This window comes from Apostichopus japonicus, chromosome 19 (assembly GCF_037975245.1).
Source record: "Apostichopus japonicus isolate 1M-3 chromosome 19, ASM3797524v1, whole genome shotgun sequence".
In the NCBI taxonomy this organism is placed as follows: domain Eukaryota; kingdom Metazoa; phylum Echinodermata; class Holothuroidea; order Aspidochirotida; family Stichopodidae; genus Apostichopus; species Apostichopus japonicus.
Genome location: NC_092579.1, coordinates 10,439,271 through 10,511,281, shown reverse-complemented (window position 1 = coordinate 10,511,281; position 72,011 = coordinate 10,439,271). Strand labels below are relative to the sequence as shown.

Sequence of the window (72,011 nt, the reverse complement as noted above, 5' to 3'; positions counted from 1 at the left end):
AACCCGAGTTAATCGCCAATTTCGGCAATCGAACCAGCGCCACCAACTTCTGCAACCACTGAGAAACAACAATTACGTGGGCTGATCTCAGAGCTCACCGCTCAAGTTGCTGTGCTGAAAAATGAAGAAAGGCAGCGCAGTAGGAGCCGCGGTCGATCGCACAACACTTCTACTGATCAACAAACTGTAGGAAACGCGATAAACAGCCCGCCAGGCATGTGTTGGTATCATCAAATGTACGGCACTGCTGCGGACAAACTGCAGACCACCATGCAATTTTACTATCCCGGCTTATAATTCGGATAACGCTCAGGCAAACGCTTAGTGGCAACCAGCGTTGGCCAAGTCCCAAGTCGCCTGTTTTACGCGCGAGATCGAATCAATAACACACGTTTTCTCATATACTCCAGGCGGTAGTCAGTGTTATACATTCTGCGCACAAAATCGCGGCCAAGGACCAACTCTTCCAGCTGTAAGCGGCACAATAATTTACCGCCATGGTCTTACTTGGTATCCTCACGGCGCTCAAAGAAGACATTAGCTGCAGCACCGCTGAACTGGTTTAACCTTGGTACAACCTTGAGATTACTTTATGACTTGCTTAGTCAAAATAAGCCTCAACGCACCCCGACCTTACCGTTATGCTGACCGCCTTCGCGATGATACCGTTAAAAGGCCGTTTCAACCGCCATATGTGGTCCGTACCGAGTAATATCCCGAGGGGACAGCTCTTTTGTGGTAGACATAAATTCTTAGCACGACACTGTGTAGCTTGACCAGCTAAAAGTAGCGTGAAAATAAGCTCTCTCCGTAGCTTACACTCACCGACGGTTATATTATCATACCGCCAGCTATATCGTCTACCGACAAAGCTACTTCTACAGGCACTTCCTATGATCGCGGACCCACACATGCGTACAACGCTCTATATCTGTGTGAAGTTGTAGTTTTCGCACCGGTGATGTGATCGAGTGGATCGGGAGGTTCCGGGTTCGAGACCTGGCCGGGTCATAGTAAGGTGGTTCATCCAAGAGAAATCTACGATTTTCCAACCTGAAATGACTTTCTAATTTGAAAAGATTCCAAATTTGAGTTACAATATTGAAATGGAAGCCACCCTTGCGGGCTTCTCTCACATTTGTGGTTGCTTAAGCGTCGTTAAAAAAATAAGAGATGATCAACTTTTTTTATTTGTTGTATATTCATTTTGTGTTATCGATCACTCCCCTTTTCTTTCGTTGTCGGTGATCTCGGTCAGTGATCTTCGAGGGGCTTATGAAGCGACATAATTTAACACAACTAAACTGTTTCCGTCAATTGTTGGCGCCCTTAATTGTCTTTGTAGTATCGCTAGTTCGAACTTACACCACTTCGACTTGACCGCTCAACACGACGCGCTACCAGCTACGTTAATCGACTACATTAATCGCCTTAGCATTTTCGATCGGATAATTCTCATCGAGTTGGGAATCGTTCCTATCCGACAGCTATCGATTTATTTTATTGGAACCGCATTACTTTATTTCGTAAAATAAACTTTTCGCATTTCGTGAATGATCTCAACAAACTTTTAATCATAATTATTGTAGATGAATTCTGTATTTTCTAATAATTTCATTCACAACGGACGGACGCAGTGGACCGGGTCTTATTATTGCTGTGGTAGACGAAGGGGTAAACTATGTTACCGTCAAAGTACAATCCGTGCGGGGATGTGATCGCTAGCGCATATGTTACGTATATGTACACACAGTGGAGGACTACCGATTGAATTATCGTACGCGTTGATGCTGTCCTTGCGCTAGGGTGGTTGCGAACTAACTGCCAGACATCAATGTATTGTTAGCACTATGATTTTGTATGCATACCATGGGGGACATGACTTCCAATGGGTTAAGTGTCAGCGTAAATGTTATTCTATGAACAGAAAATGGTGAACCGACGGTCAACCATTGATATGTTGTTGGCACATATGCTATACATATAAGAGTGAAGGGTTCCCTATAAAGTTACTGTAAACGTTTATGCCCTTTTCGTGGAGACGTTGCTGAGTGTCGGTAGTACTAGCCATTGATGTATTGTTGGCACATATTTTAAAGTATACGAACACAGGGGAACCTGGACAATCTGAAGGTATAATGTAAACGTCGGCCCTTTACCCCAACAGTGGTAGATTAATTGTGGTTTCCCACATTTTGTGTATACGTGAAGAATACGTTTATAGCGCCTTCCTAATTATCTCAGCAGTGTTCTTTGTTTTGAGAAAGTAGGCCTATGGCATTGCGTGTACTTACGTCACAATGTATAATTAATGCTTGAGAAATCAGTTAAGGAGATTAATACAAATTGAGAAACGTTAATTCTCGTGTCGTGTCTGCATTTCATATGTTGTTGTACTGTAACCTTGAATTGGTTGACGCAGCCTATCCATTTGAAATTAACGTATATATATATATATAGGCTATATATATATATATATATATATAAATTGAAATCGTAATGAGTAGGAAAATCAAGAACAGTGAAAAAACTTCCAGCCCCTCTCGCTTTATATGCGGTCACATTATGTATATAAACATATATAGAAACTTATTATTGTCTCTCGCCTGGCTACACTGTTACCTTTTGTACAACGGTTTCGCCTTTTGTAGGCCGAAGCGTTTCTATATCCCTATCCGTATTATTGACAACAACGTTAGATTCAAAGGTCGTCTAAAGCATATTTTCTTTTCTAATAGCATTAAAAAAAATTATAATAAGGTCCATATGTAAGTTTTTGTCTTGTTAAATAAGAAACTTTGCTTGATTCATATATGCTTAGGCCAAGTTGTTTTCCTAACTTATATTACTTACTTTCTGTTTCCACAAGAAATCCTTGGTCTTGTGTGTGCTTGGTAAAGCTGTTATCAGCGAAACATCTTAATCTGTCAAATGTCGCACCTGTCAAGTTATAAACAAAATACCATGTTGTTTGATTCCCCTCCAGCTTTATTCGTGGAACTAAGTCTGTGTTCATCCATGGCTTGTTTGAGTAATCAGTATACTTCTGTAATGTAACATTAACAGGTGGATATCCTTCAGAAATACACGTTATGTTGACACAAGTATAACGTTCTACAATAATTGATGTAATTGACGGGCTTGGAGGTTTCCACACTACAGTAGTCGTACCTGCAGTAACAACGATAAGAAATATAATGGATATCTTTTGTTTCATATACAGCATCACTTAACTTTTATGCTGTGGCATTGTTTTCTTCTTCTCAACAACAGGGAAAATGTTAACAATATCATTAACAGATTTTGTTAGCCATGTAAGTTGGTTTGAATAAAAAATATGCCTTATTTCTAGTATTTTAGAAACCATATCATGGTACGGGTCACCTGTTACGTCAAGTTTTTGACAAGACTACAAGTGTGTAAAAGTTAGAGGGCCTGACGTTTCGATCCTAAGAGAATCTTCTACAGAGGCTTAAGACTACAAATGTTTAGTTTAGAAATATGAAAGCAGTGCGACATACCTTGAACAATTATTACCCAACCGCATACCTCCGAATTTCCTGCTACTGTGGAAGTTTTTTTACAGACATAATCACCAGCATCGTTGAAAGTAACATTCTTAATGTGCAGCGTTGCAGTTCGCTTCAGGGGTGTTATGGTGTAGAATCGTTGTCCCTGGGTATCGGACACATGTAACGATTCATGTGGATCGTGAAACGTTATTATGTTCCCATCTTTCTTCCAAGTTAGTACATACTCACTGGAAGATGAATTAAAGGAACATGTAATGTTGGTGGAGAAGCCAACTGTTGCCAACCTTGTATTCACTGCCTGCCTTTTGGTGATGCGTCCATGTGAAGAAACTAGAAGAGAAATGACTTCGGTAGAAGAGTGGATAAAGGCGGTGGCATTTGAAACAATGAGTCTTTGTATTCGGGAGGTTCCGGGTTCGACACCTGGCCGGGTCATAGTAAGGTGGGTTTTTCATCCAAGAGCAATCTACGATTTTCCAACCTGAAATGACTTTCTAAATTGAAAAGATTCCAAATTTGAGTTACAATGTTGAAATGGAAGCCACCCTTGCGGGCTTCTCTCACATTTGTGGTTGCTTAAGCGTCGTTAAAAAAATAAAATGTGAGCGACTTTCTTTATTTGTTGTATATTCATTTTGTGTTATCGATCACTCCCCTTTTCTTTCGTTGTCGGTGATCTCGGTCAGTGATCTTCGAGGGGCTTATGAAGCGACATAATTTAAAACAACTAAACTGTTTCCGTCAATTGTTGGCGCCCTTAATTGTCTTTGTAGTATCGCTAGTTCGAACTTACACCACTTCGACTTGACCGCTCAACACGACGCGCTACCAGCTACGTTAATCGACTACATTAATCGCCTTAGCATTTTCGATCGGATAATTCTCATCGAGTTGGGAATCGTTCCTATCCGACAGCTATCGATTTATTTTATTGGAACCGCATTACTTTATTTCGTTAAATAAACTTTTCGCATTTCGTGAATGATCTCAACAAACTTTTAATCATAATTATAATAGATGAATTCTGTATTTTCTAATAATTTCATTCACAACGGACGGACGCAGTGGACCGGGTCTTATTATTGCTGTGGTAGACGAAGGGGTGAACTATGTTACCGCCAAAGTACAATCCGTGCGGGGATGTGATCGCTAGCGCATATGTTACGTATATGTACACACAGTGGAGGACTACCGATTGAATTATCGTACGCGTTGATGCTGTCCTTGCGCTAGGGTGGTTGCGAACTAACTGCCAGACATCAATGTATTGTTAGCACTATGATTTTGTATGCATACCATGGGGGACATGACTTCCAATGGGTTAAGTGTCAGCGTAAATGTTATTCTATGAACAGAAAATGGTGAACCGACGGTCAACCATTGATATGTTGTTGGTACATATGCTATACATATAAGAGTGAAGGGTTCCCTATAAAGTTACTGTAAACGTTTATGCCCTTTTCGTGGAGACGTTGCTGAGTGTCGGTAGTACTAGCCATTGATGTATTGTTGGCACATATTTTAAAGTATACGAACACAGGGGAACCTGGACAATCTGAAGGTATAATGTAAACGTCGGCCCTTTACCCCAACAGTGGTAGATTAATTGTGGTTTCCCACATTTTGTGTATACGTGAAGAATACGTTTATAGCGCCTTCCTAATTATCTCAGCAGTGTTCTTTGTTTTGAGAAAGTAGGCCTATGGCATTGCGTGTACTTACGTCACAATGTATAATTAATGCTTGAGAAATCAGTTAAGGAGATTAATACAAATTGAGAAACGTTAATTCTCGTGTCGTGTCTGCATTTCATATGTTGTTGTACTGTAACCTTGAATTGGTTGACGCAGCCTATCCATTTGAAATTAACGTATATATATATATATAGGCTATATATATATATATATATATATAAATTGAAATCGTAATGAGTAGGAAAATCAAGAACAGTGAAAAAACTTCCAGCCCCTCTCGCTTTATATGCGGTCACACTATGTATATAAACATATATAGAAACTTATTATTGTCTCTCGCCTGGCTACACTGTTACCTTTTGTACAACGGTTTCGCCTTTTGTAGGCCGAAGCGTTTCTATATCCCTATCCGTATTATTGACAACAACGTTAGATTTAAAGGTCGTCTAAAGCATATTTTCTTTTCTAATAGCATTAAAAAAATTATAATAAGGTCCATATGTAAGTTTTTGTCTTGTTAAATAAGAAACTTTGCTTGATTCATATATGCTTAGGCCAAGTTGTTTTCCTAACTTATATTACTTACTTTCTGTTTCCACAAGAAATCCTTGGTCTTGTGTGTGCTTGGTAAAGCTGTTATCAGCGAAACATCTTAATCTGTCAAATGTCGCACCTGTCAAGTTATAAACAAAATACCATGTTGTTTGATTCCCCTCCAGCTTTATTCGTGGAACTAAGTCTGTGTTCACCCATGGCTTGTTTGAGTACTCAGTATACTTCTGTAATGTAACATTAACAGGTGGATATCCTTCAGAAATACACGTTATGTTGACACAAGTATAACGTTCTACAATAATTGATGTAGTTGACGGGCTTGGAGGTTTCCACACTACAGTAGTCGTACCTGCAGTAACAACGATAAGAAATATAATGGATATCTTTTGTTTCATATACAGCATCACTTAACTTTTATGCTGTGGCATTGTTTTCTTCTTCTCAACAACAGGAAAAATGTTAACAATATCATTAACAGATTTTGTTAGCCATGTAAGTTGGTTTGAATAAAAAATATGCCTTATTTCTAGTATTTTAGAAACCATATCATGGTACGGGTCACCTGTTACGTCAAGTTTTTGACAAGACTACAAGTGTGTAAAAGTTAGAGGGCCTGACGTTTCGATCCTAAGAGAATCTTCTACAGAGGCTTAAGACTACAAATGTTTAGTTTAGAAATATGAAAGCAGTGCGACATACCTTGAACAATTATTACCCAACCGCATACCTCCGAATTTCCTGCTACTGTGGGAGTTTTTTTACAGACATAATCACCAGCATCGTTGAAAGTAACATTCTTAATGTGCAGCGTTGCAGTTCGCTTCAGGGGTGTTATGGTGTAGAATCGTTGTCCCTGGGTATCGGACACATGTAACGATTCATGTGGATCGTGAAACGTTATTATGTTCCCATCTTTCTTCCAAGTTAGTACATACTCACTGGAAGATGAATTAAAGGAACATGTAATGTTGGTGGAGAAGCCAACTGTTGCCAACCTTGTATTCACTGCCTGCCTTTTGGTGATGCGTCCATGTGAAGAAACTAGAAGAGAAATGACTTCGGTAGAAACTCGTTAACATCGACATAACACAGACGCGTTCCAAAACGTTCACTATACAGTACATAAATCAAAAAGATATTATGAACACAAATATTTTTGCTTACCCGATGCCTCTGATGGCTGTAAGGCAAGTGTTCCAATAAAGAACAATATGCCCGCCATGATTAATGTACCAAAAATCATCGTTGCACTGGCGACGTGTTTCTTCTTAGCCTTTTGTATACGGTAAGTACAGACACCCCTCCTTATTAAGGCTCCTGCATGCGGCAATTAATTAAAGTCTTTACGTTGTGAGCTGAAAACTGCTTTCAATATTCTACGGAGTCTCGTAAGTGGCATCTGAAAAATTTGTTTCGATCAAAAGTTGTTTTCAACCTTCCGAAGTCTTCACTTGTGTCGGTGTTAGCCTAATTGGGGTGTTTGTCAGTTCCATATAAACATATTTGTGCGTAGCTGAACAGGAAAACTTTTCCGATACGACATCAAAGAATGCGGCTGACAGACTTTATGTGAACCGCAAACTTTTATTAATATATTTAAAGTATATCAAACATTATGTCACCCAATTGGGGTCTGTATAATTCCCAAATATACTAACATGGTCAGATATTGGAAAAAAAATCATTTAATTAAGCCCTCTTCGTCGTCTGGGAATAACATCTTACAGTTTTTTATCCAAGGAATGTATTTTTGGCCAAATCATAGTTAGAACTGAAACATGTTTTCGACACATATCCTAATGTGATTTAGCTAAAGATAACATAAACATCTGTGATAATTGCAATACATACAAAGAATTCATTTCACTTACACTTCCTCCATTGCGTCAGTAAAAGATAACTACTTTTCACTCCATTGCGTCAGTAAAAGATAACTACTTTTCACTCCATTGCGTCAGTAAAAGATAACTACTTTTCACTCCATTGCTTCAGTAAAAGATAACTATACTTTTCATTTTCATTTCTTTTAATGGGTATTACATTACTAAACATGCACCTTTCAATTTCGCTACCTCTTTTAATGAATCCTTACAGTGAAGATACATAAACAAAGTACTTTGCAAATTTGTTTTGATTGCTTATGCTGGTTTGCTCATTCAATAGCCTCACCGTGAGTTTACATCAGTAAAGACGAAAATTACCTTTTCCCCCTTTCAGGTTACAAGCAAATCATGCCAGATTTATTGAACAGCATACTTCAATATGACATTACATTGTTGTCTAGTCGACATAAGTTGCCCTAGTACACAAAAGAACCAAAGGGAGATAAAGACTATTCTGACGAACATTGCCTTATGTTGTTTCGCATAGGCTGCAGAGTGTTTTTACACAATCATGCGCGGATACAGGGCGTGTAGGGTCACCCATGGCCCAGTCAACCAAATACAAAAATGCATAAGTACTAGTTATAATCACAACCTTACAGCAACGTAACCAGGAAATTGCAAGGGGGGGGGCACAGTTTGCGATTAATATGGGGGACGGGTGTAAGGGTGTCCCCTTTCAGAAATTTTTTAACAATTGAAGGTCCTTAGATGCGATCTGGTGCAACGTTTTACCAGTTTCATCATTATCATATTATCAGCAGATTTTGTTTCCTTTTTGAATTCATTTACATATTATATCAGAAAGACAAACATAGTGCTTATTAACAATTTTTCCAGGATGATTTTTGTTTATTGTCCAATGTCTGGACTTTAATACATTTGACGAATTTAACTGATGGGCAATATAAACTTTCATATTTTGTAAGACAGCAAGATGTGCAGTGGCCTAAAAACAAAGATCGTTATCGCAGTGTATTTAGCCGTGTAATAATTATTTATAGAAAGCGCGTATCACGTACGATTGCTAGCTTATAGCTTCATAACATGCTGTTTGTGCAACAACTTATGACGTATGACGTATCAAATAAAGGATGACGATGTCGTCGTCGTTGTACATACGGTTCGTGACACTCCTGTATTTTATTACGCAGTGGCCAACTGTAGGCTTGTAATAGGCTATAGGCTAAATTTAGCTAATTGTTTGATCTGCATCGTTACATCGAAAGTGCGGCGATTTTAAAAGATTTAGAAGTGACACAGAAACGACTAAACTCTTATTGCTCCGATAGAATCAACCACCGAACTTGTGTATATTTTAACGTTACTAGTGTGACAAAAACACGTGGCTTGGGAGCACAGAACTAACACCCCCACTTGCTCTCATAATAATAAACATCATGGTATGAAAATTACTTTACAGCAATATGCATATAAAGTAACTTCTTGTGTTCAGAGTGTTCAATGTTAAATACATCAGTTACCAACCAGGAATCGCTTGAACTTGTTGATCTTTGAGTTTGTTGCTGGTTTTGTAGAATTATCTGCAACCATGTCCTCTGTTGGGCAATGTATAATGTTAACCTAACCCTCATTGACCATTGTAGGAATAATATGATACTTAGCGTCAATGTGTTTTGATCTTTGTACAGGATCTTTACTCAATGAGATAGTACCTTGGTTATCTCCAAGAATATTAGTACAGTCATAACTTTTCTTGTCCATACCATTCAACAACTGAGTTAAGAAAAAACTTCCTTGTGTTGTAGCTGCCGATGCCATGTATTCAGCCTCACAATTGGATAATGCAACTGTGGGTTGCCTCTTAGATTTCCATGAAACAAGTGGACCATCCCCAGTCAAACTAAAACAATAACCAATTGTACTTCTTCTGTCCTCCACTTATGGGCGTAATCCAGGGGGGACGGGGGGACACGCCCCCTCACATTTCGATGGGTGAGGGACACAATATCAAATGTCCCCCTACACATTTGGAGAAAGAGTAGTGTCTATTTGGTTAGGGCTTATACATCTGAGGATTCATATCATCGAATATCACTCAATGTTGCTGAATAGAGAATTCCATCCAGATCTGGTGAGTTGGTATCCTGAGCTCTCCGACAATCTTAAGCTTAGTCTGCCTTTCTTTCGAGGCCAGTTCCAGTCGTCGTCGGTTAAAGGGTATAGACAAATATTCAAGTCGATGAATCCAGCGGTACGGGCTATGTTTGGTTAAGTCGAAGCTCTCTTGCGGTTGCTCCTCGTCCCCTCCGCCAGTTCGATGGAAGCCGAGAGATCTTTTAGTGCTTTGAGGCGTTTGAAGACATGGCTACGGAACACCATGACTCAACAGAGGCTGAACCATGTGATGGTGGGCCATATTCACCGCGAACGTCTAGCCAAGTTGAAGCCTGAGGAGTTAACAGAGAAGTTCGTTGGTTCCTTGGATTACAGACGCCGCATCTTCAGGCGATTCCAGTAGAAAACTAGTGCGCTCCGTCATTATCATAAGAGACAGCACTTCATAGTTAGAGCCAAAGCTTTTAAATAGTTGTTGTTTAGTTGTAGACGGTGTTTCAAAGACGGTGCCCGTTCCCTAATATTGGGGAAATGAAATAGGGAGCATATTCCGTGGCAGCGCATCCGATGTTACCTTGCTGCTCTGTGATACCGGAGTTTACTCCACAAAAAAACAAATGCCTAATAGAACTACCGTCATAGGCGTAGAAGCCCAATTTGATATGGCGGGGGGAGGGGGGGGGGGGTTGGGTTGTAACGACCTGCCGGAAAATATATCCAAAATTTATTCACATGTTAATGTGCATATCATATAGACATGCGTCGGTTTTAACATCGCATGCAAATAACATACCATCATTTTCCGCCTTATTACCCTTCCATATTGGTTAGAATTATTGAGGAAGTCGTTACAATATTAATGGTAATATTTATGTAAGTTTAAAGACTGAAAAACACATTGCAAATTATCTTTCTTTTCCAGTAGGTGCCTGAAAAGTTATAAGCATATTGCCCGAATTTCACAAAAATACGTGGTTGGGGGGTGGGGGTGGTGGGGCTAATAAGTTTGTGAAATGAGTGCCAGTGCGTACAAATGTATCGCAAAAAACGTTCGGAACAAAAGTGCAGTCGCGAAAGATTGGGTATCTGACGGCACTGACCGTATCGTTGACAAGTAGCGCGAGGGTGGGGGGGGGGTACAAAGCAGCAGTCAGAATTTTCTGGCTTCAAAACCCATCCAGTTGGATTTTTCAGCCACTACACCCCCCCCCTCCCCAATCATAAGGCCTTAGCTACATCCCTGTGTACACGGTGGTTACATAGTACGCTTCAAACAGAATTCACCCGATTACCAGATGTAGATCCACCTAGCAATCGAGGTAACTTGCGCATGTGTGAAGTCCTGAAAACATAATTAAAGTGATTTGTCTTGCTATCATTGTTTCAAATTTGATAGAAATGTATTCTCGTAGACCTAGCAAAACATTTAAACTGACACAGTCCCATTGGAAGTGTGTCATGGGTGGCATTAAAATTCATTGGTGGTTTAACATGCTGGCGTATGAAGACTTTTAGTCAAATTTGCGCTAAGCTCACTATACGAACTCGGATCTGGGCTGTGCCTAATTAGGTGGTTATTTAACTTATTTATAATGGCGTATGAAGAAATGCACCATTTTGTGGTATGACTACCAGAACGGCAAGTCGAGAAACTCGCATGCAGTCGCGGCGGGTAGCTTCCTTCGCCTTTATGTCCGGGGACATTTTGGGACATCGTTCCTATAGGCCAGGGGTGGGCAACCTACGGCCCGCGGGCCACATGCGGCCCGCCAGTGATTTTTTGCCGCCCCATGAGATGTCTCAAAAAAAAGGAAAAAATATATCTATTTTACATCATCACAAAAAAAACGACTATAGCTGCTTAGAATTTATCTACACTAATGATGCTATTATCACCATTTATTATCAACTGGACTGTATTGACATTATGCTTTTGTGAATACAGATTAGTGCACACCAATATGCTTGAACGTCCTTGGAAGCAAATGTTTGAAATCAACAGCAGGTCGTTGGTTAGGTGCGGCCCTGTCAATCTTTCACTCATAGAATCTGGCCCATTCATTCAAAAAGGTTGCCCACCCCTGCTATAGGCCTATGTCTGAGGCCCTGGGGTCATTCCTTTACCGACTTGGTGCAATATAATGTGCCCATTTCGAAGTAAATGTATTCACAGATTTTTAGTTGTCATGGGTTCGAACATATGAGGGGTATTCTATCCTGAAACATAGGGCAAAATGGGGCTGGGGTTCCAGTTCGCCGCATCATTTGTCAACTTGCACTGGGTTCTAATGTTCATGTCAATTGGAATCACTAATAAAAGAAATAATCCACCAAAAATTAAGGTCGCATGAACTTTTATTTCAGATTTCCTGAGTGAGTAATTTGTATTTTCTCCCGAAATCACGCAACTAGATGGCTGCTATCCAGCCTGGCAAGTGCCATCTCTAGCGATCTGGCAGGTATTGAAATCTGAAATTTTTTTGGTACGCTGGGCGCCAACCGATGGTGGCGCTCCGCTTAGATAGTACTTACGGCCGGTGTGCTCGAATCGATGACGTCCCCCCCCCCCACGTTTCAAATCAGATTGACACCCCTGCCTCCACTGAAGATGCCCAATCTGAATCACTGTAAGCAAGTAACCTTAAGGATTGACTTGATTTCTTTATGCATAATTTGTGATCAATTGTACCTTTTAGATACCTTAGAACAGTTTTCATGTTCTCTGGTTTAGGTTCTGACAAATGCTGTGACAACTACTACCAACGCAGGTCTGGTCTAGTGCATGTCATGGTATCAAACTTCCAACTATTTCACGATCATTATTTGGATCAACAGCTTCACTACTGTTAAATTCCAATTTCTGTTCACATGGAGTGGATCTAGGCTTAACGTTCATCTTGATTTCTCCCTCTTTTTGCTCAAAATGGATACCACGAAAATATGATATCTTACCCAAGTCTTTCATTCTAAATGTCTTCTGCATAACTTCCTTGAAATGATCTACGAAGTGTGTGTTTCTAGCTGCCATAATCAGATCATCAACCAAAGTAATGACTATAATCATTTCAAGTTTTATCTGCTTCTTCTAATCACAATGATCTGATGAAATTGAACAAAACCATTTTAAACAAGGTTCTCATGTAATACTTTATTCCAATTTCTACCGGACTGTTTTAACCAATACAGTGATTTCTTTAACTTATATACCAACTTTTCTCCTGTGTTTGATAAAACTTCAAAGCCTTCTGGTTGCTCTAAATAGATTTCTTCATCAATAGGAGCATGCAGGTAGGCAGTTTTGACATCCATCTGATGAACAGTCCGGCCGTGGAATGCTGTATAGGCCAAGATGTTTATGTTGTTGGAGAACGCCAAGGGAGTTGTTATATGTACTACTCGTAATGACCTTTTATAATTTGTAGTGTCGGACATGTGGGTAAGTTTTACACACATTGAAGGTTCGCCTCTGCACTGTGGGCAAACAAATTCATAAATTTTCAGGTCGGCCAAGTGCAAAGAATGTGATGCTGATTTATAGTTTTAGTTATTTTTACTGATGTAATGCATAGTGGTAATTCAATATGACATATGTATGGGTGTAATATTCTTCACCTTGGAGGGACATATCTTGTTGGGACAACAACTCCAAAGATCACAGTAGCAGATGATTCAGATGGGGTGAGGGTGGGGACGGGACAGGCCCATATTAGCTACGAAATAGAAACAATAAAAAAAAAAGGTGAAAAAAAGGAAATCTGACAAGTTTTTCCATTTTTTTTTCTATTTTAATTTCAAATTGATGATTCAGGGGCCAAGGCTGGGGTGCTTATACCAACCCCCAGCAACCAGTCCGGTACTAATAATTGGTACAATTTTTCATACCATCTTTGTTTTGTCAGAGTATAGCCTACTGCAGGAACAGTATAATGACCAGATCTGACTGAAACTTTCTTTCTATTGTGAAACGTTGCGATGGATCCATTGCAGGAGAGGAAGTTGGGTTTAATGCCTCCCCCTAATCCTCTTATTTATTTTATTTTGTGAACAATTTACAATAATGTCGAGGCTGATATTAGGGTGTGATTGAATTAACAACTTGCCATACAGTTTTTGTAGGCATGTGTTGCAAATAACATCCATATATCAAGATGAAGATTAAGTTATGAATTTAAATGAAAGATGGATTTTCCGAATGCGAGTACAAAGTACAAAGTACCGAGAAAAATTGTTTAAAAGTGTACCCGAATACGGACGTCATTACGAGTATATAAGTACGCCTGCATTTGCTTATCATGTACAATCACAACTATAGGTGGTCTTTGTGGTGAATCATGTATTTGTATAAGCCATGGACAAGGTAGTCTGCCCAAGAATGAAATTGATATCCTTTGCTCGTTATTTTATTACGGTATCAACATTATTGTTAATTTATTGGAAGGAGATGGGAGGAGGAATAATTTAAAAGAATTCTGGACAAAGAAGCTTTAAATCACCTTGATTATCTGTACACAATAAAATATCAAACATATGATACCCAAAAATATGGTAAAACAATCGCTGCATTAGGTTCTTTAAAGTCTTTGCTCGACATTGGTTAACCTTTCCAAAATATGTACATTGCGGTAATTGTTATATAATAATGTTACCAGCAACTTTGATTTCTTTGAGATCTGTCAAAAATTACAACGTACGCACATATTTGCATATGCGTACGCACAGAGCCGCTATATACGGCTCTGTGTACATACTTATGACAACGCCCTTCGTTAACATGCTGGAGAGCCCCATGATTTTTGCACCACTCCGTCAATGCAGCATTCTGAACACGTTTATGGCAAGCCATGTGGGACAAACACCGCATAATATATCAGCGTATTAATTCGAATATATACGCGTATTAATTCGAATATCATATGTGTTGTACATGTGTAAAGTTTCGCTTTATGAAGCGATCTCGCTAGCCCGCCAAAACATTTATCGTTGGTATATGTACACACCAAGAGCGGAAATGTGTTTTCGTGTATATTCTAATTAATCCGTGCATATATTGGATTTAATCCCCATATGTATTCTATTTAATCCCCATATGTATTGTATTTAATACGTGTATATATTCGAATTAATACGTGTATATATTCGAATTAATACGCGGATATATTTGGGCCATATGATTGGCTAATAATATATACGCGTATATATTCCAATTAATACGCGTATAAATTACGATTAATACGCTGATATATTATGCAGTGTTTGTCCCACATGGCTTGCCATACACGTTCGTTCATGCATGTGGTGTATATCATTATCTCATCTACCTACATGTAATGTATAGGTAGATCATGGACACTGTGCTTCACCCCACATCAGAAAGTGAGGGTGTGTGTGTGTGAGTGAGTGAAAATGATTGTCGCAAACTCCTCCTAAACAGTAAGTCCGATCAATTTCAAAATTGGTGGGTAGGTGTCTTACCATGTAAAGTCGTGCTTGCGTAATGGTCAGAAACCTTAAAATTGGCTTTTAGCAATTTTCTGCTTGTCAACTTGTAAAAAAAAGGCATTTAACAACACGATATGTAGAAAATGATAAGACAAATTTTAAAATGGGGGAGATTTAAATGTCAGTGGTCGGTGTCAAAGGTCAACTGAGGTTTAATTGGCCTAACTTGCCCGAAAGAGTGTGTCGCGAACTCCTCCTAAACCGTAAGTCCGATCGAGTTCAAATGGGTGGGTATAGGTGCCTGATCATTTATTGTTTGCACCCCCTCATATCTTTACAAAACTATTATTACGATAGCTCTAGTAATATAGTAGAAGCGGTTCAATATTGGTGTGTTAATACAAATGGACAAATAAAAAACGAACATAGAACTATTATATTCTTTTCAATTTTAATTATATAACCTGCTTACGATTAAATTTTGTTTTGTGACGGCCACTTACTGGCAGCAAGGATGCCTGCGCAAAAATTCCGTTAAAAACAGCTCCTCTCCCATAAACGCCCCTACTGTTAAAAAGACTGATACATTTTTACTAACTTCTTGCAATAATTTCTTAGATCAACGATCCATTTCGTCAAACTAATTACAGAAGAATTGTTCTAAACATAAATAGGTAGATTAAATCATCCTTACTTACATAAAAAGCATGAACATAAATCTATGATGCAGAAATAGTGAACGTTTTGCTGAAATAAATGTTACTTTTGTGGTCAAATAACCGGCTACGGTACGCCTGTATTGCACGGTTACCAAGGTTACAAGTACTCTACTGCAGACGACACTGACCTTTCTCATCAGTTAACTTTCCCAAGTTGTAGAACAGGTAAGAGTGGCCTACCTTGTCCATGATATGCTGAAGAGTTTCGCACATGTAGAAAATCTTTCGAATATTGTCCTAGGCATTCGAATGTCAAACCCTACGATTGCGTGGTATTTCCTTCGCCTTAGCAATTGCCTAACGTTAGAGCAAACGACCACGCGCCTAGGTTACTGAATATCCGACCGGACTAACATACTGAATTGGACATTATGTTGAATTGTAACGGCGCGATTTCAAGACGATTGATTCATTCGTGATGTTAGGTACGGTCAGGGGCGTCAATCTGGAGTCACAGGTAGGAGGGAGAGAAATTATACATACAAACAAACAAATACATACACGCACACATACACACACATATGCATATACATTCATATAATATATGCAAGACTTAAAGCTTTCCTATAAAATCTGTTACAGAAAGATGCTACTGGTATTAAATTAACTAACTTGCTATTTATCAACAATGTTTTATTCTCTACTCTATCCCACCTGATTAATATATTTTCGGACAGTAGGCCTATATTACTAAGGTTAAGTGGAACATGGCACAGACCCAACCCGCCACGAATTTGTAAAAACGGTCCCTTATGCCTATGATCAGAAGATCCACATTAAGATTGATACTGGCACGACATTAGTTCTGAATATGGTACAACCTTGTCACAATTAAATTTTCAGTGTTGACTCTGAGATTTCCAGAGTATCTGCATTCACTTCATCTGTCTAGCAACGTATTCAGCCTTAGGTGAGACTGCTATACTGATCTGAATATTAAGTAAATTTTCTATCCTGTGTGTATCTCATATGGCCTTATATAGTCTTAAAGATAATACTAGGGAAATATTGAATAATGTAGCCGCTGAAAACATTTCTCGGGCCAAATATTCAAGAAACTGATCTAGGCCTCTAGAATTGTTGTATATAATCAAATTACATTGTGACATTTGTAAAAAAGTTTTCGTAGGCCTATTTTATGTTATCTGCTAACAGAGATCAAAATGCACTTGGTCATTGAAATATTAAATATTCTCCGTTCATTTTTCATGTATATTTTGTATATAAATGAAATACATTATATACAACCGATGATCCTTGTTTTCCAAGAGATTTGGACCGAAATATTGTCCGGCCCAAAGAACCACATACTAAGGTCTAATCTGGTTTATTCCACCCAGTAAACAACATTAATAACCAGTGCTGTACAGAAGGGAAAAATAGTAGCCATTGGCTCCTAAATGAAAAAACCAGAATGCAAAAATGCATCGTGTTTCGATAATGTAACATGTGCAGTTTTCTTCTTTCATCTTACATAATGCGGTATGGAGGGTGTGCAACAAACTTGATCTTAATCATACAATGAAAAGCAGTGTCATGTGACAAACAATAAATTCACAATAACACAGGCTGTCCGGAAATGACCATTGACCTCAACAACAGGCTCCTTGTACTAAATGTGATAGATAGATAACATACTAAATATGACATCTGTCCTTGTTGAAATATTGTATAAAACATTTTTTTTTTTTTACTTTGACAACTTGAGCCTTGGTGAACTCAAACGACCATTGACCTCCGCCCACAATATTAGGCTTTTTGTATTTTTTATTGTGGTACAATTACATACCAAATATGCGATCTGTCCAAGCTTCCCTTGCGATATTATGTTTAGGAAGTTGTCCCCTACTCCCCCCCCCCCCTCCTTCTAAATTCATGTCGGGTTGCCCAATATTTCGTGAATTTGACGTATCACGTTTCGGAAAATTACCGTTTGCACTTGTTGCCCCGTGACAATGGAAGCTGGTCAATGCTACAGGCCTCATTATCAATAGCTGTCCAGATGGTCGGGCCGGACGATCCCAAGCGCACTTTATTAGGCCAACGTGACATTGGCACCCCGTTCGTCGACAGGCTCACTGCACATACTACATCTAAGTTCTACCACCCAAATGAGCCTTAAAATAAAAATAAAATGGTTCAAACTTACCATTTTCTGACACGCTACAGCTATACAACAGCATACATATACGAACGTGTTTTAGGCCTATTACCAAGACACTGTGTATGCAGTTGTTTGTCGTTTGGTGGAATAAGTATCGCGTGTTTGCAGCATAGCCAAATGATCCATATTGGACAGCGCATGCGGTACAAATCCACCACGTACAGAATCACAAATTCCTGTCGACTGATTGAACTCGCGATCTTTAAGCATTTTACATAGGGAGGATTACAAGAGTTGTAACAAATTATGACCCAGTATGACCCAGTATAGGCGCGCAGCGAACAAGAAAATTTCTGGTTTAGATACACCCCCCCCCCCCCAGATCACCGGAAAGAGCACTTCTCGGCCTTGAAAATGACCAACCAGATGTACAATTTTGCCTGAGAACTAAGTAATTCCCAATGGGTTTTTTCCCATCCATAACCTTTTTGAAGATTGTCACCAGTCACACACCATGTTCGACCTCATCGCATCTCCTGTGGATCATTGCTTTTGTGGGTGATTATACGTCGCGGCCCACAATACCCGTCAGCCCCACTTTTAAGATAAGATAAGTAAAACTTAATTGATCCCAAAGGGAAATTCAGGCACTCGCTCATAAAACAATGAAAATGTTACAAATATAGATATGTATATTGTACAATAAGACAGTAAGAATAATAAGAAAAAAGTCAATATATGAAAGTCAACGTACTAACAAAACCTCATTGAAAAGCTTAATTGTACGGGGTATGAAAGAAACTCTGTATCTATTGGTTTTGAGACAGGGAAGTCCCTGCCACTGCCTCTGGACATCTGACTATTATGAAGTAGCTCATAGAGGGGGTTGGTATGGTCCTTCCATACTGCGTCCAGTTTGGACTCGAGAAGGCTGTGGTAAACCGAGTCAATGGAAGGCAAGGGTTCCCCGACTACTCTCTCCGCTTTCTTAATGATGCTGTTTTGAAGGTTTTAAGCCCATTATTTGTTCAGAATTTGAATATTCACATTCACATTCTCGTGAATAAATTCACTTCAAAACATACTCATAATGTTGCACACCATTTCATATATGGACAACCAAAATAGCACAAGGGCACTATGGTTCCTTGCTTATAAGGAATAATTACAAGGGGAGCAGCACTGTCCTAAACTTGTGATGTGGTCCGATCGTGTACACAGACAATATTATTGTCAAAAATATCACAAATCCACCGTTGGTCTTTTTGAGAACCTGTTGAGGACCAGGTGTCTGACATGAGCAAGGGTTTGCTCTTTTTACAGAACTCACAGAATCATCCGAACTGTACTAATTAAGAATTTTAACAAAACCAAACAAAACCTTGATCTCTAATAACTTAGCACACAAAGGTTGCAGGGGAGTCAACTTATGGACAATTAAGATCGGAATATGCCCACGAAAATTAAAGAATCGAAAGAAACTATGGAGGTCACTGGAGGTCAACCTGAGGTCAAAGGTCACCCAAATGCAGGTCGACTGTTAGATTTCAATAGCATAACTCCTAACCTTGACGGACATTTTGTTTCTCAAGTTTTTGCAAAAATACTAGTTTTTGACCCTTTGTTGACCTTCGATCACATGACCGTTATGTTTGGAAATGGTTTGGAACCTTATTCACAATGTTTGGAAATGTTTGGAAATTCAAATGTTTGGAACCTTATTCACAACTACTCCCAAAATATCAACCATGTCGGACCCTGTCAATGGGAGTTATTGCTTTTTTTTTAATATTTTTGTTTTTGGCCTCTTACTGACCTTTGGTGACCTTCACAGGCACCAAAAACAATAGCGATCTTCCTCTCACTATGGGTTATCCACCCACCAAGTTTGATCATGATACATCATTTCCTTATTGAGATATCGTGTACACAAGCCAAGCGTCACATACGCACACACACGCACACTTACGCTAAGTTGAATGCATTGAATGCAAAAACCCCCTTCAACTCCTAACAGACCGGTAAAAATTGCACGAGTAGAGCCTGTTTGATGAAGAATAATGTGAGTCAGGGAATTTTGGAAAATTCAAACAGTGTTAATTTAGTGGTGTACAAATATTAAAACCTCTTATAACGGCTACTTTAAAACTTCGTTTCGTTGAAGGAAATGAAAAAATACCAGATATTTCGGAAACCGAACACTACACACATAGACGGGGCTGCAGCCCCCCCCCCCCCAAATAGAATTGGGCTCCTACGCCTATGACTACACACATAGACAGTTTGGAGGATGTTCATCCTGGAACGCCATTTTCATGTTCACATGCTAATACGATAAGTTGTCGATTAAACATTTTGCAGAAAATTGCTCAGTTGGAATGAAGTGAGCAATTAAATATTGTTCAGAAAAGTATTGAGTTGACGAGATATGATGAGTTGTCAATTAAACGTTTTGCAGAAAATTGTTGAATTACTCAGTTGGAGTGAAATGAACAATTGAACATTTTTCAGATAAAGGTTGAATTGACGAGATCTGATAAGCTGTCAATTAAACATTTTGTAGAAAAATGTTCAATAGCTCAGTTAAAGCAATAGAGCAATCCAACATTTTCTGATTTTCGATAAGATATATCTTGTTATCTAAACAATTTACTGAACAAGAGCCCAAGGGCACTGTGGTTCCTTGCTTGGGGTATATGACAATACACATAATATTATCAAGCAAGATTGGGCTCAAATAGTCCAAGTAATTGTGGTCCTACATGTTCCCATAAAGTAACCAACAGTATAGCCAAGACTTTTGTGATCACAAAATGTGATCGCATTTTTTGTCAAAAGGCACTTTTGAGATCTAAATATGGCGTCGAAAATGTAAGAAATATAAGAGACCTACAAGCGTGTCAACAGATATGATAACATTGGTGACCTCAGATGACATGACCTTTAAGTTTCAAAATGTTCCACCACCCCATTCACAACTTGTCCCAAAATATCAACCATGTCACACCTTGGCATTGAGATTTAATTGCATTAAATGTCAAAAAATTAACTTTGAACTTGTATACATAACTTCACACACAAAGGTCAAATTGAGGTCAAGGGTCACCTAGATGCGGGTCGACAATTGGATAACATTGAAGCAACTCCCAACCCTAACGGACAATTTGTTCTCAAGTTATCGCAAAAATACTAGATTTTTATCATCAATTGACCTTTGGTGACCTTGTATCACATGACCGTTAAGTTTGAAAATATTCCCCTATACCATTTGCAACTACTCCAAAAATATCAACCTTGTCACACCTTGGAACTGGGAGTTATTGCATTAAATGTCTGAAAATTAACTTTGACCTCATATAACTTCGCACACGAAGGTCACACGGGGGGCAACCCATTGACATTTATGATCAGAAGGTACCTTTAACATCTGAAAATAGCATCGAAACTGTAAAAATACACAAAACGCGAAAAGGTCACCAGAGGTCAAATTGAGGTCAAGGGTCACCTAGATGCGGGTTGACAATTGGATAACATTGAAGCAACTCCCAACCCTAACGGACAATTTGTTCTCAAGTTATAGCAAAAATACTAGTTTTTTATCATTAATTGACCTTTGGTGACCTTGTATCACATGACCGTTAAGTTTGAAAATATTCCCCTATACCATTTGCAACTACTCCAATAATATCAAATTTGTCACACCTTGGAACTGGGAGTTATTGCATTAAATGTCTGAAAATTAGCTTTGACCTCATATAACTTCGCACACGAAGGTCACACAGGGGTTAACCAATAGACATTTATGTTTAGAAGGTACCTTTAACATCTGAAAGTAGCATCGAAACTGTAAAAATCCACAAAACACGAAAAGGTCACCAGAGGTCAAATTGAGGTCAAGGGTCAACCAGATGCGGGTCGACAATTGGATTACATTGAAGCAACTCCTAACCCTAACGGACAATTTGTTCTCAAGTTATCACAAAAATACTAGTTTTTTATCATTAATTTGACCTTTGGTGACCTCGGATCACGTGACCGTTAAGTTTGAAAATATTCCCCTATACCATTTGCAGCTTGTCTCAAAATATCAACTGTGCAACACCTTGGCACTGGGAGTTATTACACTAAATGTCTGAAAATTAACTTTGACCTCATATAACTTAACATACAAAGGTCACCTTGGGTCAACTTATTGACATTTTTTATTGATGAGACCTAAATTAGAGCATCAAACTATAAAAATTCAAACATTTTTTCCTTTGCCCATTTTCTACCCCCAAAATACTAGTTTTTTAACATTAATTGACCTTTGGTGACCTCGGATCACATGACCGTTAAGTTTGAAAATATTCCCCTATACCATTTGCAACTTGTCCAAAAATATCAACCATGTTACACCTTGGAACGTGGAGTTGTTGCATTAAATGTCTGAAAATTAACTTTGACCTCGTATAACTTCGCACACGAAGGTCACACGGGTGTCAACCAATTGACATTTTTGATCGGAAGGTACCTTTGATATCCAAATCTAGCATCAAAACCAAACATTTTCTGTTTTGCTCGTTTCCTCCCAAAATAAGCACATTTTTTTCTAATGTGACCTTTGACCTTTTGACCTTGGTTTCAGATGTAGTTTAATCTCCTGATTCCAAAAAACAAAACGACAAGTCTGTACAACCATCCTAACTCCGACCGAAAAACTTTGACCCCATATAACTTCGCACATGAAGTTCGCACAGGGTCAACCTATTGACATTTAAGATCAGAAGGTACCTTTGACATCTGAAAATAGCATCAAAACTGTAAAAATCCCCAAAAACACGTAAAGGTCACCAGAGGTCAAATTGAGGTCAAGGGTCACCCAGATGCGGGTCGACAATTGGATTACATTGAGGCAACTCCCAACCCTAACGGACATTTCGTTCTCAAGTTATTGCAAAAATACTAGTTTTTTATCATTAATTGACCTTTGGTGACCTCGGATCACATGACCGTTAAGTTTGAAAATGCTCCCCTAACCAGTTCACAACTTGTCCCAAAATATCAATCTTGTCCCACATGGGCACTGGGAGTTATTGCAGTTTTAATATTTTCGGTTTTTGGACTATAACTGACCTTTGTGGGCACCAGAAACAATAGGGCACACCTTCTCCATATGGCGGATCTTTAGTCCAAGTTTGGCCTCAATCCAACATTCCCTTATTGAGATAGAGCGTACCCAAGCAAGTGTCACAGACACACACACACACACACATACACGCCAACCTGACTGCATAGGTTCCTTTTGCTAAAGCAAGGAACCAAAAATGTTTACTTATTGGGGCAAAGTTTTCTTATGTTCATGGGACTTTTAAGCTTCCGTACAATTAGCATTCAGGTCGGAGTGTAGGCCTATAACATTTTATCTCTGGATGGCAGTGTTGCATCGAAGGATATAGGTCTAGTGCAGTTCGCATATAGATCCTGGTCTAAATACCGAAATGCGTGATGTTCCCTGATGACTCGGTCGAGTTCGATACCAGCCACAGTTGGTTTCATAGCACAATTGTTTAAGGCGTCCATACACACACGCCATATGATACACCATATATAGTATATATATATATATATATATATATATATATACATAGTGAGAGAGGAAATATGGAAACGTCAAAAATGGAGTCGTCGGGGTAATGGGTAGAGTGAGGCGCACGCCCCTTCCGAAATCCTCGATCCGTCACTGGCTACCCTGTGTATATAATAGGGATTAGCGCTGTTATGATGTCACTGTTCCCTTTCTCTTCCCGGTGTCTTGGCGTTTTTCTTCTACTCCCTCCTTTTCCTCTCTTTCTTCTTTTTCCCTTCCTTCCTCTCCTCTTCCCCTTTTTTCCCTTTTCACTTCTCTCTTTTTACTTCTCTCCTCTTTTTCTCACCCGGGGGGCACGCGCCCCCAACGCGCCTCCCCCTGGAAAACGCCTGATAGCAGGCGCGTAGCGAGGAATTTACCAAGGGAGGGCGAACCTGTGGGCAAACTATTGGAGCCGTAGACATGTCCCTCTTGTCCACCCCAGGATTGACGCCCATGGGTACGGTATACACATGTAGTCGCCGAAGTTGGTCCAGCATTTTGGTTTCAGAATCGGTCGGCGCTAATGAATAGGCCTTTGCCTGGTCAACCCTTATACAGTGAAATATACACAATCGTTCCGTTCCGTTTGCTGAACAACAGGATCTCACGTTTGCGGCATTTTAAAGGCATATGAGATGTTGGCTACAACATACAGTTGACACAGTGCCTTACGGTAATCGCCCTCCTCCCCCCCCCCCCCCCCCCATTATAGACTTCATTCTTCTACAGGCTGGGAAACCAGGAAATATGTAGCGATACTTGTGTGTCATTTCGAACATACTCATTTGCAAAATATTGTCGTCATAATAATTGACATTGCAAAAATGCATCATAGTGGATCTCTATAATTTTTAGGACTAATATACATATTTGTCACTATCATTTCAGGTTCTTATGAATGTATGCGTATGTTTATGCATCATCTATGAACAATGTTGGAGACGCTAATCTCTATATGGAAGTTACGAAATGTTTATCTGAAACCGTTTGAAGCTTACCCTGCGCTCAAACACTGATTAATTTAAATTTAATGAACATTGCCTGTTTTTGTGGTCCACATGTTTTTCTTTTCGATTATTTTAAAGGAGCCAATAGTAGGTTCATCTGTAAAGATGAAACCGAATGGACTAATAATATGAAAGCAAGACTAAAGCTATATTAAAATACGCGAATGCTTCAAATGCAATTTACAGTCCGCAAATTTCAATGCCAACTTCAGAAGCAGCTAAACAAAACATAATTGGCCTATGGATGATTTTTCAACTTAAGAACAAGTCAATCCTTGGGATATATAAACCATGAAGGAATAAGCCTTTCTTGAAAGTGACTGAAGGAAAGCATCGAGGAACAGATACCTCTATTAGATATTTTAAAAATTAGGATTTTTTTCAGCAATTGTTTGTAGCAATGTTTATATGACAACAATGTAGCAACTATGTAGCAATGTACGGAGAAACTGAAAGAATGGTTTGCAGAAGCAATTCTCCTCACTAGAATTGAACTAAAAGCCAACCTATATTATCCAAACTGCATATTCCTCAGAGCGCTTTTGTGATTGACCTGCATGTTCCTTCCCATACGTTTGATTTTTTGCTTAGTTTGTGTCACTGCCTATGCGTGACTCGACAAAAAGAGCAAGACACATGCGAAATACAAACAAAGAACTCAACTGGATTGGCATATGAAAAAATGTAATGTACAAACCAATATACCATACGTAAAGTATATAGGCTATATTACGCTTTGAAGCGATGCATTTTTCAACGTTAAGAATAAATGTTATTTTATTTTATAGAAGTAGTTACCCAATCAGGGTTAATATTGTTTTGCTAACAATTAAAAATGAAATATTTGATATGAAGTATAAACAAATTCAGTGCCAGGTTCGGAACCTGCTACCAGCTGGCCGAAGAAAAAAGACAAACTGTCTACCACAAAACTTCTGCTCGCAATCTAATAGGAAACTAGACGTCACATGACAGGATGAGAATAAATGTTCAATTGTTTCATCCTCAATGTTGTAAATGGTATGAAGAGGGCATGTCGCCTTTAAATTTAAAAGTCCATTGGTGGTGCAGAAACCTGAACTGGAAATATTGCACTCTTGCTTCAGCAAGTGTATGGGAAGGAATACTAAGTATAGTTAACCAATCGTCCTGCGAGAAGTCAAAAGTAACGATCCACTTAGCGTAGGCTTTTAACGGAAGGTGAAATACAGTCATTAAGGTGAGGATAGACCAACTGCGACAATTTAGAACTGCGAGACATAAGATTGAAAATTGTGATCCTACTGGTCCTCGACATCGTTTACAAAACTGAGCGAATCCTTCCAATTTTTTAGGGATTGCAGAAAGGATCCTATAAAAATGAGTAAAGGGATATCTAAAAGCTTAAAGTTGGTCAGAAAAGCATTAAAGTATAATTGCTTCCCATCTGGCAAAAACACATCGCTAAAAAACATTAAACCGGCATGGTGAAGCTTTTTGTTATAAACGATGGTATTATCAATTCTAATGAAATTATTGTTCTAACGTATTTGCTCACCAAAGTGATCCGAAAGTTTCTTAAAGGTAACCTTACTCCAAGCCATACAAATTTGCTTAATGAATTTTTAATACAAGTAATATCCTAGTCATGAAAATTACAATAAAAAAGCAACTCTTTACCGAAAGGCAACAGAGAAGAATGAAAAAAGAGCTTCTAATACCCCGTGTTGGCATTGTTACAACAATGCTTGATCCAAGAGGTTTTCATAGCATCAACAAAGTTGGAACATATATTATTTTTAACCCCCATTTTCAATTGGTAAGTAAGTCTCTTAACTTTGTCAGGATTCCCATTCCAAAAAAAAAAAAAAACATTGTACTTGCATCTTATTAATAAAATCTTTTGAAGGGCTTGGAAGAACCTGAAAAAAAGAAAAGGAGTTGGCTGATTGCAATAGACTTCACAATTGTGTTTCTACCAAAAGGTGTGAGATCACGCCCATTCAAAACGCTAATTGAGCTGGTGCTTCAGCCTAGATCATTTTTGAACATAATTTAAGCTATCTTCTGTAAAGTTAGAGGACCCAGGGGAAACATTGATTTGTTGAATTAATTTTAAGACCAGATGCCATTTGAAAATTCTCTAAAATATTGGGCACCTTAACAGTAGGCCTACTGTTGAGGGTACCGTCCAAGGAGAAAGTAGAGTCGTCTGCATATTGCAGTACTTTGATTTCATGACCAAATATGTTAATCCCCTTGATGTTGTTGTCACAATAATTTTTCTGGCTAAAATATCTGCACAGAGAAAAAAAAAGAGGTACGGGCTAAGGGGACAACCTTACCTTACTCCTCTCTGAATTGGGAAAACACCTGTTGAATTCCATTATTGAGAACACAAGAAGAACTACCAGTGTATGTTAAGAGTTTCAACCCACAGCCAGAAACATTCCCAAAGTTAAACTAATTAAGAGTGTGGTCAATATAATCTCAACCAATACAATTGATGGAAAATGTAGCATTTTAAAAACAGATCATCAGCAGTCAGTATTTACATTATGCATTACAGTATGCATTTTGGGAACAATTCAATTCCACAGCCAGAAACATTCCCAAAGTTAAACTAATTAAGAGTGTGGTCAATATAATCTCAACCAATACAATTGATGGAAAATGTAGCATTTTAAAAACAGATCATCAGCAGTCAGTATTTACATTATGCATTACAGTATGCATTTTGGGAACAACAATTCAATCCCACAGCCAGAAACATTCCCAAAGTTAAACTAATTAAGAGTGTGGTCAATATAATCTCAACCAATACAATTGATGGAAAATGTAGCATTTTAAAAACACAGCATCAGCAGTCAATATTTACATTGAGAATGCTTCAGTAAGGTTTATTTCAGGAGGGAATGGTACTACATGAAGTATGTACAATTGTGAAGTGTTTAAGCAGACAAGGAATTTGACATTGTTGTACATCCACAGTCTGTCTACCTGACTGTATAGTATGTGGCTCACATATGACTCAGCAAGACTGAACAATAGTAAACTGAGGTCAAAGCTTAATTTTCTTAATTCTTAGTTTCAATATTGAACTTCAACATACAAAACTGCAATTTTAAGTTTCAAAATGTAATATTTTGTCAAAATCACATAAAGTACCACTTTTCATACAAATTAATTCCCAAAGTGAGTATTATTTGTCTCATATATAAGTAACATCTGTAAACCCATATAGGCTGGCTGTAACCTGAAAGTTTGGCCTCTCTAGCAGTGTTTGTTACTGGTAAGATGCGGCCAAAAATGACCCAGCAAAAATTTCCCATTAAAGCCCAATCCACTTATGAATATTAACAAGGTAAAAATTGTTGTTGCACAGAACATTTTACTTGCTATGTAGTTACATCACCATACTAAGTATGAACTAAATCTTAAGTTCTTAAATCTTAAGAATTTTACATTAAGCCCCGCCCACTCATTTACGTGCAAGATAGCCCCACCAAAAACGAAAGTGATCATCTACTGACCATGACCAACATATATACTTTCTTAGGGTGCCACATACACACACACATATGCCAACTTGACTGCATAGGTTCCAATAGATGGAAAGCATCAAACCAAAAATCAGCAAGATAATGTCCAACATTGATCTTCTACAATTATGTGACTTGGAACATTTGTTAAATTTCTTCCTGCAAAATACCAAAAGTAAACTGGTGGTTTATAAGAAATGTTTGTTTGAAAAGAAATCAACAAGCTTTGGTTTAATGGACAGTGACTTACTTCAACTAGCTTTGCAAGTGTCATTCACTTCATCTAATTTAATGTACTGTAAGAGTAAAGAATGGCATCCCATCAGCCTTGACAAACTTGACAACAAAGTATAGATCTGACATTTGGAACCTGATAGTAACACCCGTAGTTTATGATATATATTAAGCAAACTAAACCTATTCCCTTTTGGACGTCAAGGCAAATTGTTGGTTGGAACCGTTTGGAACCGTTGGAACCGAACCGTTGTTTGAAACCGATGGTCGTCCATTTTCCAAATATCGTTTGCTGCATTGCCAAGTTATCGTGAAAGAAGAAGAAAGAAAAATTATCCTTGCTGTACATTTTTAAATTCATAAGTCATTCTGGAAAATTTGCACCAGAAAAGACAATAATAGGCCTTTTTTAATAAAAATTGATGTGCAACCAAATGATCTTAACATGGTAGTTACAATGTAACAATCATGTTCCATATACACTTTATTCAGAATTGTTTACAAAAGTGCATGCACGTATCACAAATGCATGCATGCGTTGACTTCACACAAACTATAGTCTCTCACGCCAATGTGACCCCTGCTCGAAATGGAATGGTTTGTGACGTGTCTTATGCATATATATGAGAGGAATGTGCTTGTCTTAGCAACTTTTTTTCAAAGGGCCTGGTCCGGTGGTCACTTTAGGAGAGTGTTGGGAAAACAAGAAATAAGGTTACGATTGGTTAGTTTACAGACTTTGCCTTATGTTGATCTCAAATGACCTTTGACCTTCACAGCAAAAGGTTAGGGTTCTAGTACTCATAGGCCATCAGCTGAAACTCAAAAAGAGGCTGTAAAATCAGTTTCGTTCCAGCAACACTGGGTCTAGATTTTTAAAGCATTTTTGGGTAGTTCAATGCATCACAGACATTATATCAAAAGTTCTCCAAAAAATTTCCTGCAGTATTTTCGTAACGCACCCTCGAAATTGGGTATGTTATATAGATATTACGTGCTACGATGCTATGTATTAGGAACACACTAACGTTAGATTTGGTACAGTGGTGCATACATACCACCAGGCGCGGCGGAACGGAAAAATTATTGGGGGGGCTAATGTGTGGAGACTATCTAAGCGGAGCGCCACCATCGGTTGGCGCGGAGCGTACAAGAAAATTTTGGGTTTTTTCAAACCCCCAGATGGCCGGAAACGGCACTTCCCAAGTGTTTTATGCTGCGAATACCTGGCCCTAAAATGTGGGTCTCAAGCCTGCAATTTCTCAGATTGCACGTTAAGTCTGTAAAAACATTGTAATTTGTATATTCGATCGTGTTTTAAGAGAGTAGCTATTACTCGTAGTGTACTCGCAAAGACGTTTTTAAGTGTAGTAACGGCAGTGGCGGAGCTAGGGGTATTGGCCGGGGGGGTAGCAAGAATGGTCTGTAGGGGCGCTTTCGACACTATCTAAGCGGAGCGCCACCACAGGTTGGCGCGGAGCGTACAGAAAATTGTTGTAAAAAGATACTCCCGAGATTGCAGGAAATGACCCTTTCCGGGGCCTTGCTAATTTGCAGATAAACGGAGAAAAAATAGGTGTCGTCGCCATTTTGGCGGAAAATTACACCGACAGAATATGACAAATGTCAATAGGTATATGAGAGCGCAATAAAATAGTCAAAAATCGCGAATAAGTAAAAAGTAGTGAAAAGCTGAAAAGGGCGCCAGCAGTCCATTTGAGTCCGTCGGGGGGGGGGGGCATCCGCCCCTGACTGTATATATGGACGCTCGATCCACCACTAAGTAAGGGGGTGTTGGAGAACTGGCTGAAATGAGGCAAGTCATTGGCCTAAGACGAAGTTGTGTTACACTACCGGTACTCACACTCACTGCTTCCACTTTTCACGGGACGTGAAGACGCGGTTGGGGTGACAATGTGGTCTATAGCCAAGGGACGGGCCGAGGGTCCCCAGCAATTACTAAAATGATTACACCTATAGAGTATACGTGTGCATCGGACAGATCGACAAGTATGCATTGAAAAATGGGCAGATGTACGTTTCGGAGCCTTGGTAAATATTGGGGGGGCTTATCATGCATTTGCCCCCTCAACTTTTTTATTGGGGGGGCTGAGCCCCCCAAGCCCCCCCGGTTCCGCCGCCACTGCATACCACTCTTTTCTTATATGTTTAATTACGACTGATATATATTTTTTGTATAATAGTTGGGTCAGGGTTATAAGAATGGTGGAAGAGGATTCTGGTCTAAGGGTCAGTGAGGGTTGTTTTCAGGCATTACAAGTTGTGCCCTCCCCCCTCCATTTTCGCCAAAATGGTAAAAAAAACACATTCTCAACTTTGAAATATGAAATACAATTTTTACACATTATAACTTAAGGGTTTTAGTTATAACAATGTACCACTTTTAATAAACTCAGATATAATGCTTTGTAATAAATCAAATATTTTTAGATTTTCCCCTATGTTATGAATGCATTTCGTCTGTGCATGTATGCGTAAATATACACATATAATGAAAAGTTCAGTCTCCATAATTGTTACTCCCCATCCAAATTGTTTTACACATGTGACCCCCTCCCCCCTACTTTACATGTAGCTAAATCCCTAGTTACAGTGAGATGAGCCAATGCCCCAAGACCAGTGAGCTATTTTTTTGTATAAATCAATATATAAGTTGGCACACTAAGACGTCTTGGCATATCGTAGATGTGAAATAAAGTTATAGTCGGTATATATCCGTTACCTTAGTACTCTTTCTACAGTCTTCTGCAAAACTAGGTACTTTCTCCATGTCACGGAAACGACATGTTTATAATTCGTATTCCTGCAAAAAGAGTTTCCAAGTGAGTTAACGTATAAAAGAAAAGATCGACAAGGTTTCGAATGGTATTTTGAATAATAATAATTCTATATTCTACAAATAATATGAATAATAAAGGTGAATGGTACAAATAAGTGAATAACGAAGACAGTTAACTTAAGCCCTAGATAGAAAGAAATAATGTATCTATTAAGACTGGGTCGATACACTCAATTGTGTAGTAGAGCTGGGCCTTTGTGATAATTCAAGATACAGGTTCTCCATCAAAAGGCGCGGCGCGGAATTTAATAAGTGATTAAAAGTTCATCCAAGGACAGTTGTACTAGTTATAACAGGATCCACTTCAATTCACTCCATGGAAGTCAGATATGGTATGGAAAAGGGAAAGTCCATTCCGTAGTAGAGGTGAAGATCATTAGATGAAATAAAAGTCACTAAAGACTTGAATATCCTTCAGTCAAAACTTGAACAGATGCACAGAACGTATTAACAATATGAATAAAACAGGTAACAAAATGTTACGGCAAAACAATAATGAACCAAGATATTGGAACAGGGTCAGGGGCGATGGTTCCCCAACAACAGTATATAAACCTCTGACTGGTTTCAGGACGCGGTATTTTGCGTCATCGTCATCAGTAAATTTAGTTGTGAATATGCAAGAGGTAAAGCATGCCCATAACACCCTCCTCGCACCTCCCCTCCCCTCTCAGAAAAAAAAGGTGTGATTTGAAGAAAATGTGGATATTTATCATAAGGTGTCTGGTAGGTAGGGTAATCTACGTAAAACTACTAATAGCTAAAATGAATATATGAATAAGATCATGTTTTCTGGTTCCTTTAAACTCTGGGGAACAAAATAATGACAACATGACTTTGAAAAAGTTAACCCTCTTCACAAACTTCAAACTTGATTAAAATTTCAGACTAAGATATCAAGATTTAACACCATCACAGTTCATCCTCCAAATCATCTTCCCGGGCATCAACAATCTCAACATCTTCTTGGAAGTTGCTGCAATTTCTACATTTACATAGGTCTGTACACGGTAGTTGTGCATTCATACAGGAACATCTTCCTTTAAGACATTTGCTGACTCTACAGCTACAGCCTGACACACTGAAGCAACACATCTGGGACAGGTGGCTTCGTCATCCAAGTGATTATAAAGTAATCATTTTCAAGTTTCCATCCATGTCCCTTTGGTGAGGGTGCATCAATCCTTTGCTGTAATGCCCTACTGTGAATAGCAGCCTGGTTGGTGCAGCGCTTAACATGCTGGATCAGAGCATCTTTTGTTGGTGGTAAACTCTGCTCTGAGGATGGAGATGAACAGAACACCTTGTACCATGAAACTGGATATTTCTGAGTCTCACATATTATGATGGGGTACCAATATAATTACAATTCAGCTAGAAATATGTTGCAAATTACTTTAAGAATTTCAATGGAAAGATTAACCTGATATTGCATCTCAAAGCGTTGAGAGAATTTTTTAATTTTCCTTGGGGGAGGACCCCCATATTCCAAAAGTCCTAGATCCACCCCTTAAACACTCAATGAACCCCACATTGAAGACAGTACTTTACCTTTCAAGACATGTATGTCTTCCTGGTCAAGAATTGTATCTAGTTTCTTCAACATAGAGAGTGGTACCTCACTTCAATGGCAACACAGTCTTTTCCTCTAATATGCATAAAATCTGGGCTCATCTTTTTTCTGCTAGGCTGCTTGTCAAAGCAATACTTTAATAAAATGAAATAAAAAAAGCAAATTGTTTTTCATTTTCTGTTGATCAAAATGTAAGTTTGAACAAGTAAGAACTAAGACAATTTTATTTATATACCATGTGATCTGCTCATCTTCTATGGACAAACAAAGACACATTCAAATTTTGCAAACCAGTGTCATGCAAAAAAGAATTAAAAGTCTTTTTTTGACAGTACATTACATTATCTCTTAATGTTATGGTTTAAATTATACAATGGTAGATTATATCTGTTACTAATAATAAAGGAGTCAGATACTTGTTCATTTTGGTAAAGCTAGACAGGCTGACCATAAGACCTTGCAAACCTAACCTTATTGCACCTTTGTTACACTTATTTTTCTAACTAATATAATATCTCTATCATTCAAATAATGGGCGACAGTAAGAAAACTATGTAGCCTGTATTTAACACTTAGGCTAATGCCCCAAAAGGAGAATTTGAAACAAATTTCCATTCCTACCACCTTATAACAAAACAAATCAGATGACCATGCCACTAATTAAATTATGTTCAGGTCCAACACTGTGCCCTTTGACTTGGATTCTATCCCTCAAGGGCTACTGATCTTGCATTATGCAACTTCTCTTAACACTTCAACTATGCCACAGAAGTACAAGTAGAGTCGTGTAGTATGCTTAGGCTTACCTCCATAGAAAGTCTCTGCCTGCTGCAGCTTGTCCTGCACCCTTTGCAACGCCGAGTAATGTATTGTTTCTTTTCCCACATATAATACATTGTACAGGCAATACACCAGAGCTTCTGCTTGATTTCCTCGATCTTTTCCGTCAATTCTTCGTTTCAGATCATATGGGGTTTCCTCTGGTACTGTCCGTTTTCTTGCAGCAATGTGCTTGCTATCAATGAACCGCCTGTAACACTTATCGTGGAACCCCACCATACTATGCTGTTGAACCCACGCTTGATCGTAGTAGGCCATGGCGTAATCAGTAGTACGGCGATATAACTGTCTCCGCCGCTGAGATTAAGCCAATCTTTAGTGCAGGAAGTAACTTTAGTCCATCGTTTATTGGTCAGTGCCTTGACTGCTTCCAATTTTACAGAATCAATGTGCACTGAGCATTGTAGATTTTCGTGTGTCGGAGACTGACTAGCGCCCGTGGGAACCGCCATGTTTGTTGTTTTCTACAAAGATTGCACACAGAACTCATGGCTCATTGGACAATTCATATCACATGATACAGATATCTCACTGGCGCACAACTTTTGAACGTAAAACGGCAGGCTTCTTAACATACACAATAAAAAATATAGTTCTATCTTTCGAGCGACATTGCAAAAAAACTGCAGGAAAGCACATGGAGAACTTTTGGATCATTAATCTTCATTAATTTATGTATTTTATGCTGTAGAGATATTTTAGACCCGCAGTTGCTAGAACGAAACAAGCGAATTTCGCCCTTCAGCTGATGGCCTACCATTAAGACGGATCCACGTACCAAGTTAATCCACAATGAACTTTGAGCTACCAAGTTTACAAGCAGGTGTCACATACATACACACACACACACAATCACATAGATTCCTTTCACCTCAGGCAAGGAATGAAAAATCATGATTAATGATAAGTATGTTATAATCAAGTAAAAGTGTGGTAACAGCGTGATGGTAACCCCACGCCCAAAGGCTCAAAACATGATATGGGTATGTAAAGTTAAGAAGCTCATTAAAAATATTTATACCGAGGAAAAATGTTACATCATTGATCACTGTGGGTAACAAACGACAAAAGTGAGACAGACTTCATGAAATCAGAAGTGTTTAAACATACAACTGAAACCAGCCAACTTACCTGTATGATCTGGCCATGCAGCACACTACACTACTGCAGTAATACATTATAATTTACACTGCACATATTACTTCAGGTACAGTGTATGGTACTGTAGTTACAGGTAGTTTGGTTTCTGTAATTGGAGTTGTCAAGTGGTAAGTAGCTCTCCAATACAGTGCATAGAGCCTATAGGGATGGCATTTCCTAACTATTTATGGTTCTTTGAGTGAGGGGTTAGACAATGCATTACTAACATGCACTATTTTATGACGTTCTTGCATAAGGTAAGCAAAATAAAAAGAGGTGCCAAGGGCACAGGTATTGTTCAATGCAGGTCATGCTGTCACAGAAAAAACAGCAAGACTCAATTTTAATTGGTATATAATTCATAAATATAAATTTGTGCAAGGAAGTTATAGGCCTGTGGGAATATAATTTGCACAACAAGTATTAATTCATTCCTATTTATTTCTCAAATATTTAAAATATATGTGTTTTGTCATGTGACAATTTTAATTGGTATAATTACTTAAGTACAATTTTTTTTCCATTGGTGTATGTATGTTAAAGGGTTGAGGGAGTATGATTTGCATTACAAGTATAAATTCAGTCCTACAGTATTTGTATATTTCTCAAAAAAATTAAATATATTTTGAGGACATTTTGAGGAAGCGTTAATTACTGTTGGTGGACACTGATCGAAGTGGAATGCAGGGCAAACTTAAAGTTTGTTCATATATTTGTCAAATACAAGTATTTAACTAATCAAGCCTGCAGAAAGTTTAAAAGTTATCTAGTTACAATTTCTAAAAAAGGCTTGATATTAACAGCCATTTTTTATCAAATTTAATAATTTATTCAAATTATTTTTGCATACAAAAGCGTACAGACATCAAACTAAAACTTCGTCCCTGGATGGAGCCCTAGGGCAGGCCCTTGGACCCTGCCCAATAAAGGCTTTGTGCCAAGGTGCTTGCAGTGTGTGCTACACACACACTTCTTCAGTTTTATCCATGTTCAGTCATTTATGTCCCCCCTCCCACCCCACTTTCAGTTGCATGTGAATATGTGTTACGTTAGGAATGCATTGGATAGCATAATATTGAGTATTCTATATGTATGCATACCTAATAACAATGAGAGCTGTAGTGTCTGAGTGATACATGTTTAATAAAATGAATAGTTACCTCATTCCATAATGGTTGCATCCAAAATGGCTGTATTCAAGATGGCTGAGCCCATCCATTGCTAGTAAACGTAACAGACTATTTTCTATTGTATAATGCTTAATTGCATCTGAGCTTATCATAGGCGATCATTTGTACGTCTGATATTGTTATGCTTTCTGTGTTGACCAGCAAGTAAAATTATTGAGCATATGTGAGATAATTTTAAGACATTTCCTGACCCAGTGTGTGTAGGTTTTTGTGTAACTACTAATGTTATTTAGGTACCAGTTATGGGACACTATATTGTTCACTGTCTTGCTGATGGTATTGTTGATAGATAGGTATTGTTGACTGTAGCATATCCTGAGTAATAACATCCCTGTCACCATATTCCATAATAAACAGTATGGTTAGTTTCTACAATTCATTCACTGTTTCCATAATATGTAGCTCCATTTAATTGAACATATCCTTCTTTCCCCTCCTAGAGGTCACTGCGCACAACATGACATCTGAAATCTAAACATTGTAATTAGTTGGAAATCCAGAACAGCTAGTGAATAAACTTCCAGCCTCCACATATATATATATATTTATATGCCTAAAGTGGAATTACGACCTTCCTAGCCGGTTTCTGGACATACAATCAACTTAAAATATCCTAGTGGTTGTCTGCATATAAAGCGGGAGGCCGGGGTTCGAATCCCGGTGGAGGCTAGAAGTTTTTTCACTGTTCTGGACTTTCCAACTCACTATGATTTCAATTATACATATATATGCAGCGTCCATGGCCTAGTGGTTATAAGGTGTCCGCATATAAAGCGGGAGGCTCGGGTTCCAATCCCGGTGGAGGCTGGAAGTTCTTTTCACTGTTCTGGATTTTCCAACTCGATCACTACGATTTCAATTATGTGTATATATATATATATATATATATATGTATATATATATATATATATATATATATATATATATATATATATATATATATATATATATATATGGTCAATTCCATGGTGACTCGCATGACATTTTTACTAAAAATTCCTCTCTATTTGATATCATTAAACAAATAAAGAAATTACCTGGGAAAAAAGCATTCATGTAGCAGTGAAGGTACGCCTTAATGCATACAACAGTAGACCAAAAATATTTATACCTCAAGTATTGGGGGTGAAATTGGCGAAAAACTAAACGTGACTCGCGTGACAGTTACTATTAGCAAAATCAGAATGCACACACAAATGTTCGATTTCTTATGTCTTATTAAAATTTTTACAATCACTTTTTATAATCATACCGAAGTTGAAAAACACCTCTACCTCAATTGCTATGCAACTTTGAAAAAATGTTGTAATGCATGAAAATAACGATGAAGATGTATTGTGACTCGCGTGACAAGAAAACGTGACTCGCGTGACAAGTTCACTTTTCGGATAGTTCTAGACCAAATGCAGTAGTGAATCGTATAGATCTTGCATAGTGAAATATAACATTCATTGGTCTAGAAAGTGTCCGAAAGGTACTTCCCTTGGGAATGTCCAGATGATATTAATGTCCCCGAGTTACCTTCATGATTGCAGACAGTAGGTAATATACTGTACGGGTAGTACAGTTGTTCAGGCAATATATCTTGTCAATTAATATTTATAACAATATTTAGTCTGTTGAAGTCACTCATTTGAAAGTTATAGAAGAAACAGATCTATCAAAATGTGATTCAAATTACCATTCTCATTTGTTATATCTGAATAAACCAAAAGTCTAATATTTGAGAAGATACATTCGCTCATAGGATATTGGGAATGATTGAGCAGTTAAAACCTTAAGGTTGTCAAGTCATAGCACATGGCATTGCCAGATACAAATATAGATTATGTTTTTGTATATTACTAAAAAATCAATGACATGTGCTAACTTTCCAAATGTAGTGATAAAATAGGCATTATATTGCGAATAAATATTCATGATTTTAAATTCTGATATTTCAGATGAAATTATTATAATTAGTTGCATTATGTGTGCCCATATTATTCAAGTTGCCTAATTAAAGGGGAATGCATATATGATATCTTTAATCAGTGATTCATTCATCAAACTATAACATCCCTGTAATTTTCACACAGTAAATAGGTAGAAACACTTTCTTGATTTGACGTGACTCGCGTGACGTGACTCACGTGACATTCGTAAAGGGTGATTTTCTGCAAAATTTGAATATCTTCTGAAAAGGAAAATTCAGTAATCCTTTTGGTATCTACAGTATGTGAAGACTTGATATTCATTATTTGGAGTAAAACTTTTGTGCAGGCAAGGAGAAAAACAAAAACAGTCAATTTTGTGACTCACGTGACATTAAATCGAGGGTGTTTACTGTTTTCAATTTACCACTGTTGTCTAATGCCTTGATGTCAAAATAAAATTGAAGCTATTAAGTGAGCACTATGCTATAGCAAATATAATTAGTCCAACACACATTAAATAGGTAGAAACACTTTCTTGAATTGATGTGACTCGCGTGACGTGACTCACGTGACATTCGTAAAGGGTGATTTTCTGCAAAATTTGAATATCTTCTGAAAAGGAAAATTCAGTAATCCTTTTGGTATCTATGTGGAGACTTGATATTCATTATTTGGAGTAAAACTTTTGTGCAGGCAAGGAGAAAAAAACAAAAACAGTCAATTTTGTGACTCACGTGACAGTAAATCGAGGGTGTTTACTGTTTTCAATTTACCACTGTTGTATAATGCCTTGATGTCAAAATAAAATTGAAGCTATTAAGTGAGCACTATGCTATAGCAAATATAATTAGTCCAACACACAGTAAATAGGTAGAAACACTTTCTTGAATTGACGTGACTTGCGTGACGTGACTCGCGTGACATTCGTAAAGGGTGATTTTCGGCAAAATTTGAATATCTTCTGGAAAGGAAAATTCAGTAATCCTTTTGGTATCTATGTGATGACTTGATATTCATTATTTGGAGTAAAACTATTGTGCAGGCAAGGAAAAAAAAAAAAAAACAGTAAATTTTGTGACTCGCGTGACAGTAAATCGAGGGTGTTTTCAATTCACCACCATTGTCTAATGCCTTGATGTCGAAAAAAAATTGAAGCTATTAAGTGAGCACTATGCTATAGCAAATATAATTAGTTCAAAAAACTGATGATACCTACAGTATGATTACTATGTACAAATCTGCACAAAATGAAATTTCACTGTATTTTTCATAATTTAGTTACTACGGGAACCATTTGTTATTACCGACCCCATAATCAAACAAATGATGTTTCGGGGGTGAAAAAATTATTTTTAGTAACTACAAGTATTCTATTTATTGGAAACTTATACCATTTTAATGTACAATGATTTTAAATTTTTTGGTATGATGTTGACCTTATCATGGAATTGACCATATATATATATATATTATATATATGTGTATATATATATATATATACACACCCACAATTCTCAGTCTCAAAATATACAATGATGAGAATATCATACCATAACACAAAATTCACATGGTGTCACCTGAAAAGGCTGCTGTTGCTACCTGTTGGCTAAAACGCAATTCAAACATTTGAATAAGCAATTATGCAAGGTTACAAGATTCACAAACTGCACACGGAAGCTAAAATTACTAATTCAAAACGCAATGTATACAGATTTATAAAATATTAATGAGTTGAGTTTATCTCAGTTACTTAATAAGTGTTTTCTTGTGAGTACAACCACTGGCAAGTTTATTTCTATTATTCAAGGTAGATATTTGAGGATTGTGGATAATTAAGTGTTTTGTGGTAAGACAACAACTGCACCTTTTTCTTGATGTAGAGTATGGGGTTTGATGTTTTTAAGGATTCTCCATATCAGGGAGTATGGTACATTACTATCAATTAATTGTTCAAATATATTGGCTAAGAGTTGAAGCATTCCAGTGATTATCATTTCTAAAACAGCTTGTTTTAAAACAGTTTTCTTTCAGTCCAACATATGTATACTGCTTGGACAAGTATGCAGGCTAAATTCTTTCTCAAAATATAAAAGCTTTCCTGTAGGCCTACATTAAAGCTAACTGAAGATGCCAGGGTATTGCCATTGCTTCAAAAACCTAGCATTGACCCTGAGATACTAAAGAACTTTCATCCAATCTTCAATATGGCTTAATCTGGCAAATTGACTGAACACGCTGCTGTTAACAACCTCTTTGCAATTTCACAATCTGCCTACCATCAATACCATCACCAGAAACAGCATTGTTGCGAGTATGTAATGACATTCTCAGATCGCTAGACAACCCTAGTGCTGCTGGATTGAACAGCGGCCTTTGATACAATTGACCACTCGCTGCTAATTAGAACCCCTCAATATAGTCAGTTTGATATTGGTGGGAAAGAACTTGAATGGTTTGCATCCCTGCATGGGAGAGAACAGTCTATTGCTAACACCTCTGCCACCTCCAACCCACTTGTCATGGACTGGGGAATCCCACAAGGATCCATTGCGGCCCCATTTTGTTCGTCAGCTATACAGCTCCCCGAGAAGATATTTTTTGTGTTCATGATCTGTCTAGTATCACCTATGTCGAAGACACCCAGCTGTTTATCACAAACAAACCAGGAGAGAGGTCAATTACACATTGACAAGATTGAACATTGCATCCAGGATGTTAAAATGTTAATGACTAAGAACTACCTAATGCTTCATTATAACAAAACTGAACTTTTGCATTGTAGATCCCGTTTTGAAAAAGGAAACCGTATCTCTTACATTACTGCAGGGGATGCTCGGGTAAATGTTGTTTCTACTGCCCTTGATCTTGGAGTTGTTCTAGATTCACACATGTCAATGAAGTCTAAATATATGCCGCAGTGCTTCGTTTGCTATTATGAAAATCAGGAGCATACGCAGATTTCGAAACAAGCAAACCCTGAGAAACTCGTCCACGCTTTGATACTTCTCATTGGAACAATTGCAACAGCATCCTCAACTGTCTTCATGTAAAGATCTTCTTATGCTTCAACGCATTCAGAATTACACCGCCCGTCTGGTCAGCCTTTCAAAGAAATGTGACCACATCACCCGGTACTTCATAATCTTCACTGGCTGCCAATCATTCAACGTATTGGATTCAAAGAGCTTCTCCTTACCTACAAATCTGGCTCCAACATATTTATCTGAACTACTGAAATCCACAAATACGCTCCAACCAAGTCTTTGAGATCCAGTTCCAAAACCTTCTCGAAGTTCCCGTTTCATGGACCAAAAACCAGTGGTCAAAGAACCTTCACCATAATGGCCCCAACGTTTTGGAAAGCTTTGCCCATCGACGCATCTGTTACTCATTTAAAAAATCTATTGGAAAGACATCTTTTCAGAGTTGCTTCTGCTTTATAATTGTAAGTATTACTGTTATATGTGTTTGTTTCTCTCTGTCTTTCTTTCGTTTTTGATTAAATTCTCATTCTGTGATTAAATTGGCGTGATTTAAATCGATCAATCCTGAGAGAATATTGACCAATTGACAATCTCTGTATTGAGGTGTAAATATTACATGTTTGTTGAAAGTGACAAAAATTGCAACCCAAAGCAAAATACAACTTCATTTCAGACCGTTATTACCATAAACATTATAAAAAAAACAGGTGAAATTAACAAGAAAATCTTCTGTAAGCATGTTCATGGGCTAATGTAACCATGACCCCAAAATACTTTGAATGGAGTGATTTATCCATACCTGTTATGCACGAGCACGAGCATGAGCATGAGCACGAGCATGAGCATGCCCATGGACAATAGTGCTATAATCATCAACCCTCTGACACGGTCTTGATCTGGGGCTGGTGGCTCCTCATTAGTGATGGGAACTGTGAACAGAAAAGTCAGAAAACCAAATGACTTATGCTTGTTCAAGGTACGAATTAAGATTGAGATAATCGAAAATTGAGTTGAAAAAGAGACAAAGTCAAATTGCTTTAATAGTACCGTAGTTAGTTTCAACAATTTCGTTAACTCATTAATACTGCAGAACAATACTTCTTAAGCAATTAACAGGGCACTAGAAGCATATTGCTTTCGTAGTACTGCTACAAGGTATCTAATGTACAACTCCTGACATATTGTGTTTTTATCGTGTTTTCTCATGCAATCCTGTAAACCAGCACACCTCACATCTTAGTGTCTTATTGTATGATGTACAGTATCATCCCGAAACAACTGTTTGGTGTGAGGTGGCACATATGTCATACTATAGTCACTATACCGTTGCAATTAACTGAAACAATACATGTACAGTATGCATGCAATCAGCTGTCACTTAATTCGTTAGCCCTGTAAGTATAAGGATAGCATTTTGCTGAGATGCCCACAATATATATCCAACCGATAGACTGGCAGCAAAATATGCCGTAACGCCCTTTTGATTTTGTCGTCTGAATTTTTCAAAATATCCACTTGACCTCAAAAGTATATTAAAAGGCATAGCTGGTGGTATTTCGACATCCTCTAAACTGTTCACATTTATGTTATTTTGAATATTTACACTTGTACCTTTTACATTGATGTATGGCACATTGTAATAATTTCTTTTGGGACTCGGTAAAACTTGATCAAACCTAGCACTTTTGGATAAGGAATTTACTCTTTTCGCAAAAAATTCCTAAGCGCTCATGTGACTGCAGGTCGGATGAGGAAAATTTTCGATCAAGCTACTGTATTCACTGCATCACTAACACTACGCCGATACGACACTCTGTCATACTGTTGAAATCAAAATGCCAACGGACTGTGTAGTAGAAGGTTTCAAAAACTCTTCTGAAAACCGGAATTTAAGCTTTTTTTTCGTTTCCCAGTCATCAAACTGACGAAAAACTTCTCAGGCTTTGGATTAATTTTTTATTGTAAGTAGCTCCTGCAAAGACTTTCTCACTCCTGGGTTTCCCACCGTCTGCAGGCAAATATATATTCAGTGCACTTCGACACAAACACGTACAGTATTATAGGCAGTATTGTCTACGCAGAGGCCCCCTAAAAGAAAAGTCTCCCTAATTTTGATATATGCCTAAACTCATTAGCTCGTTTCCCCGTTATTCTAATGTGCATACTGTCTAAATGTGATATCTTCAGCCGTGATTTACCCTATAGGTGCAAAGTAGAAAGTCCATCGTTATAGTTTCCCGTTTGCGGTACATTCCGCAGAATGACGTCACACAGTGACCTGTGTGTTCATGAGCTTTTACGCATCACGTTTCTGGGCAATGAGAATCTGCTAAACTTTGACATCAAATTTTTCTAACTTACTGTCTCTTTCGATTAAACGGGAACCACAGTATTGGTTGTGTACTAAAATACTTCAGTATGAGCCAAAAAAGAAATTAATTTTTTCCCTGCCTCCAGCTATGCATTTTAAAGTTACTTTGTTCTGCAATCTCCACAATAGTTGTACCAGAACACTGATTGCATACTGTAAGTATAAACAATTGAGGGGTCTGATATCGTAACCGATTTGATTTGAACTACAGTGCTACTAATAGTTGTGCAAAACCAGTTCATATTAGATTTTATCAAACAATACACAAGATTTCAATATAGAGATGCCATTCATTATTATAATTCATGAGACAGATTTTACACACTAGAATCCTACATTCGCTGTCAGATGTTCAGATTGTTCAATTAGGTTTGAAGAACTCAGCAAATGAGAAAATCTGATATTTCAGGAAGACTTCAAAGGAAGAAACCATAGTTGTAGCCTATTCCATTTTGTAGTAATAAAAATATGGGGAAATAAATAGCTAGGCTCAGTTACGTAGTAAGAACAATTTCTCTGCGATAAAGTATGATGATGTGGCACAACAGAAAATATGAAGACTCTGAGGTGTCGAGTAAACATTATTTGGGGGAATGAAAGCACAAGGAAATTAGTCTGATCGCAGATAAACTTGTAGTTTAGCTTGCACGTACGTTAAACTATATTGTTAATTGCAAGGTAAAGAGGCTGGTATCATGTTCCATCTCACTCCAAACAGCTGTTTCTGGGGATTACATGTCATAGAAAATATGAAAAAATGGCCGCTCTTCAAATTGGTGGTGACGAGTGTTTAATTCACTTGAAATATGTTGGACTCGTTTGGTAAAATACGATAAGGTAAATATTAGCTTGGAATAGGCCGTGCCTATCACATACGTCTGGTCTTATCGTGAGCTTCCCCTTTAAGGTGAATGACTTCATTTCCATCAACAATAGAGTGCCGCATATACGTCCGGCAGGCTACATGGATACCCCATTTGACATGCAAGTCCCGTTCACCATTCATATTAATTAACTTTAACATGTTAATAACAAGAACATTTACACACTTGCTAACAACATCAACATGCCCAATATCAAAGGAAACAGTCTAATTAGTTTCAACATATATCATTTCAATATTTCTACATTATGTTCGAAAAACTCATTAATATTAAAGACGTTACATCTAAAATCATTGTACAGCTCATGGGCTATCAGTGTAGGGCTACCATGTATGACATGAATCCAATGTTGAATGCACAGTATGGTTCCTGATATATCGTGGTTAAAAGCTTAACACACACACCCACGCACTCTATCATATTACGTTTGCCTTGGAAAAGAAATATAAATATCACTGGCTTAATTGGGAGAATAAACTTTAAATGACTACTGTTCTTCAATAGAACAGTTTAGTTTCTCCTCACCTTGCTGCTCAAGTCTAATGTTCACAAATCTACCACCATTTGTTCTGCTCTTGGTATCTTCTGCTTGACAAGTCAGTGTTACTGGGGTTCTGGAGACAGCTTTTATCGTACTTCTGATCGTTGTAGATGATGGCACATCCTTCTGATAGAGTTTTACTACAGCTAAACTGCTTTCTTTTTCTCTGGATCCATTAAACCATTTTAACATCATTGATGGAGATGCATGTTTCGCTCTGCATATCAACTCGATTGGTTCAGAAAGATTGATGTATCGCAAGCAACTGCTTTCAGTACCGCAGTGATCAATGCTCAACTCAAAATTCTGAAGAGAAGCTGAGGAAATCAAAATTACGTATTTCTTCTTGTGAATGTGTCCAGCATTTGTCAACTCACAACAAGAGTTATCATAATGGTTGTTCTTTAATAAATATGCATATAAGTAGTCAATTATGTAGTCATTGTTAGTCATACTGTCTGTCAATATAACTATCAGAATTCTACATTTCCAGGTAAAAACGTATATTTTCAATCTGGGCAGGAAATGATGAAGACAAAACCATAAACTATAAATGCCCTGAAATACTGGTCAATATTGGGATTTCAATATCAGGGAAATATAAACAGAAGTTACAGCCTACAGTATATGGTGTCATAAAAAGTCATATTGCAAGCGTTAAAGTGGTTCTGCCATGGGGTATTCCAGGTTATTGGATAGCTAATTTGGAGGATTTGTTTTCCAAAAAAATAACTTTTATTTCATAAAACCTAGTCGTTCGCGAGAAAATTGTAAAAGAAATTGGCTACTTTACGTAACCTTGTAAAAAAAAGTGAATAGAGCTGAAGTACGCGCTGACATCAGTCTGAAGTATGTATAGGCTACCAAAAAGAACAATCATTCATGTACTAAACAGTGCCTGCAAGTGTCTACGAATGTCCGCAGGGATATACCACTCATTAATCAGGAAATGTTGGTGTCTGCCCCTAATCTGGCGCTCGTAAAACCACTGAGGGAGGGGTATGAGGGCTGCTGCAGCCCCCTTGACTTGAACTTGAAAAAGACAAATTCAACACGGAAAAAGTTGATGAATTGTCACTAACAGACGCCATTGTGTATACAAATTGTGTGTAACACAACTTCCGCATTTGGTTCATGACCATCGTAGCTTCACGATATGACGTAGTGATGTCATCAAGTGCGTGACCAGGGTGGGAATTTTACGGTACGCCGGTACGCTAGCATACTGGAATGAAAATATCGCTTACCAAAGTAAGAAAATCAAATGGGCCTAGTACTACACACCCTTGTAATGAGCGTACCAAAAATTCTGACCGTAAGTGACTGCATCAGACTGTAGTAGGCTTTATCTGCAATCTGCTTCTAAGTTACAGAGGATTAATTTGTCGCGCAGCTAGCGAAAAGCACCAAAGAACAGGCCGCACACAGCTGGCTGCTAGCTTAGCGATCGTGCCTGGACCGTCACATACCTACGACTAACTGTGTATGCATCGCAAATTATTCCAACTTCACACATGAACTACGCAATTTCCGACGGCAATTACGTAGTTCATACTGTACATGTGCTCAGAATTTTCCCAGGTACCCTGTCAAACAACTGTGCGCTCATCCCCGGTCTAACACCTGTTTGTTAACATTTTTGGCACGTTTCCAAGAAACGTTTCATGGAGTATTCCCCATGATACACGAGGCACAGTTCATACACGCAGCACAAGATATCAAGCTATGGCCATCTTTATGAAAGTAAACCTTGTAATAAAATATGTTTTAGGCCACACGGCATGATTAACTACTGTAATGCTTAAAATTATTTCTATGTTCTTGTAGAAAACGTCAAGTTCGCAAAATACAATTAGTTGTGTTTTTGTAGTTACGTGAGATCCGTAACAGACGAGGTGGTTAGGCTATTTGCTATACACTTAACTATGGTAGGACATTATTTTTCCGTATTTTGGAAATTCTAGAAAATACTTTCTTTTCCCCCCGCTTAACACCAGATGTGGTCTTACGGTTTATTCATAAATGGGTGTACTAGAGCCTTGTTTACATGACATTAGTTGCATGTAGCACGATATGCCAGTTTTGCGTGAATTTTGAAAATTTGAAAGGACCGAACTTACTTTTTGTACACAAATGGTAATTTCTCTACTGTTCTTCAGTTTTTTTTACGATCTCCAGTCGATACATTTCCTTTTATCATGTATTTGAATAACTAATACCAAGTCGAGTATTCGACCCGGTATTGTCTAGTCGGAGAGTTCAACGTGATGGACAGGGATTGTAATTATTTCGATCCAACATGCATTGACTGGATTATCTGCGCCACCGCTGTCGGCTCGATATAAAGTACACTTGTGCCGCGAATCAGGAAGTTTTCACAAAAGGATAACAGCGTTCAGGTCATTGTGCTGTGCTTACCGATTCATGAATTGTGCTTACCAACTGAGAAATCTTGGCTCATGTTGGTAAGCACATTTCATCAAAAAATGAAAAAATGCTTACCAACTTTTTTTGCCAAATTCCCACCCTGTGCGTGACAGTTTTTTCTGGCGAGGCCAATTATTTTCCAGAGATTTTAAAGTGAAATATTGAAAAAGTGCATACAATATACCCATTTTTTCATCTAACTCAAATATTTTGGATGGCATGGCAGGACCACTTTAATCAAAATGGGGAATAATTGGCTTTCCTCATATCTCTGTTTGTATATTATAGGTATTGCTATGGGTAAAACCTCCATAAATTCTGTTGAAGCATGATCTATTACGGTAACTAACCTTGTACATACACCATTATATTTGTAGTGGATGAAGACAAAACTGACACTCCTCGACAGAAATACTTTCCTTCATCTTTTTGAGTAACATTTTTAAAGCAAAGTGTTCCATTTGCTGTAACCGCATAATTCTCAGAGATTGCTCTAGGTACACCATCCACAAAAGAAGCAACCTCTGTGCTGTCGTGAAGAGAGTCTCCTTTCCTCCAGAAATATGAGTCATAACTCTCTATTGTCGGGCAAGCTATTTCCGCTGCATCTCCTTCCAGTGCTTGAACTGAAGCTACCAAATTTTTAGCTTCCACAACTAGCAAGACATGAGAAAGGAAATAAAATAAAATGTTATACGAACATTTATAACATAGTTAAATGTTATACACACATTTATAAAGTTCTTAGTTACTAATTTCTTTAATATTCATTTTTACATACTTAACAGGGTCGTATCCAGGATTTTCTAACCTGGGGGGCGCGAATTACTGTCTAAGCGGAGCGCCACCATCGGTTGGGCGCGCAGCGTACAAGAAAATTTCTGGTTTTGAAACCCCCTTAGATCACCGAAAATGGCACTTCTCGGGCTTGAAAATGACCAACCAGATGTACACTTTTTGCCTGAGAACCAAGTATTTCCCAATAGTTTTTTCCATCCATAACCTTTTTGAAGATTGTCACCAGACATAAATCATGCTCGACCTCATCGCATGTCCTCTGGACCATTGCTTTTGTAGGTGATTCTACGTCCCGGCCCACAATACCTGTCAGCCCCACTTTTCAAGGTTTTAAGCCCAATATTTGTTCAGAATTTGAAAATTCACATTTCTCGTGAATAAACTCACTTCAAAACATACCCATAATGTTGCAAAAAATTTCATCTATGGACAACCAATATAGAAAAACCTCCTTCAACCCCTAACAGATCGGTCAAAATTGCACGAGTAGAGGGAAGTACTGTATGATGAAGAATGTTGGTCAGGAAATTTTCGAAAATTCAGATACAGTTAATTTATTGGTGTACACATATTAAAACTTCTTATAACGGCTAGTATAAAACTTTGTTGAAAGAAATGAAAAAATAGCAGATATTTCCGAAAGCGAACACTAGGCGTAGGGGGGGGGGGGCTGCAACCCCTAATTCGCCATGTCTAATGTAAAAGATAGTTTTGACATAATTGGACCTCCATGCTAGCTTAGCTCCACCATGAGTTGGCGCGAAGCGTACACACAAAAACTGGTCGAAAATGCCTCCCAGATCGCTGGAAATGGCACTACCCAGGACCTTTTGCCTCCCAGATCGCTGGAAATGATACTTCCCAGGCCTTATACAGTAAGTTGCATCTAAGCATTTTCTATTTTGAAATTACTAGCGATATTATAAAGAAACGTGCTGAAGGGGGGAAGGGGGTGGTCGCCCCCTTCCCGAAATGTGTCATGTTCCCCGATGACAAGGTCAGGTTCGAGACCAGGCCACAGTTGGTTTCATAGCACAATTCTACAATTGTTTAAGGCGTATATACACTCACACGTATTATGATAGACCATATAAAGTATATATAGATCATTAGTGAGAGAGGAAAACTGGAAACGTCAAAAATGGAGGGGAAGGGTGACTGAGGCACAGGCCCATTCCGAAATCCTTTATCCGTCACTGGCTACCCTGTGTATATAAAAGGGATCAGCGCTGTAATGATGTCACTGTTCCTCTTTCTCTTCCCGTTGTCTTGGCATTTTCTTCTTCTCCCTCCTTTTCTCCTTTTTCTCTCTTTCTTCTTTTTCTTTTCCCTTCCTTCCTCTCCTCCTCCTCTTTTTTCCCTCTTTTTTCCCTTTTTTTTCTCTTTTTTCTCTCCTCTTTTTCTTACCCGGGGGTCGCGTGCCCCCAACGACCCCCCCTGGATACGCACCTGCTTAACATGTTTACATCAAATGGTCGAATTGCTAGAGCAATGGGATTGCAGATCATGTTGTAACTTGGAACCAGAAAGCCAGTTGGCTTTGTGATTCCTTGCCATAGTTTGCTCAAATTTGCTCAAAATACAGTAACTCTCTGACTAATGTAGCGCAAGTGAGTTAACGTTGTCCAAGAATTAAGTGAGAGCCAGAAAAGAATAGAATTTCCAGCTCTTATTTGTGGCACTTCTGGGTGGGCATCAACCATTTCATTCATTGGTAAGGACTTGACAGTATAGAAGTTTCATTTCAAATTTATGTTTCATCCAGAAAGAACAGCTAGCAATGTGAAATATACTGTAGACACACAGATGCAAGAGCAAATGGACATTTTCATTTGACCAAATTTGAGTTAGAAAACCAGCTCTGTCACCACCTCTTTAATTTTTTATTATCGAATAAGAGCTGTTACATGATATAATTTATACACTGTGAAATATATTTACATTTTACTTATGCCAACATCATCTAGTCTAAATCACAGAGAATATGGACAATTGTGAGACCGTCTCACAATTGTCCATATTCTCTGTGATTTAGACTAGATGATGTTGGCATAAGTAAAATGTAAATATATTTCACAGTGTATAAATTATATCTTGTAACTCTTATTCGATAATAAACCAGAATGAAAACATTTCATGGTTCCTTGCTGCTGTTCATTAGTTCCATTCATAGGGAAATTTCTAACAAAGCCCTAAAACAACAACAGCAATTTATGCACACAAATTTTGGTTGCCGAAGTAGTGCGAAGCCCTGATATCGATTGCAACACACATCAGTGTGTGAAGACTACTGTATCTGCTAGTGTTTGCACGGGTTATCCGGGTACCCGCCCGACGTGATACTACCCGGTTCCTAATTTATTACCCGAATCCTAAGCAAAGTGTGATTTAAAAAAAAAAAAAAAAACATTGGCAAACCGACGGTTAGGCAGATTTCCCATTGACTTAGTGTGGTGTTAGGCTACAATGTGGTAGAAGATAACAGCAATAACGAAAGGGCCCGTTCGACGCGATACTACCCGGTTCCTAATTTATTACCCGAATCATAGGCCTACGCAAAGTGTCATTGTTTAAAAAAAAAAAAAATTGAAAACCGATGGTTAGGCTGATTTCCCATAGACTTAGTGTGTTGTTAGGCTACCATGTGTTCGAAGATAACAGCAATAACGAAAGCTTTCCATAGATATCTTATAACTGCGTCACAATTTCAGCTAATAAACAGATGGCTAGGCTAGACTGCCCCCATTGACTTAGTGTGGTGTTAGGCAACCATGTGGTCGAACGAAACAGCAATTACGAAAGTATTCCATGGATGTCTTATAACTTCGTCACATCTCCAGCAAATAAACAGATGGTTAGGCTTAGCTAGATTTCTCATTGACTTAGTGTGGTGTTAGGCTACCATGTGGAAGAAATTATTATTTATTCATTCGTTTATTTCAAAGAAGGAAAGGCTGACAAGGAATTTTACGCGATGTTTATGGATTATAGACGGAATAACTAAAAAAAAATAGTAATCGCAAGTGGCTTTTTACTAATCGTTTATTCCAAATGCGATCAAATTGCGCGAATCGCAAAATCTCGCGGTTAATGAGAACCCTGGGCCTGCATAATAGATAGTAGTAGTATTAAAAACTGTTTAAGAGCTAAATTGGATATCTATATGGTTTGATCCAATAGACGTGCACGAGCTAGCATAAGCAGCGGCGGCAGTGCGATGTTAGTAGTAATGCTAATTATAATTAAATAATTTATTTATTAACAAGTTAATGAAAGAAACAGAAGCAAATAAAAATTATTGAGGGAGGTTTTATACCTTATCTTACACCTACATATTTGAACATGAAAACATTGTCAGTAGAGAATATAATGCATTTATTACAGCATGCAATATGTAATTTCTTGAAAATCGTGATACACGAGGGTAAACAAATTTTTTCCGGGTACCCGGATACCCGACGGGTATCCGGGTACCGGCCCTCGGGTACCCGGTTCCCGATTTTTGGACCCGTGTAAACACTAGTATCTACCATTATCATCATACCAAGTTTGACGAAATTCCGACCAGTGATAGTAGCCAAGTAATTGCAAGTTGGAGTTTTTCACATTTGACCCCATGACCTCATTAATATTCATGATATGAGCACCAAAATCAATAGGGTTCATCTACTCACTATGGGCCACCCACCCACCAAGTATGGTAATGATTGGTCATTCCCTTGTTGAGTTATCGTGCATAAAGACTTTTCATAACGAAATATTGCTAAGCCCCCCCCTTATAAATATGCATGATATCAATTGCAGCAAACATCAGTGTGTGAAGACTATCTACCAATATCATCATACCAAGTTTGACGAAATTCCAATGAATATTAGCAAAGTTATTGCAATTTGGAGTTTTTCACGTTTGACCCCATGACCTCATTAATATTTTTTAACTTTGACCTCATATAACTTCGCACACGAAGGTCACACAGGGGTCAACCTATTGACATTTATAATCAGAAGGTACTTTTGACATCTGAAAATAGCATCAAAACTGTAAAAATCCCCAAAACATGTAAAGGTCACCAGAGGTCAAATTGAGCTCAAGGGTCACCCAGATGCAGGTCGACAATTGGATTACATTAAAGCAACTCCCAACCCTAACGGACAATTTGTTCTCAAGTTATCGCAAAAATACTAGTTTTTAATCATTAATTGACCTTTGGTGACATTACCGTTATGTTTGGAAACGATCCCTTACCCCATTCACAACTATTGCCAAAATATCAACCACGTCGGACCCTGTCAATGGGAGTTATTGCTGTTTTTAATATATTGGCTTTCGGCATCTAACTGACCTTTGGTGACCTTTGCCGGCACCAAAATCAATAGGGTTCATCTAGTCACTATGGGCCACCCACCCACCAAGTATGGTAGTGATTGGTAATTCCCTTGTTGAGTTACTGTGCATACAAGCTAAAGCGTCACACACACACGCACACGCACATTCGCGTTTACGGCGCCTATTGGGGAAGCAAGTTGTATTAATGCAAATTGGGGACTTCTGTTCTGAGCAACTTTTCAATGATGTTTTTCGGAATTTATGACGAATACAGGCTGGTATTGCATGTCATTATATTGAGAATTGAGAATATTGAAATATTGTTTGACATGGGACTGGGGTTAAACATATATATCCCCAATGTAACTGTGAGGAAAAATATTCAATATCCCACGTTGACTTTTTTGTTTTACATGGGTGCTCACACTGCCATCCTGTAGTATTCAAGTGGGTAGATGGGCTGGGGTATTATGAGTTGTTTTGAAACAAGATGCTGTCAACTGACCTAGTTTATTAGAAAAAAAATGGCTGATTATTTTCCTTTGATTGCATGAGAATCAGGCGCGTATCCAGGGGGGGGGCATTGGGGGCGCGCGCCCCCCAGGTAAGAAAAAGAGGAGAGGAAAAAAAGAGAAGAAAAAAGGGAAAAAAGAGGGGGAAAAGGGGAGGAGGAGAGGAAGGAAGGGAAAAGAAAAAGAAGAAAGAGAGAAAAAGGAGAAAAGGAGGGAGTAAAAGAAAAAATGCCAAGGGAAGAGAAAGGGAAACAGTGACATTATTACAGCGCTGATCCCTATTATATACACATGGCCGGGTAGCCAGTGACGGATCGAGGATTTCGGAAGGGGCGTGCGCCTCACCCTACCCCTTACACCGACAATTCAATTTTTGCTCTCTTACTAATGTATCTATATATATATATATATACAGTATATATATATATATATATATATATATATATATACTATATTGTCTATCATAACGCGTTTGTGTGTGTATGGACGCCTTCAACAAAATGTGCTATGAAACCTGTGGCTGTGGCTGGTCTCGAACTTGAACTCGACCGAGTCGTCGGGGAACATAACGCATTTCGGGAAGGGAGCGAACGCCCCCCCCCCCCCGAGTATATATTTTTTTACGATATCACTAGTAATTTCAAAATAGAAAATGCTTAGATTCAACTCACAAGGCATGTGAAGTGTCATTTCCAGCGATCTGGGAGGCATTTTCGGCCAAAATTTACTTGTACGCTTCGCGCCAACCCATGGTCCTGGGAAGTGCCATTTCCAGCGATCTGGGAGGCAGTTTCGGCCAAAATTTTCTTGTACACTTCGCGCCTGTTCGAATTTGTCAAGCAAACCGCAGATGACATATCAGTGAGCATGAAAATGGCGTTCCAGGATAAACAGCCTCAAAACTGTCGATGTGTGTAGTCATAGGAACCCAATTTGATTTGGGGGGCTGTAACGACTTGCCCGAAAAATATAACCTAATTTTTTTAAGCGCTCCGCGCGCGTTCAACATGTTAAAGTCAATATCATATAAGCAAGCATCCGTTATTACATCGCATGCCATCGTGTACAGTACGGTCAGTGAAAGGTGCCCAGTATACCGCGGGATGCAAATGTAAACAAACAACGAAATGTCTTGTGTAGATGTAGTAAAAGCATGAAAGTCAAATTATGTCAAATTCTCTTTTACATTAGCAATGGCGAATTAGTCTGCCAAGTTTAGAACTTTATTTAATTATCAAGGAGATTCATTTCCTTTAACTACATCATTGCAATTTATTTGTCTTTCTTCCCCCCCCCCCCCGCCTCCTACGCCTATATGTGTAGTGTTCGGTTTTGGAAATATCTGGTATTTTTTCCTTCAACCAAGTTTTATAATAGCCGTCATAAGAGGGTTTAATATTTGTACACCAATAAATTATTTTCGAAAATTTCCTGACCAACATACATCAAATTTGACCGGTCTGTTAGGGGTTGAAGGAGGTTTTTCTATATTGGTTGTCCACAGATGACATTTCTGCAACATTATGGGTATGTTTTCAAGTGAATTTATTCACGAGAAATGTGAATTTTCAAATTTGGAACAAATAATGGGCTGAAAACCTTAAAAAGTGGGGCTGTCGGGTATTGTGGGCCGCGACGTACAGTAGAATCACCTACAAAAGCAATGATCCACAGGACATGCGATGAGGTCGAACATGTTGTGAAAATCTTCAAAAAGTTTATGGATGGGAAAAAAAAACTATTGGAAAATACTTGGTTCTCAGGCAAAAGTGTACATCTGGTTTGTCATTTTTAAGCCCGAGAAGTGCCATTTCCAGTGATCTAGAGGGTATCAAAACCAGAAATTTTCCTGTACGCTGCGCGCCAACCGATGGTGGCGCTCCGCTTAGATAGTAATTCGCGCCCCCCGGGTTAGAAAATCCTGGATGTACAATTCCACAAAACTCAAGTATCTGTTTACCAGTGCATGTTGCAAAGCATGGGAGTCTTTTATTATATCATCTGTAAATTACCAAAGAGATAAATCTAACATAATTGAATTTTCATTAACAAATTGAACAATATAGCATAATACTCTGGCTTTGCAAGTGATCATCTAAACATTACCTCACATATTATTGCTTCCACATTGAGTCAAGACATGCACAAGGACAAGATTATTTTCTGAGTTTGACCCACTTTATTTAACTTAAACCACAAAATGAGCATATAACAAAACAGCAACTTTCAGTAAACCCAAAAGACGAATGCATGAAGTTATGTATAACAAAAACAAAAACACTTGAAAGTGTGACATAAGTGACAAACAAAGGAGCCTCAGGTTTATTCAACTACCAGTGAAATTCAGTGACTAACCATACATGGGAGTGGTCAGTGCGTAAAGTTTTAAAAGGTAATTAATTCTTCAGTAACAATGACTTCAAAATGATGAATACCCCTTTTAAGCGTATTTCAGTGACCTAGTGTCCAAAACTCACTTCTTAAATGCAGTCAAATTCCCTGGACCCTGATAATAACTTCTTACAGGTTACAGTCTGAAATGTATAGATCTGCATATGAACTCCTTACATTTGTACAAAGCTTGTCTGTCCCTTTCTTGCAATAGAACATATTTTGTTTCTGATTTAATCTTTAATATTAGTCCATTGTCTGTTAGGAAGGTAGGGTTCCGGACTCTTGCAGTTCACTATTGATAACTTTCCAGGCAACTTTCATGCTGCAAAGTATTGTCCTAAGTGCCGATGGACTGCTGCTCGCTCATGGGTAGTCCATTGTTTTCTTCTGTTGATTTTGGGACTTGGCTCTAAAAACAACTGAAAGAGATGGTATAGATCAAGACACAGAAATTTTTTAAAGCTGCACTTCTAGTGGTCAGCTACTGTGACAATATCTCCTTTCATGTTATGTGCTGAGATAATAACTATAGTGCCCACACACATAATTTTCATGTAAACAATTTTCATTTCCAGCAATTACAATGAGAGACAATATTTAAAAGCAATATGAGCACTTTCACATTTTCAATCAATCATCACAGCTTGTTAAGTATTGTGCTTTAAAGAGCATTACTACTAAGGAGTACTGATGTAAATCAAAGCAATGAAGGTTGGTTATCCTCCCAACTACCATAGGCATACTGTTCCAATTTGCTCTTCAAAGCTCCACTTTCTAGATCTAATGCCAACTGGTAATCTAGAAAGTTATGAAGTGACTGAACTGGCATAATCTGGACCACAAAGTAAGAAGAAGCATTCAATTTATTTGGCAATTTAAGCTTACTCTTCTTTTATAACTTTAAACTAGAACTCAATAGATATTGAACCAAGTGAATTTCTATACCTGTTTGTTGATCATTATTCAGAGAGAATCCTTTCTTGATATCACTGCCATCAACAGGATGATCAATAGAGTCATCTTGATCAGAAACCTTTTGCTCATAGTCTCCTTCTGGTGCACCTCCTGTTCATAAGAAAAGAAATTCATCATCAAGTATGATCAAGGATCAAGACTTTTGATGGCTAGCATTGAGAAAGGTTAGGGCATAACTCAGTGGTTGAACAAGGACCTGCATACCTCACAACCTGTGTGAAAGATATCGCATCACAGCCACTTGTGAATGAAGTTAGACGGACTACCATGCTCCAAAGATTGAATTGGGGTGGAGACAGGTTACTCTTCAACTACTAGATTGAGGCAAAGACTACTATGAGCAGAATTTGGCAAAGGATTGATTGATAAGTGGGAAACAAGTTGGCCATTTTATTTGAATTTAAAAACTGACACACTAATTGCGCTACACAGTCTGCTAAGACTAATTCTATCACTTCAGCCAATACACAGCCTTTAGTGTGCTCATGCCAACTGTCATTTCTTTCCAAACCACACCATTTGCTGTAGCACACTGCTTGCAAATTCCTACAAAGCAGCATGAGATGTCCTACAGGGAAATGATACTTTTCAGGTAAAAGTAAAGTGAAAGAGCTACATGACACTACAGTAGCAGTTGTTAACGTTAATTACTCTTAACTGTCATATTGGATGTTATTGTAGATATCCCCAGTCTATTGGTTTTACAACAGTGTGTATCCCCACTTTCCCTTACCTAACACGAATATATTCGATAAGTATTCGATAAGTATTCAAAGATTTCCTTAGTATTCAGAAAATCTACCATATAACACACAGTACAAAATAAGTATTCGAATACTAATACGAATAACTATAAGCCTTCGTCAGAGCCGAATTATTAAAATGAGTTAAGTATTCGAGTACCTGGTAGGTATTCGAATAGGTATTCGAATAGCTCTTCGAATAGGTATTCGAGTAGCTTTTGGAATAGCTATTTGAATAATTAGCTCATTTACATATAAGTATTCGCTCATTTAAATAATTTGGCTCTGACGAATACTTATAGTTATTCGAATACTTATTCGCTAGTATTCGAATACTTATTCGCTAGTATTCGAATACTTGTATGCTAATTAGTTATGTTATGAAGGCTTAACAGGTTTCTGAATACTTACATGAATACTTATTGAATACTTGTATGCTAATTAGTTCCAAGTAAGAAGAGTTAGGAATTTGGCCAGCTTGTTGTCCTAGCTTCTTGATTAAATCTGCTATTAAAAGTTGAATAACATTCACAAGGAATAAATATCTATTTGAAATGGAGTATTAAGCACAGAATACTAAAACAGTAGGTCTTATGAATATGATCCATGAAATTTTGGAAACGCTTCAGCTTTAAAATCCTCCGCGGTATATTTCAATTATTTTTGCGCTGTTCAAAGTGTAAGGTGTTAGTCACTGAAAATAAATGTTTGTTCTTGATCAGAGAACTCTGGGTTTGGTGGGAAGACCAAACACAGAGCAGATACATCAAAACTGGAAAACTCAACTGGATTGGATCAAAAGAAATTATAATTATGAATAACAAACAATATTCAGCTGATCTGGGCCCAGTCAAAGAATTAAATAAAATAACTTACAGTCGTGAGGTCACACCCAAATGTTAAAGTAAATACACTTAATTTAAAAGTCTGTTCTGGTGAGTTGGCCTGCTGGTGACATCAAGTATTCTACGACATCATATCTTCCACTACATCAGATATTCCACAACATCAGAAATAGTTGAACACAATAAATGGTATTATGAATGTCCGATCCCAACAAGTATTAATCCTTCAATTTATAAGCAATGGTGTCGCAGGGTATCCTTCAGTAAAATAATGTCAATATCCTCTGTTGTAAAATAATGTCCTTTATAAGAAATGGTGTCGCGGAATATACTTTATTGTAAATAATATCCTTTATAATAAAATAGTGTCCCAGACTGTCAGTTGAATATCACAACTTCCATAAAATGATAAGGACTACAGTAACTTGAACTATGTAAATTAAGGTTTAAAGCAAACTATCCAGCCATTAAACTATCTTTCTCTTCTTTTGCAACTGCCTTGCTCAGATACTTATAGCCAACTGCCTAACTCCTTATACCCCTCACAAAACTCCCTTTGTTACTAAAATATACACACACAGACCCCATTTCCTGTGAGAGCTAATTTCCAGAAAGAACAAGATAGTTGCCTAGCAACCTAGAAGAGGTAGAAGTGTAGAGGTTTTAATCCACAAGACAACATACAAATATACTGTACAAATGTATAGCCCCTCTGTTCAGTGAGCACTGCACAATGCACCTAATAAACAAGTAAAACTATGGTACAAAACAAAACTTTATGTAAGAGCTGACCATCTTACAAAAGGAAATAAGTGTTCGAATAGGCATTCAATGAAATAGGTGTTCGAATACTTATTGGAATAGCTATATTTAGCATTCTGTAAGCATTCGAAGGAAAGAAGTATTCAAATACCTATTGGAATAGTTATTTTAAGTATTCGATTAGTTATTCTTAAGTCTGAATGCTTAAATTTTTGAAATACCAACTATATAGCTATTCCAATACTTAGCGAATACTTAGCGAATACTTATTAGTTATTCATGTTGGGTAAGGGTTACTATCCAATTACCAACTAATATGTATTTCAATTAAAACAACAGTAGCTATTCTTAGAATTTCAACTTACCTTTTGGGGGTATTTCTTTCACAGTAAAACCCTGCCTATCTTTTTTCAGATTGATGAATTTTTTGGCCACTTCCTCATGGTTCAATCATCTCTTTTTGGCCTCATTGTTGTGTCTGTCATCAAAAGGAATAAGTTTAGATTATTTTGAGAAAGAGACTGTATTTAAATTAATTACAATACTAGGAAGTTTCAGAAATATGTAAAACCATTGAATTAATATAATTTTTTTGTGCAAAGCCCTTTATGAAACATTCAAACTTTGTGCAAATTGAGATTTTGCTCTTCCTAGGACTACCATGAAATGACGAGTAGGGGCAAATCGCTCTGTCTTAATAACCATATGAATTAACAAAATCCAGAAAATTACTCTCTAATTCTTTGCGCTGATGTTTATATTCTTGTTCAACAAGTTTGTGCAAACATGGATGATGGAGTACATACTGAGTGTTACAATCATTTTTTCTTAAGTCAAATACAACACCTTTTTATTTTACAAAAGTCATATGTCAATTAGGCTAGCCCCTACTCATCATTTATTGGTAAAAAATGTTGTATTATGTGTATTTGCACATTTACAGCATAGGCTATTTTGAATGTGTTCTTGGAAAATCAGGATTAGCAGGACAAGGGCTATGACTAGAGGTGGAGTGTAAGGCTATTCAAGGACTAATTAATGCTCCATAATTTCCATTAATTGTCCTACAAAAATCTTAAGTGTTAATTAAGCATAGGCTGAGGATTGGACCCAAACGTTAGGCTACATGTACACCTGCACAAACGCAGTGCATTACATAACATGTACTAGTTAGTGTATAGGTTATCATAAGCCATGTAGTACTAGTACTAGTTGGCCTAGTAACACAATCGTCAATGTGTGGAGGTGATGGTAACGTTGGTTGTCCACAATTCCATAGCACTGGCAGTAAATAAAACAACCCGTTGATACGCCAGTGATACATGTAAAATGATACACTGACCAATTCCTACATCTAACATTAACAATAACCATGACTTGTGTAAATAAATTTATTAAATTTCTACCTGAAAACCCTTCTAGGTCTGATTGTAGCCTAACTTAAGAAGGCACTCTATGATGTACCGCACCGTTCAAATTAAAGCTAGGCCTAGGCCCGTACTATAGCTTAACGTTATCGTCCATGCTAAATTGCTGCAACTACTTTACCTTTATTTAAGTTGTTAGTTTGCTACTTTGTCTACTTTTTTAATTTTGATATGCCAGTCGGCTGATTTCTAACAATAAAGTCGTCTCCTTCTTTTAAATTTGAACGAAAACTCACTTGTATTTGGTTGATCGATATCTTTATGTGTTTCGTCGTACTCGCCGGTATACACACGTTCTGCGGAGTGTGCAGGAAATGGGGCGCGCCATTCAGATGTTGTGAAACAGGCTTACACCGGTGTATGGAAAAAAATCCATGCGAGCCTTACACACTTTTTACACCTATTTGCGTTTAAAACCTGGATAGTGGGGAACATGCTCAGAACTCACTAACAACCTCTGAGCATGTAATTGACACCCCATTGAATCTAAAATCGGGGATATCCCCGTTTCGCGGAGTATCCCCGGTTGACGGGTGTGTATCCTAACGATTATCCCCGATAGGCGCCGTTCACGCACGCACACACACACAGGTGTGTTTTACATTCAGACTGAACCGATTGAGGACCCCACTGTTTTTCCAATTGTTCCAATCCATGTACCCTAACCTTAACAATACATCTGAACAACAAAATTCGTCTGAGGACGTGGGGATTTCTTTTGTATGATGTCTGAGGACTTTGAATTCCTTTATTCATGTCCTCATTCAAAATACAAAACAAGTACATCAACACACACCCACACAAAAGGAAAATGTAATTTGTTAATTTGTGAGTACCGTATGCATTCTGTCACATAATATAGTTAAAGAGCCTGACTCACCTGGTAGCAAGCTAAACAGCAACCAATGAATATACAGAATAATATATATATACTTCATTTTCATTTCAGTTGATGCCATAATTAATGCATGGAGTAATCCTGTCGGTGTAATTTCTTTACCTTGGTACCTAAGAGAAGAAATAGCAAAAGGTTGACAAACTTGACACCCTAGAGACATATTATATAAAGATCCATGTGTAATCCTTACAAAAAAACATAGGAAGAATTGCGAACATTGACAATAAATGCTTCAGTGGCATTTTTTCAAGATGGTCAAGACGCTTTTAGGCTCTCTCCATCAAAATCATTTCAGGAAAATTCCTTTCTGATAACACGTTTTTGTGCAAAGTGCGACGACACTGGGAGAGCATCACGTTAACAATGCTATTGAGTAATTTCAGTAATTGGAAGTAAACATCTGTGAACAGAGCAACTATTTATTCTAATTTCTTGATTTTCGAGTGATTACAATAGTATGTACTGTAATTGTGTTTTCAGGAAAGCCATAAAACCACATCAGAGGAGTGAGTTTCTTCCGCTTCCCAAAGGATGCAACAGAGAGGAATACTAAATTTGTCAGCCTAACATGGCCTTGCTGTACCAGGATTGCCTCTATGGAACGCAAAAAGGGCAAAATCAAACAACAATGTACGTTTATTACAATGATGACCATATAAATTCAAATGACGACAACGTGATTTTATGTAATGATGTTATACTTATGTGCAATAACGACATGTATACAGCAGCTACGTAAAATAGTATAACAACGACGCAAAAATATACTGTACATTAACATCATATTTCACAACGTCATTCTTTTCTGTAATGTCATCGTTAATTATTTTATTGACGGGTAAACCGCATATGATAACAACATAGATTTAAAAATCTACAAAACTGAAACCAAATCACAATCTAACTTCTTGTACACGTGCACATTAACGTGAACCAGAGCCTCACATACAGGAAGGCTTTACTAGCATAATCCTAGTTGTGAAGAACAGGACCTAAACTCCCTAGCTAGGTGAAAAAAATTGGTTGACTGTAGGGCAATTTTCGCACTCCAGCGAATCTGTACTATTTCTTTAGCCAGCTAGATTGTAGACATCCCTTTTCAATATCATGTATCACTGGATTGGGGGTGAAGAGCAATTGGTCATGTTTTCTTGGAAGGGTGTTACAAATTACGTTTCTAGAAATGTTTGTCGAGAACATGTCTCATGATCATACCCGGGCTGAGCTACAGTATACACTGAGCAGCTCAAAGGTTCTCTGCTTCATACAATACAATACGATGTGGAGAAATTAACTGAAACTGTATCGCATATAAGCTTGCATAAAATTTTCACCGAATTGTCACTTACTGTATATCTCTTACCACATGGCAGCCTAACAACACACTAAGTCAAGGGGGGAAATCAAGCGTAACCATATGTTTATTCACTGAACATGTGTCGCAGTAGGCTGGCACTAAAATTATCCGCGGTTTAGAGGGCTGTACTACTGTTATGCAGATATTAACATTACGGTCTGTGGGCTTTGAAGTTAGCATATGTGTGTGTAGCTTATTTGTATTGCTTGACTTTTGGTATGTCAACGACTCAACATGGGTTTTCCAAAGTTCTTGGGGGCATATTTTTAATGCAAATGGCTAATTCACTTTTTCAATTGAAGTTACGTACCACTCGTTGAACACGGCTAACAATGTACAGGCGCAGGTAAAGGCTATACTTATGTGCTGCTTGTATCGAACTTTTGAGTAGCAGATTGTCACAATCGTTGATGAGTGACTAAGAAATTGGGTTTGATAACGTGGAAGATTTGCAAGAATTATATATAGTATTTAATCTCGGACATTAGGTAGTGGTGGATTTTAGTGTATAAGGCAATTTGCAACATAAACTACAGCTCTATTGACTGTTGAAACCACTAAAGTTAATCCGATCACTTGGCCAAGTTTGCTAATTGTTTGTGAACAATAGGCAGCCTTGTGATGTCATGACGCTGTGCTCATTACTCCAGCTGGCTATCAGCTGGAGTGCATTCAACCATCTAGGACCAATATGCGCATGCATAATGAGCTAGCGTTGCGAGATTTTCGCCGGCCCGGACATGGCAGTTAGTTTTGCGAGGCTTCCCTAATGCTCAATACACTGACCATATGTAATTAACAACAAAACTTGTAAGTACAGTCAGTCTGATTATACTACAAGTTTTGTTGTTCATCATGTTCCTGATCATGTTGACCCCAGCCGCTAATCGCAGAGCTCTGTTCGCTAGAATGGCTTGTCGCTTGTCCAAGTCAGTGAAGTCGCACCCACGACTAAAAAGTCTCTAGCTATAACACTGTATGCGAAAACAAATTAAGCACACCTTTCAGCAACAAACCATTCACTTTGGTAGAAAAGAATGGAAACAGCTGCACTGTTGAATCACAAGAGGGTACTTTGTATAGACGAAATAGTACTTATGTTAAGAAATATCACAAGGCTGAAAGTGTAAATGATCAGGAAGTGGTACATGACTATCAAGTTGAAGAAACTATGTCTGACTTTACTGAAAATCCTGTACTTGTAGACCGTCTCGAAGCAGACGAATGCCAACGTAATTTGAAAGATTATGTTCTTACTTGATATTGTGTACTTCAGTGTCAGTATTTAAGCATAGAGTAATTAAATCTCTGTGAGATTTTAATGTAAATATATTCCCAAATCCAACATGTTTCAAAGCTTTTCATGTTTTCGAATCTTTTACATGTTGATTTAAAGAGTGTGAAGACTCGCTCACAAAGAAACGTCTAATGCCGGTAATCTGACCGAGTTTTGAATGAGGTGTAACAGAAGTGTTAGACACCACCATCGATCCCAGAAAATACACACACAGCTTGCTACCGTCAGTAATTAGACACTAGTGTACAGTCAATACATACAGCTATGGTCAATACCCACAACGCAGTGTACATAGCAGTGTGGACATCTCAGGTCTAGATAAAAGATAACAAGGTATCACGTTTCATTACTGTCTGCATTTTGTAGCGACAAGAGGAAAACGTCATTGCAAGCAACGGAAAGTGAACTCTCTCAGAGCGCGGCATGCGGTTTGGGGCGAGTCTTCAATGCCTTTAAGAAAGGGGGAGGATGTAGTGTCGTAGCAGTTATACCCATATATGCACCCTGAAGGTCACTTACAGTGTGCGTGCTTCATCGGTTTAATCCAGGATATTGGAGGAATTTACTTCACTAACTGTTAATAGTTATGTTTGGCCTGGGCATATGATTATTAGTTTCTAGCATTTTGCGGTATTGCAATTATCCCACAACCAGTAGTGTTGCAACATGAATTCCGATATAGTAACTGCTACCAGGATTTTCCTGAACATTTCATCTATGGTTCAAAGTATTTCAGTATAGTTTCTATCCTAGGACTATAAAAGACTGGAATTTGCAATCCTTGGCCTAGTCTTGAGGTGTTTAAAACAAGATTGCCCACGCATTGTTACTAGCAGTGCTGCGCTGCGTACCAACATCCACGTTGTGATACCGGAGAGGGGTTTTTAACGGTAGCATGGTGTGCTCATAATTGACGCACTTAAGGATTTGATCAACGATGTCTATCAAGGAAAAATCCAAATCACTCAACTGTATGTGTTTTTCATATATATGTGTAGTTCCTCAGAAATGTTATGATCTCAAAATATTTAGGGTTCTGTGCTTATGCAACGTACAATTGAGCAGAATTTGACCACAAAATGTCTGCCATGTCAACTTCTTTCATACTCCTAAATTGACACAATCGTCGATAAGCTAACTGTAGTGCAGGCCTTAGTATACATCCATTGGCTTTGGATGCTGTTTGCTATGCTCTGAGCTTCTACAGAACAACTGAAACCTACTACTAGGTCATGTACATACTCTTACACGTACGGTTATGGAAAAAAAACATCCAAAATAACACGCTACATTAGGCCTTATTTTTAACGAACATTTTCAAAAAGAAAAGCACAAACCTTGGAAAAAGCACCACACTATCCTTCATTCATACTCGACGTACGATATTAGGTTATGCTTGGACGTGGACGTTCAGTATGAACTGGGGGTTCCCCGAATGTTTCATGATATTTGAATTGGGCAACCCTTCAAGTTCAAACGTTCACAATGTAATACGATATAATATTTCAACTATGACGTCACACAGAATCTTAGCACCAATCAAAATAGATCTCAGAAAAGATTTAGGGTTTCAGCCAATCGCAGGCATTTCCTGGATAAACAACATGTCTACGCCCATGTGTAAACTTATGCCGACCCCGTTTTCAGTGGTGCACAAGGAATTACGTTAGTAATAGCCACATTACGTTGAACAACCAAATTGAAGCCTTCAGTTCCTATTTTTATCTCAATACATTACATGTATAGAGATATTGTAACAGTAAGTGGGAGTCTCTCTTCTCTTAAAAATTTTTCAGCGTCTTCATACAAAGCTCTTTTTCTCTGGAATTTCCAGAGCAAGAATATATCATATAGACCAACAAAAGTTACTATTTTTTATTCGAGAATTTTATTTCATTCTAGGCTAGGCCCTAATAATTAAATAGGCAAAGGCCTAACACTTAATACTAACGTTTACAGCTCTTAAGGCACCTGAACCTAATTATCTGAAAACGAAACTCATGATGAGGGAAGTGTTGAAGATTCGTGTGGATCTTCCAGGCAGGTAGGTCTAGGATATGTTTGTTCAATCAAACAAGAGGATATTAATTATTCCTATTTCCCATGATATTTCAGAAATATAGTAGATTTGAAGACAAACAATGGTCTGATTGAGATGTTGAAATGCATTGGTCTCCAACTGTGTAAACTCATTGAACTTCAATAGGCCTACATGTTATTATATTCGTTGCAAATTTGTGATTGGCCATTAATAACATTGTCTGCAAAAAAAAAAATTTTACAGGTTGCACAAGATTATTACTGATGAAGTCTTCTCAGAGTCAGAATCTGCCATCTGTGTAATGCAAATTATATTCCAAATAGTGGAGATTTACTCCGCATCCATGACTGATTCATCATATTCATGCATTCCATCCCCCTGCTGATGGTTCTCCAAAGTTCCATTCCATATGTGTGACAATTGCATTGAGGAACGGTTTGATTTTTGACATTCAACTCCAAAGTTGGACTTAAGTTTAAAATTCCAGGTGCTAGAAACATATACTGTACCAATTGATTTCTTTCTTTTTGGAACTTGTTAGGCCATTATAATTATGATCTGTTCTGGTGATGCAGAATTCATTCAGCAGGTGGTTCAATTCCATCAACAGATATTATACAGCCAAACAGTTTCCAAAAGGAAGGTCAAGCATTCAGCACTATAATGAGACTTGTAACAAAAGGAATTACAGGAGTTTTCAGTGGCAAAGCTCTTGTTGAATTTCCTCACCACGGGAAAAAGACACGCATTTAAGTTATCGTAAGCACAGTCCTTGGATGTTTACGTCTTGCTTACGGTCACCTTAAACATCGGAAACCCGTACATTTTGGAACAACGCGTTTACGATGTGATTACGCATCCGTAAACATTGTAAACACGGAACAACAGATTTCCGTTACGTTTATGACAACTTACATATCGGAAGTTAATAATTACTTTCGTATTTATTAAAACTTATTTCTTCTCCACGTTTACGTTGACCTTAATCTCGCCACGAAGAAATTTACGACAGGATTACGATTATCTTACACATCGGAAACTCGTAGCATAGATACAACGCGTTTACAACAAACTTCGCCAAACTTAAGCATGACGTTAACGTTGATTGTTCCATGAAATAAAACACTGGACACAATTCTCATGTCAATCTTTCCGATAATGATATTACCCTGTGACTGCATCTCATGAACAAAATTTCAACATTTACGTTGGCTGAAACGAGTGCAGTTAAAAAATTTACTGTATATTTACAATTAACTTACAAATACCCAAATACGTTCATTTCAGCGTTTACGTATTGATTACGAAATCCTTAAACGTCAAGTTTAAGTTATTTTCGTTCACCTGAAACAGGCACAGTACGGCATGTTTAGGATATACACGTCGGAAATTCCGAAGCATGCACACCACGGGATTACAGCATGATTACACCAACTTACGCATTGCGTTTACGTTGAATGTATTCTCCACTGAATTCGGAATTTACGGGAAGATTACGATTCACTTACGCGTCGAGCGCAGAGCATATACATACCACGAGTGTCAGTACAGCATGATTACATCAACTTCGCTTACGTTGACTCAATAAAGATTCGGAATTTAAGAGATGATTAATATTAACTTAAGCGTCGGAAATTTCAAAAAATACACAGAACGTGATTACGGTATGATTACAACGCCCATATACGTCACATTTAATTTATACCCACGGGTAATTTTTACCGAGACAATCATCTGCCTATTCGGTTCATTATATGTTCGTCTGTAATTATAGCATGCTAAAGTACTTGCTAGAAGTTTTCAAAAAGAAAGGTTTTAACTCTTCCAAAGTGTTCTCTTGAAATTCTAGTAAATGGACATACAAGATGACTGAATGTCCAGTGAGGTAAATTTCCTTCAGGGTGCACGTGGTAATATAAAAATGTTAAAGGATTTGACCAAAGATGACCATATTTGAATATCTAACATTGTTCTTATACAGCATATATCTTTCAACGTGAATGTGCATGGCTTGCACATACATACAACCATATGTACCTCACAATGTATTTCTCATACTTTGTTCAGTTATAATATATATATATATATATATGTGTGTGTGTGTGTGCAGCCGTCAAACCAACAAAACTCCTCAAGCTAATTCTATGAGAGTATCAGCAAATTTCCTCGTGGTTGCTCATTTTGGTAAGTTATAACGTAATTCACGTTGCGGGCCCTCCATCATAATACCTCAACAAACAGCTCGCCCTCACAAAGAATTAAGTTTGGCGCTATGGCATGGCTGATCGATATTCTTATCACTACCGCTGGAATCATGAGAAAACAGATGATAAGACACATACACGGGTCTCCTCATCTGTCTGTCTAACTTTTTTATGTATAATTATTTATGTGTTAAAGTAAGTTGGCCTGACGTTTTTTATTATTTATTATTATTTATGTCCGATTAGTATGGTACGTGTTTGGTTTATCTGCTTCTTGATGCATACAAGCCTCCATGGCTTCTTGATGCATACAAGCCTCCATGGCTTCTTTCGCGAGTTCCTGCTTGCGGGAAGATCACATATACATACATACATACATACATATGCAGAAACAACAATGAAAATACACGACACGGCCTGCCTTATACTGTATCTAACAGAACAGTGCATCCAATTGGTTTATTGTAGAGAATTTGTGAAACCGCAATGAACAACCCTCATCTGTTGATCAGGGAGGTGATATTTTAGACCTCCCTGATCAGTCGCTGTTCATCCTCCAATCAAACGACAGCAAAACCAGCATGAAAAAACGCGCTTGTTTTCAAACGCGGTCAAAGCTGCTTACATGACAACAGGAGGGTTAATAATGTGACCGCGAATAGCGTACGAAATGTATGGCTGACTAATACCAGGGAGTTGCATAACAACTCCCTGCTGATACTATATACGTTTGAAAGTAACAGTATACGCTTACTGAATTAACGTCTGCTTTCTTATTGTTCTTTGTTTTCTTTTCACACGGGGAGGTTGTTTTCTCCTTTGATAATTTTCGCACACGTATCAGCGTTTGCTATACATTCTCTTATACCCCATTAAGGGAGTATATGAACTGGAAAATTTCCAAAAGGATGGTGATCCTCCTGCGTTAATGTGCTTCCTAGCTAATTACTAGTTAAATCAGGGAGTTGTAACTCACCTGTTAAACAATCTGGCTATAGGTCGGGTCGTGAGCATGAAATGATGGGTTAATGCCTAGAAAGCCACAGTTTTAGGGTAACATTAACAGCTCATATGTATAACACTGCTACCATTATGTGCACATGTATAACACACTTATAGGGTGGTGATCCTGAAAACATGACTTCAAAGCTAATACTTGCCCGTTGAGCAATTTGTCGGTGGCTATATATAACTGCCAGTAGTTTACAAAAATTACCTTCCAGGAGGTCTTTACTTTCCAAATTGTTCTCATACTTTCTAAATTAAAGACATAAAATGACTGAATGTTAATTTCCTCAAGGGTGGTAATACAAATACAATATTTTTTTTTTTTGTATCAAAGGTGACCATATTTGAATACCTGGTATATTAGGGGCCAAAACAGCAAACCATTGGAGCGGGATATACTGGTTTTGTATTGGGGTGTAAAATCTAAACAATTGCAAGTAAAAGATTCAAAGTAAAGAACATACTTTACCAAACACGTTTTACGAGGTACAAAGTATATATTTATAAATTTGTAGTTAAGACGGTGCACTCTTTACTGCAGGAATGCGACAACTTAATAACGATTTTGCTCTCCCTTTCCTCTCTTATTCATTGCTGCAAATGTTTCTGTTGCAGCGATAGAAAGCAAGTGTAAATAAATGACACATGTTGACGCCAGAAATGTGTTCCACGTTCATTTCTATTGAAAATTTTCTATTGTAGATAATGTTATTGAACACTGAATTCAAACATGGAAACATTTTACAAACATTCACCTCAAAATTAGTGGAACAATGCCACGAAGATTAATATATAGAATGAAAAACAACTTGTAGGTAGGGCCTATTGCTTACCGGCTAGATACAGACGTAACGATTAAAATGAACATATACAACGTGTACTGCACGCAGCCGCGTACACTAAACACACACATATGTACATATGATCCGTATTGTGCCACGCTTAGGGAATTGTGCCCACGCTTGGGAAAGTATGATTGAAATATATTAGGCTAGTTGTCATGAAACCTGTTCTTAAATTTTACAATTTGGAAGGCATTACACCATGTACAAACGAGAAGGCCCCATGAAAAAAATGCAAGTGAGACAAAAGCCTATACATCATATACTTTCTTATATTCTCTTTCAAACACTCCGACCCCCCCCCCCCCCTCTCACCCGTTTAATTTTCGAAGGTGTTTACGTTGCTACGGGAGAAGTTTGGGTGTCCAGTTAGGTTCAAACTTGTTATATGCAACTAATATAGGTTATGTAGAAGGATTCAAGTATGCTGTATTGGCCCATATATGCCATATATTAAAAAATGGTCACCTCACCCCTGGTCAATATTCTTAAACGGTTATATTACCTCGTTGGAAGAAAAATTACCTCACTAGACATTCAGTCATCTTTTGTGTTCATTAAGAATGTCTGAGAACAATTTGGAGAGCGAAGACCTCCAAGGAAAGTATTTTTTTTGAACATTCCTAGCAATTATTGCAAGTTGCTTAATTTGCGGCCAATACAGTCCACAGATACAGTCTCAAATACAGACATATGTACGATTAACATATATACATAGACAACATATGTATAATGTACGCAGCCGCATACACTACACATATACATATTGGTTAACATGCATGTGTGACAGTAACTTTATTGTGCCCACGCTTAGGGGAATTGTGCCCACGCTTGGGAAAGTATCACTGAAATATAGTAGTCTTCACAGAAACTGTTCGAAAATTAAGCGATTTAGATGGCATTAAAACCCAATACAAACGAGTTGACCCTTTAGGAACTGCACTATTTAAGAAGCCTATATATTACATACTTTCTTGAATCCTCTTTCCGACCCCGACCCCCCCCCCCCCCCCGACACATATACATTTATACACATTTTGGTTAACATGCATTTGTGACAGTAACTTTATTGTGCCCACGCTTAGGGGAATTGTGCCCACGCTTGGGAAAGTATGACTGAAATATAGTAGTCTTCACAGAAACCGTTTGAAAATTAAGCAAATTTAGAAGGAATTAAAACCCAATACAAACGAGTAGACCCTTTAGGAACTGCACTATTAAAGAAGCCTATATATTACATACTTTCTTGAATCCTCTTTCCGACACCAGACCCCCCCCCCCCCCCTCCGACACATATACATATATACACATATACATATTGGTTAACATGCATGTGTGACAGTAACTTTATTGTGCCCACGCTTAGGGGAATTGTGCCCACGCTTGGAAAAGTATCACTGAAATATAGTAGTCTTCACAGAAACCGTACATATTGGTTAACATGCATGTGTGACAGTAACTTTATTGTGCCCACGCTTAGGAGAATTGTGCCCACGCTTGGGAAAGTATCACTGAAATATAGTAGTCTTCACAGAAACTGTTCGAAAATTAAGCGATTTAGAAAGCATTAAAACCCAATACAAACGAGTAGACCCTTTAGGAACTGCACTATTTAAGAAGCCTATATATTACATACTTTCTTGAATCCTCTTTCCGACCCCGACCCCCCCCCCCCCGACACATATACATATATACACATATATATATATATATATATTGTTAACATGCATGTGTGACAGTAACTTTATTGTGCCCACGCTTAGGGGAATTGTGCCCACGCTTGGGAAAGTATGACTGAAATATAGTAGTCTTCACAGAAACCGTTTGAAAATTAAGCAATTTAGAAGGAATTAAAACCCAATACAAACGAGTAGACCCTTTAGGAACTGCACTATTAAAGAAGCCTATATATTACATTCTTTCTTGAATCCTCTTTCCGACACCCGACCCCCCCCCCCCCGACACATATACATAGATACACATATACATATTGGTTAACATGCATGTGTGACAGTAACTTTATTGTGCCCACGCTAAGGGGAATTGTGCCCACGCTTGGGAAAGTATGACTGAAATATAGTAGTCTTCACAGAACATGTTTGAAAATTAAGCGATTTAGAAGGCATTAAAATCCAATACAAACGAGTAGACCCTTTAGGAACTGCACTATTTAAGAAGCCAATATATTACATAATTTCTTGAATCCTCTGTCCGACCCCCGACCCCCCCCCCCCCCCTCCCGCGCCTCTTCATTTATTTTTCGAAGGTGTTACATACCGGGAAGTTTTGGTCTCCAGTTAGGTTCAAACCTTGTTATATGCAACTTCACTAGGTTAAAGCCCAATACAAACGAGTAGACCCTACACTACTAAATATTACTATCATACTAAGTATGATTTATTGGTCCCATATATGCTACATATTAAAATATGGGCACCTTATGTTAAAATTCTTAAACTGTTTTATTAACCACCTT

The 72,011-nt window shown here is 38.0% G+C and overlaps 1 protein-coding gene and 2 long non-coding RNA genes across 5 annotated transcripts; all 3 read right to left on the bottom strand.

Moving 5' to 3' along the window:
• Window positions 1-2,853: 2,853 nt before the first annotated feature.
• LOC139959670 (uncharacterized) lies at window positions 2,854-7,294 on the bottom strand. 2 transcript variants are annotated; one of them, XR_011790199.1, is made up of 5 exons: window positions 6,947-7,294; window positions 6,482-6,823; window positions 5,814-6,131; window positions 3,522-4,027; window positions 2,854-3,171 (listed from the first exon to the last, which is right to left on the bottom strand). It is a non-coding gene; the product is annotated as an uncharacterized lncRNA (long non-coding RNA). The 2 variants fall into 2 exon arrangements; XR_011790200.1 differs by having other exon boundaries at window positions 3,522-3,835; window positions 6,947-7,290.
• A 17,997-nt stretch (window positions 7,295-25,291) lies between these two features.
• Window positions 25,292-64,930, bottom strand: LOC139959649 (uncharacterized). 2 transcript variants are annotated; one of them, XM_071957440.1, is made up of 7 exons: window positions 64,778-64,930; window positions 60,769-60,896; window positions 47,456-47,761; window positions 44,663-44,995; window positions 41,682-41,811; window positions 39,449-39,504; window positions 25,292-28,671 (listed from the first exon to the last, which is right to left on the bottom strand). In XM_071957440.1, exons 1-6 carry the CDS (start codon window positions 64,804-64,806, stop codon window positions 39,462-39,464), a joined length of 969 nt encoding a protein of 322 aa, XP_071813541.1. In that variant the 5' UTR covers window positions 64,807-64,930; the 3' UTR covers window positions 25,292-28,671; window positions 39,449-39,461. The 2 variants fall into 2 exon arrangements, with proteins under 2 accessions (XP_071813541.1, XP_071813540.1); XM_071957439.1 differs by lacking the exon at window positions 39,449-39,504.
• Window positions 54,057-60,760, bottom strand: LOC139959671 (uncharacterized). The gene is made up of 3 exons (XR_011790201.1): window positions 58,827-60,760; window positions 56,082-56,201; window positions 54,057-55,555 (listed from the first exon to the last, which is right to left on the bottom strand). It is a non-coding gene; the product is annotated as an uncharacterized lncRNA (long non-coding RNA).
• Window positions 64,931-72,011: the final 7,081 nt, after the last annotated feature.

What these genes read in the sequence shown, in the direction of transcription:
- LOC139959649 (XM_071957439.1), bottom strand. Translation starts at nt 64,806, where the DNA reads ATGAAGGATAGTGTGGTGCTTTTTCCAAG. An exon ending in AGTGTGGTGCTTTTTCCAAG is followed by an intron (nt 60,897 to 64,777) that starts GTTTGTGCTTTT and finishes TTCTTCTCTTAG; the next exon opens with GTACCAAGGTAAAGAAATTA. An exon ending in TATAATGGTGTATGTACAAG is followed by an intron (nt 44,996 to 47,455) that starts GTTAGTTACCGT and finishes TGATTTCCTCAG; the next exon opens with CTTCTCTTCAGAATTTTGAG.